The sequence below is a fragment of the Aegilops tauschii genome, chromosome 2 (assembly GCF_002575655.3).
Source record: "Aegilops tauschii subsp. strangulata cultivar AL8/78 chromosome 2, Aet v6.0, whole genome shotgun sequence".
Lineage (NCBI taxonomy): Eukaryota > Viridiplantae > Streptophyta > Magnoliopsida > Poales > Poaceae > Aegilops > Aegilops tauschii.
The window spans coordinates 47,306,794-47,378,882 of NC_053036.3; the positions used below are offsets into that span (position 1 = coordinate 47,306,794).

Consider the following 72,089-nt stretch of genomic DNA (forward strand, 5'->3'; position numbering starts at 1 on the left):
GTTTTCGAGTAGCACCGAGCCGATTGTTGCTGATGATTGGCTCTGCAGGATTGGAAGGGAGCTGACCACCGCAGGTTGCACAGATGCTGAGAAGGTGTGTTTCACCGCACACCAACTGGATGGACCCACAGCCTCATGGTGGGAGAATTACACAGCCACTTTTCCTATAGCCAATGTAACTTGGGATCAGTCTCAGCAAGCATTCCGCACTGCACATGTCTCAACTGGAGCTATGAGCATGAAGAAGCGTGAGTTTCGCAACTTACGCCAAGGAAATCGTACTGATGAGCTGGGTATGCAGTTGATGGTAGCTAAATTTACTAATTACCAGGAGTTGGTAGACAGGGCTCTTATGGTTGAAGGGAAGCAGCAGGAATTAGAGAGCCGCAAGAGGAAGTATGGACAAGGGAAGTATAATTCTGGAGCTCAGCAGAAGCCTTGCTTTACCCCGAACTCGGGAGGATACACCCATAACCATGGAGGACACGCTCACAATGGAGGAAGTTCACATAACAACAGTGGTCCCAAGAATGGAAATGGGAATGGAGGAAGCAGCAACCAGAACCGTTCCAACACAGCAACACCCGCTAAGAAGGATCTGAGTCATGTCACCTGTTACAAGTGCGGGAAGACTGGGCACTACGCCAACGATTGTTTTGAGTTGCAGAATGGCAATGGCAATGGAAGCTCCGGGAAGAAGACCAATCCCTTCACCAGAGGTCAGGTGAACCACATCAATGTGGAGGAGGTTGATGATCAGCCTGACGCAGGGATTGGTAAGTTTTTGGTTAAGTCATTTACCGCTCTTGTTCTTTTCGATACTGGTGCATCGCATTCATACATATCAAGGGGATTTGTGGATAGGTTTAAATTTCCAACCTTATCCCTTAGGTCACCCATGTTAGTAAGCTCGCCAGGAGCAGAGTATATGGCTAGCCGATGGTGTGATCGGTTACCCTTAACCATTGGTAGCCACAATTTTGGAGTCACAAGGATTGGATATAATACTAGGCATGGATTGGCTATCGAAGTATGGAGGAAACATTGACTGTGCTAGTAAATCGATACTTCTCACCACCCCTGAGGGAAAAAGGATTAAGTATGTAACTAGGCATGCCCCAAGGAGAACCCAGGTGAATTCCCTCTCGGGAGTTGTTCAGGAGGAAGTGCCTGTAGTGAAGGATTACCCGGATGTATTTCCAGAGGAACTACCAGGAATGCCGCTGGATCGAGACATAGAGTTTTTGATAGAGTTGTTGCCAGGCACCGGACCAATATCAAAGAGGCCATACCGGATGCCCGCAAATGATCTGGAGGAAATTAAGAAGCAGATTAAGGAGTTATTGGAGAAAGGTTAGATTCGACGAAGTTCGTCACCGTGGGGAGCCCCAGTGCTCTTGGTTGAGAAGAAGGATGGATCTTTGAGAATGGTTGTTGATTATCATGCATTGAATGAAGTAACGATCAAGAACAAGTACCCACTACCGATGATCAACGATTTGTTTGACCAGCTGCAAGGAGCTAAAGTATTTTCCAAGATTGATATGCGATCAGGATACCACCAGCTGAAGATCCGAGAATAGGATATACCTAAGACATCTTTTACCACAAGGTACAGGCTATATGAGTACACGGTCATGTTATTTGGATTGACTAATGCCCCTGCCTATTTCATGAGTATGATGAATAAGGTGTTCATGGAGTTTTTGGATAAGTTTGTTGTGTTGTTCATTGATGATATTTTGGTATATTCGAAGAATGAAGAGGAGCACAAGGAGCATTTGCGTTTAGTTCTCGAGAAGCTCAGGGAACATCATCTATATGCCAAGTTCAGCAAATGTGAATTTTAGTTGAAGGAAGTTGGATTTCTTGGGCATGTTATATCAGGAGAGGGTATAGCAGTAGACCCTACCAAGGTTCAATCAGTCACCGATTGGTTGGCATCCACCTCAGTAGGAGAGATCCGCGGTTTTCTTGGACTCGCGGGATATTACCAGAGATTCATTGAGAATTTTTCTGAGATTGTGAACCCCATGATGGAGTTGTTGAAGAAGGACATCAAGTTTAAGTGGACCGAAGAATGTGAGGCCAGTTTTCATGAGTTGAAGAAACGTTTGGTTACAGCCCCAGTGCTAATCCTTCCGGACTTACACAAGGATTTCCAAGTGTATTACGACGCTTCCCGCCAAGGACTTGGAGGAGTACTTATGCAAGACGGAAGAGTTGTTTCTTATGCCTCACATCAGCTTCGACCGCACGAGTTGAATTATGCCACGCACGATTTGGAGTTAGCAGCCGTAGTGCATGCGCTCAAGACCTAGAGACATTTTCTTATTGGAAACCGTTCTGATGTGTACACGGATCACAAGAGTTTGTACACTTTCACTCAGAAGGAGCTAAATCTCAGGCAGAGGAGATGGTTGGAGCTTATGAAGGATTATGATATGAAGTTGCACTATCATCCAGGAAAGGCCAATGTCATAGCAGACGCTTTGAGTCGGAATAGTTATGTCAATACCCTCGTAAGCGGAGGATTACTGCAGGAGTTAGTTGACAATCTCAAGGAACTTCGTTTGGAGATAGTTCCAAGAGGTTTTGTTGCAGCAATGGAGGTTCAGTCTACATTATTGGGAAAGAGTCGAGAAGCTCAAAAGGATGATAAGGAGATTGCTGAGATAAAGGAGAAGATGAGCAAAGGAAAAGCCAAAGGTTTTCGTGAGGATGAGCATGAAACTTTATGGTTTGAGGATCGTGTTTATGTGCCCAATAATGCGGAGATCAGGAAGTTAATACTTCAGGAGGCTCATGACTCACCATACTCGATTCACCCCGGAAACACCAAGATGTATTTGGATTTAAAGAAGTGTTTCTGGTGGACAGGGAATGATGTGACACCCAAGTTTTTATTTGGATTTCTTTTCAAAAGACTTTTATTTGACTTGAGGGGAGTGATTTAAATTTTTCTTCAAGAGAACTCTCCCTCTCAAATATTTCCTTTATGGCAAAAGTTTTGTTTGGATTCACCCAAGATCTGCCTTTGGCCTTGGGAGTTCTTACTCTTCATTTGGGCTCAAGACAAAATGTTTTTCATTTGGGAGAATAACTTTTGAAAATCTTTTTGAATTTGCACTATGGCTTTTGGAAAGTCCTTTGCCACTTTCAACTATTCCTTCTTGCCATGGCATTAGTGCAAATCCTCTCCCCTAACCCCTCCCTCACCTTTGGATCATGTTTTACACCTAATCCAGCAGGTTGAACCTCCCCATGTGATCATTTCCATTTAAATTCTATCCAAATAAATTTCTGTCTTCTATTCTACTACTTGGAGATTTACAAAGGAACTCCTCTTTCTGTCTTGATTTTTGCCACCAAACCTTTTTCCCCTCCTAGTCCTTTGAACCCTCAACCTAGAACCATGAAGATCCACTGGTCTTCAGTTCAAAATTTTCAAACTACATCTGCTGCAAGTTTGGACCAGATTTGCCAAATTTGATGAAATTCATTCAAAACTCTCTCCAAAAATTCCAAGTAAAATCATGCAGCCTCTGGGTGCATTGAGTGGTCATCTCACCAAGTTACAGCTCCAGAAAAATTTACCTCATAGCCAAAATCTTCTGTCGAACACCTGAAGTGCATGGTCATGTCAAGTTTCAGAAAGTTCAGAGAATCAGTTCAGTGGCTACTGTCGTTTTCTTCAGAGATGGACGTCGATCTCGCCAGTGCCACCGCGTCGCCTTGCTCCTCGTCCCCGCCCTCTTGTTCCTACACCGCACGAACGCCTGGCGCCTTGCGGGCGTCGGCGACGAGCAGCAGAAGGTGCGCCGCCCCGTGACCGACGCCGGCGGCGGCTTTGCGGACGCCGGCGGGAGACACGGCGCCGACGACTCCACCCAGCGCCGCCCAAACCACCGGAGCCCGCCGCGTGGCCTTCCACTCCCCTAAATGCGCTACCGCTCTCGTCGTGAACCGCAGGGCGCGGAGCCCGCTCTCTGCCGCCGTTGAGCCCGTGCGGTCACCTCACCGTGGACAGACGCCATTACGCCGAGACCAGCTCCGTTTAGCTATGGAACAACCCCAGTAATCTCCACTGATGCTGCCTGGCCGCTCAAACCACCTGCCAATCCACAGCTCCGCCGTAATCGCTCGCCGGAGATTCTCCGTTCACGGCCACCCCGTCGATCTGCCTATAAATAGAGGCCCCGAGCTTCAACTCGAGCACCCACAAGCCGTGCACTCCTCCTAGAGCACGCCTAGCCACTGGAAGAGCCCCGAGGAGGTCTCCTTCCTCGACTCCGGCCGCCGCGACCCGCCACGGGATCCAGCCCGATTCGCCCCCGTGTGTGCTCCTCCGCCTCCATTCTCTTGCCAGTAGCTTCACCATGTATCTCCCTTTCTGACCCGCACTTCAATTCGTAGTTTGCAGCCCTCCACCGGAGTTCCCCATCCTCACCCGAACCGCCGTCCGCCGGAGAAAGTGTCACCGTCGACGTGGTGCTCCCCGTTGGACGTGTCCACCACCCACCGACGCAGAAGAGGACGCTGAAGCTCTTGGTACCCTCCGTTTTGCCTAACTCGCCGTGGTTCGACGCCGGCGTCCATCGCCGTCTTCGGGCGCCGGCGAGCCTTTTCAAACCTGACATGCGGACCCCGCGTGTCAGCCTCTGTTTTATTTTCCCCAAACCGTTTTCTGTTGGCGCCTTCGGGCAAAATACGCTTTCTCTCTTGCGCTTGCGCATTTCCAAACGAACCGTTTTCTGTTTTCTCAGTTAAAACCCTGGAACTTTTCTGTTTCATTACAGATAAGTCCCTGGACAGAAACCTTTATAACTTTTTGATAAAAAGGTATTTTTGAGTGATTCTTTTTCTGACATTCTTAAAATATTGTCTAGTTTTTATGGGATTTATTTGAAAAATATTTGGAAAAGTTTCGGTGCATGTGTTGGTTTTCACGTTAGTACCCGTTTCGTGATTGCCGTAGGTTCCGGGAGAGGTGACGGAGCTGCAAACTTCGCCGAGCTAGACTCCGACTTCTCCGAACCAGGAAAGCATGTTTTGAACATTTGATATGATAGATGTTTTGCATGTTTGCATGAAAGTTGGTGCGTGGCATATGAGTGTCGGTAAATACCTCGTTGCTTGTAAGGCAACTACCCGGTTGTTCCAAAGTCGGGATGATCTCTGATGAGAGATGGCCTAATCTTGTGGTGACATGAAGGGCAGCAAGGTGGTACTGTTGTAGCATGCCAGCCTTGCGTCATCCGACTTTCTCCGACGTTAACGTGGTTGGAGCCACGTTATCGTTCTTCCTTTTTTTCGCATGTTCAAAAGTTGCGATGATCTCTGATGAGAGATGGCCAAATCATGTGGTGACATGAAGGGCAGCAAGGTGGTACTGTTGTAGCATGCCAGCCTTGCGTCATCCGACTTTCTCCGACGTTAATGTGGTTGGAGCCGCATTACCGTTCCTTCCCCCTTCCGTGCTACGACATGTCTCATTGCCAGGGATGCGGTTTAGTAAGTTGGTAACCTCTTTCCGTGTACACACCAAACAGAGAGGCCGGGATGATGGTACCTTGGCCCAGGATTAAAGCCAGTCATCCGGTCAGGGGGCATGGGTGTTTCCGGTTGGGACCGAGAGGGGAGGCACCCCCTCATAGTGCGCGTATAGAAATTTGATCCCATGCTACGTGAGGTTGTAGCCTCCCCGTCTCAAGGTTTTTCTTGAACGATGCTTAGGGTGATCCCTGGCTTCGGATGGTTAAATTGGGTGTGTACTGGTTAGACGTGTTTCTTCCAAAACACCGTAGACGGAACTAGTCCCCGTGACTACTGAAATCCGTTGGCTGTGGTTAAGTACAAACTCTGCAGAGTCAATTCTTTCCAAATCATCGTATCCATGATCAAGTAATGAAAACATTATATCCATATCTATCCGCATGGAAAACCCGTTCCCGGTGAGCAAGCTCAAGTGGTAATTCAGATGTACTGTTATTCCTGTCGATGGACTAACTTTATTTTTGTTTCATGCTCATGGTGAATTATGTTCCCAATCTGTTGCATTATTGAGATGTGATATAAGCCCTTTATGTGACGTCGCGCAGACGTCCGACTGTGGCGTGTTCTTGTTTCTTACTTTAAATATAAGCCCTTTATGTGATGTCGCCCAGACGTCCGACTGTGGCATGCACCGTCCTTATTTTCTGTTATAAGCCCTTTAAGTGGTGTCGCCTCGACGCCCGACTGTGGCATTATTATTCCGCATTTTCCGCTCGAGGAGTCTTTCAGACACTCGTTTGGCACCAGTATTATTCTTCCGCATTTTCCGCTCGAGGAGTCTTTCAGACACTCGCTTGGCACCAGTATTACTATTCTGCAGTTTCCGCTCGAGGCGTCATTCAGACCCTCGCTTGGTACCCAGCATTTACTACCTCTATGGATGAATCGTACTGGTTAACTTATTCATGTACTTCATGTTCGCATTTTTTATATCTTATGTCCGAACTGTCTTGCGAGTACTTTCATAGTACTCACCTGGCTTGTTGATTTGGCCAGATGTTGACGAAGGCGATCTCTTGGATGAAGAGTTTGATAGCGCGTCCGATGCCTAGAGGAGTCCCAGTTAGTCCTGCGCGATCCCGGATTTTGGTCACTTGTATTGTATACGCTTCCGCCACCTGCAATAAGTCTTCTCGAGCCTCACTCCGACGCTCGAAGAGCTGTAGTCTTTTGGAATCATATCACTCGCTTCGTGGTGATATCTCCACCACCGTTATTAACGTGAGTTAGTAGTTTGCCACCCTACCCATCGTATTGTTTATCGGCGGGCATGTAATAGATTGTTGGGCAGTCTTTGCTCAACCTTGTATTATATTTAGTACTCCTGGTATTTTCTTCTGTGACCAAGATATTTTCTATCAGTGAGAAGGAATTCTTCCTCGCTGGTCCGTAAAAGGGATTGGTTTCTCAATAATTATTTTATTGAAAAACCGGTCGTGACAAGCTTGGTATCAGAGCCAGGCTGACTGTAGGAAGCCACTAGGTGCGATCGCTAATCGGTTATTAGCATCTTTCGTGCTTTTTCAGCTTTTTGCAATTGTAGCTATTATCTGTTGGTCATCATAAATTTATGACATGACTACTCAGAATTTTTGCCTAATTTTGTAGATGGCTGACAGCAGCTGGGAGAATCGAGTGTTCACCAACGTGCCCGAGGGGTTTGTCAAGCTCCTCGTCTCCATCACCAAGCTCGCGATCGGGCCAGCAGCTCGCCCGGAGTTCACACTCTATCAGCACAAGCTCAGTGACGACGTGTCTATGCACCAAGCCGTGGTGCAGTTCAGGGGAGGACGATCTGCTGCTCGCCACTTCCGTTTTACGGGGAGGGCCATGCCTACGGAGAGGCATGCCATGCAGATGGCTGCCCGCGAGGCGATAGCTCGCCTTCGGGACATCCTTCCTACGATGAAGACTCGTCGCTACCGCTACCTCCCATGCCATGTGCCGTACACCAGCCACTATGCGTTTGCCTGCCATCGGGGAGAAAGAGACGAAGCCATCGAGATGGTTGTGGAGTATCTCAAGGCTCTGGAGGAGTCTTTCGACAACCTCGTAGATGATCTTGTGGCTGCACGCATGGACTTAGTCCGGGGCGGTCCTGCCAGCAGGAAGGAGCTTCTCCACACGGCGCCGCCTCTGACATTCGTCTCGTCTTCAGCCTCGTATGCACCAGCCGTTTTGGCCACTGCTCGCTGTCTGCCTACCACTGAGGAGTTCGACCGAGACATCGCTCCTACTCCAGTCAGAGCCGCACCGCCTGCCGCACGCGCTCTACCACCAGTCGCCCCTGCACCATCACCGCAGCGCAGCGTCACGCGCCAGGAGCCAGCTAGAGAGGAGGTGGAGGTTGACTCTCCTGGACCGCTGAGCCTTGCCATCGGCAAGGGGAAGGAGATCTTCACCATCTCCGACTGAGAGCACCGAGTTGCCGCGTGTTATGTCTGCTTGTATGATGTGCTGTTTTATCTGTACGCTAGTTTGTATTGGTGTGTTTGCTGCCTTCCGGAGTAGTACGCTAGTTTTAATAACATGTCAGGATTGTGTACGCGCATCCTGAGTGCTGTATCATGTGTTTGCTTTTCGCATGTAAGTTTTATGTTAAGCATTTCTTCTCGTGAAAAATCATTTGTGTTTCCTTGAAAACCTTGAAGCCTTTTGATTTTTGCCTTTGCAAGAGTTTTCCTGTGCTACACAGTTTTTCTCATGGGTTTTGCAAATAATACCCCAGACTAGGAAAAATGTCTCGCCCTTGGACTCGCTCCATGCCCAATCAGCCAGAAGAGGTTTACGGGACACAGACCAGCAACAATTTCACTCAGGGTCTGTCCAGCCAACAAGACAGCGAAGCAGCACTGTCTCAAGTATGCCATCTCTTCGAGCAAAGTCAGCAACAACACCAAGAGATGATGAACCATGTCATCAACATGGGAAACCACCGTGAACACTATCAACCACATTCCAAGTTATCTGAGTTACAGAAGACTCGCCCCTCTACTTTTGCTCACACCGATAGGCCGCTGGAAGCCGATGATTGGCTTCGTGAGATTGAAAGGAAACTGATTATTGCTCAATGCTCAGATCATGAGAAGGTGCTTTATGCACCACACTACCTTACTGGAGCAGCCGCAGCATGGTGGGAAAACTTCCTACACATGCATCCCAGGGAACACAACATCACCTGGGAAGAGTTCAAGGAAGGCTTCCGTGGGGCACACATCCCCAGGAGCATCTTAAAGATCAAGAAGAGAGAGTTTGATGACCTGAAGCAAAGAGGCATGTCTGTGACAGAGTACAATGGTCAGTTCACCCAGCTGTCTTGTTATGCCTACGACGAGCACATGACAGAAAGCAAGAAGATGGAAAAATTCCTAGACGGCCTGGCACCAGCGCTAAGATGCCAACTGATTGTACACACCTTTCCGGATTTTAAGACGCTAGTGGACAAGGCCATCACCTTGGAAAATGAGCGCCGTAGTCCGGAAGATATCCGCAAGTGGAAGAGGGACAAGACGACTCTTGCCCGCAGCAACCGAGGCAAGACTGAGGTCCCAAGGACAGACACAAGGAGATCCACGACTACCGAGCCAAGGCCCGTCGGACAGTTTCATGCCAGGGACAAGGAGTTCACATACTGTCCAGGGGTCACCTGCTACGCTTGTGGTCAGCAAGGGCATTATGCTAAACAGTGCCCGAAGCCAAGAGACTCGGCACCCAAGCCGAACAATGGTGGAAACAATCCCGCCCCCAAGCGCAACAACTTCAATCCCAACAACAACCACAGGAAGGGTCACCTGAACCATGTGACCAGGGAAGAAGCGCAGAATGCCCCAGACATCGTGCTCGGTACGTTCCCTGTCAACACAGTACCTGCCACGGTTTTGTTTGATTCTGGAGCTTCCCATTCGTTCGTTTCGAAGAGTTTTGTTTCGCAACATGGTTTTCCGATACTTCCCTTGGAAAAATCTATGATCATCAAGTCCCCGGGAAATAAGAAAATCGCCCAAGGTTACTGCCAAGGAGTGGTCATTGAGTTCGAAGGACTACAATTCCACGCGAATCTCATCGTGTTGGAAAGTAAAGGACTGGATGTCATTTTAGGGATGGACTGGTTGACCACCAACAAAGGATTCATCGACTGTTTCAATCGGACAGTGATTCTCACACACCATCACGGTAAGACAATAAGAGTCTCCGCTCAAGAAAGGCCACGATCACAGAAACCAAAGCTGAACAAAATGGACATTGCAGAACTGAGAAAAGTTCCAGTGGTATGCGAGTTCCCTGATGTATTCCCGGAAGAACTACCAGGCATGCCACCAGACCGAGAGATAGAATTCAGCATTGAACTAGCACCTGGCACCGCTCCCATTTATAAGAAGCCGTATAGAATGGCACCCTCGGAATTGGTGGAGTTGAAGAAGCAGATAAAGGAATTATTGGACAAAGGGTTTATACGAGCCAGCTCCTCACCATGGGGTTCGCCTGTGTTGTTCGCCAAGAAGAAGGATGGGACACTGAGACTGTGCATAGACTATCGAGCCCTCAATATGGTCACCATAAAAAACAAATACCCGATGCCGCCGGTAAATGATTTATTTGACCAGCTCGCACAAGCTAAGGTATTTTCAAAGATTGATTTGAGATCGGGATACCATCAACTGAAGGTACGGACAGAGGATATCCCCAAGACAGCATTCACTTCCAGATATGGGTTATACCTCATGAACAAAGTGTTCATGAAATTCATGGACAAATTTGTGGTGGTATTCATTGACGATATTCTGGTTTACTCAAGGACACCCGAAGAGCATGCTGAGCACCTCAGAATTGTTTTGAGAGAATTGAGGAAGCATCAGTTGTACGCCAAGTTTAGCAAATGCGAATTTTGGCTAAGGCAAGTTGGTTTCTTAGGCCATATACTGAACCAAGAAGGCGTAGCCGTAGACCCAGAAAAGGTCAAGGCCATACTGGACTGGAACACTACTAGAAAAAGGACTACTAATGGCGCACCTAATCTGGCCATTAATGGCGCATCAGTGGTGCGCCATTAGTAGCACGCCATTAGTATATTTTACTAATGGCGCACCCCAGATGCGCCATTAGTATATACTATAGTGCGCCATTAGTATGCCTCCCAGGGGCCATGTATACCAGGTGCTTTGGCATACTAATGGCGCAATATAGACGGATGCGCCATTAGTAACTTCGGCATACTAATGGCGCACTGTTTAGTGATGCGCCATTAGTATCCTTTGGCATACTAATGGCGCACTATGATGTGATGCGCCATTAGTATGAATATTAGGTTTTTTTATTTTTTTATTTTCTATTTTTTGCACAGGTTACAAAATGTATAATTGGACAAAATATAGACAGCACACATCAACAACAGATTCATCGAATACAATAAAAGATTAGTCTCTGAATACAATTCATCATTTTAGTCTCCGAATACAATTCATCATATTAGTCTCCGAATTGAAAAGACCGAACAAAATGTATAAGTATGAATCATTATATTACAAGTCTCGAGACCGCGAGTTTGTCTTCACATTACAAGTCGATGTCGATCATCTAAACTACCATCACATAGAAGAGAGCTGCGGTCGTCACGATGAGCATCATCACGATGAAACTCGTCTTCATCCGGTTCCTCCAAAGCTCCCTCCCCTCTCCCGCTAGATAGCGGGCGTATCTAGATTCGGCCTCGACCCTAGTGGCGTACCCTTTGTAACTGTTACCGCTGAATCGCTGAACCTGTCTCCGACACTCCTCCCAGTCGTCGTAGACTCCGGGAACCTTACCCTTGTACACGACATACCACGGCATCGCTATGCAGTAGCCAAACGAAACGTTAGTACCAATTCATAGACAATACATAAGCAATATATAAGTATGCAACAGAACAATCGGAAGAGAAAAGCAAGACATTAATAGCATCGATTACATCTAAGTTGAAGGACTCTCGAAACCAAAGAGACATACTACAAGTTCATTAAAGTTTAATTACAACATGAGCCAATCTATGTTTCAGAACTAGACACAGCATCACTGCTTTCGACTCGACTCAAGGGACCGGAGCGTGGATGAAGCCGCCGTCTATCGTGGGAGTCATGAAACCACGGGCGTTGTCAGCCTGCATTTGTAGGATTGTGTCGATGTCATTGTTCGACGGTTGATTTCTGAGGTAGAACTGCCCCGAGGTACGAAGGACATCTTGATGGATGATTTCCGCAAACTCCGACTGGATGCGAAAGAATTCTTGTCTGATGTCCGCGTCCTGGATTGCCGACACGCTCGCGGCCCAATCTTTGAGTCTACTCGGTAGCAGTAGTTGATGATGGTCCCGTACGATCGCCCGCATGTGATGGATGGCGTAGTAGGCACCCTTCTGACCGCCAGGCGGCTGCTTGACGCAACAGAACGTTGTGTTGTGGGAGAACATGTGCTTGCCGTACTTACGAATAGGCCTGGTGAAGGTGCCTCCAGATTTGACGTAGCCGGGGAGAACATCATCAAGAACCTTCTTGACATTTGTGTAGTCTACGTTCGACTGACGGTCCGGGTCGAAATACGTGGCCATGGAATATTTGGGGCTTAGGAGGATGAGCGTGCAATGTGTGTCACTGCAGAAAACACGGAATGTTAAAAGAAAACGATCGAAATCTAAGAATTCATATGTTACGGGGCGGTTGAGGGGAGGACTTACTCGGGAAAGTAAGGCACGAGGAAGTTGTCCTTATCTTGGTTTGCCAGAATGACGCCTTCGAGGTAAGAACTCGCGACTTGCCGGTCCCCAGCGCTGCCCAAGATCTTGGCACGCATGTAGAAGGGGTCGACTATCACGATGTCCGGGGTCTTGTCGCGAATGATCCGCATCTCCATACTCAGCGATAATAGCCGAACGAAGGTGTAGTGCAGCGGATGAAGGTTCAACATAGCGTGGATGTCATCAAACCGCAGGACGATCGTACCCCCGATGGAGTTATCCACAAAGCCCTTGCCCTCTGGCACCTTGGCCGCGAAAACCGGGTATGCCACATCCTTCTCTCGGAGACGCCGCTTCTCCAAAGAAAGCACACTGTCATGCAGACTCCGCATAGCACCGGTTGCAGCATCGAGCATATTTCTCAGTAGCATCGGCCTACCCGCCACATGCACCCTCCTCGAGATATCCGCAGTTGAAGGTGGCCCGTCCTAAGCACGGATCGTACTCGGTGCCGGCTGGCCCGCACCCTTGTTAGTCTTTCTTTTGCGTGCCTTCTTCTTGATCTCCTGTAATGGCACCGAGTTCTGCTCACAGACCGCCTTCTTGAGTGTGTTGGGGCTGATCATATTTGGCACCTCGCCTATCTGAGGCTTGGTGAAGTCGGCAGCTGGAGGCGTCTCCTGAGAGCTGAAGAGCAGACGACGCCTGTTGCAACTTGGCTTCTCCGCGGTACCAGCTAGATCGCACACGTCTTTTGTTGGGTTGGGTTCTTGAGAAGGAGGCCCCATGAAGTCGCCACCATCCCCATGATCGGCAAAGTACTGATCGACGTTGGCAAATGTATCGTCGTCGTCGTCGTTCTGATCCTGTGCCATATGCATGTTTGGATCCAGTGACATAGGGATGTCCGGCACCGTTGCGGCGGTCTTGCCATGGGGACGACTTGGCGCCGGCACGACTGGCGGTGTTGTCTTTGGGGTGGTGTCCCCCGCCCCCAAACGAATCTGGCTCTTCGGCCAAAGCAGGGGCCAGCTCAGGCAGGCGCTGAGGTTCATCACGTCATCATCGTCGGCCCCCATTGGTCGAATCGGAGGTAACACCTCGTCACAGCCTGGCAGCACCCGAACCAGTTGAACCCTAAACAAGTTGGGTGGCATCTGGGTACCGTGGAACAAGGGGTTGCCCGGTTGAACGATTTTGCCCTTGGCGACATCGACCAACTCGTTGTTCACGAAGTGCAGGAGAGTGCACGGAACGTCGGCGGCGCCCTGCGAAAACATGTAGGGCGTTAGGGAAGCCCAGTCAAAGGCAAGGAGATGAAGTCCTCGGCCGAGAGAGGCTTAATTAGTTACCGTGATGATGGCGTCGAGCTCGGCTAATGTCGAGGCACCGCCAACGGCGGGCGTGCAGTTGACGGAGGGGCCGCTTGCTGCAGAGGTGCCGGCCGGCGTACACCCAGGTGCATTAAGCTCCCGTGCCGGCGTCGGAGACACTAATGCCGGCTCCGCCAGAGACACCAATGGCCCCGCCATCGCGTTCTGCGAGTTGCTGGCCGTGAAGCTAGGAATCGGGGGCGGCCCCTGTTGGCTGCCCGCAATCCACGCACTAATCCCCTGGATCAAGGTAGGCACAATGGCGGTGATCGTCGCTCCGAGTTGTTGTTGCACTTGCTGTTGCACTTGCTCTTGGACAATCTCCGGAATCCGCGCCACCTGTGCCCTGAGTTCTTGAACCTCGCGCGCCTGGCTTTCCGAGCTGGTCTTTTTCTCCTTTCGCCCAGCAGTGTCATAGTATGACGACCATTTTGTCGACAAGCCTTTGCCGGCCACACGACCAGCTGACGTCGGCTTACTGAGCTTATCCTTGTTCTTCATTACATTCAACGCCCTATTTAGAGTGGTGTCCCAAGGGTTGCTCTTAGTCGACCCCGCGCTACTGCTTTTAGTCGCCTGCGGAAGGAATGTGAACCATTTAGAAATTTGGCTTCATTAATTAGAATGCAACCATATGGAGCTAATTACGAGGGGGTGTATTCCTTACCAGAACAAGCTCAAGCGCCCTAGTCTTCGGATCCGTGGTAAGCTCCTTTGTTTTCGGGTCCTTCTTGTACCGGGCCCTGACAAAGTTCCTGGTTTGCTTGTCACCGTATTTATCGAAGAGGGGCAGTAGGCCTTGCTCGGCACGGTCCGCCTCCTCCTTGTCCCATATAGGCTCCGCCACTCCGTAACCGCCGGGACCGAGTGTGTGTTCCGCTAAGTTCAGCTCCCGCATTTCTTTCCCCCACTTACTTGATTTGGAGTTTGCGGTGCTCGAGCAATTGATCTTGAAGTCATTGTAGTCATCTTCGGTGATCGAAGGATTTTTCTCCTTGATCTTCTCATAACTCTCACCTTTCTCGACCATTCTCTTCACATTGCTTTTCCAAGTAGACAGGGCCTTGCTCATCTTCGTGAGGGCAGCATTGTTCACTTTATTCCCTTTGAGGCTTGTGTTTTCAAATTCAGCGGGGAACTTGTATCGTTCGTGCAGCTTCGTGAAGAGGAGGTTGCGCAAATTCCCTCGGTCAGGATGCCTCAGGTTCTCGGTGTTGATCGAGACGGTGCTCCAGAGAATGCACCCGAGCTGAAGCGAGTACCCCTTGACTATTCGTTCGGGCGCCGTTGGATTCCCGTCGGAGTCCACTTCAGTAACTTCCTCCTTGAGGGTGCGGAGCACGGTCGGGCGCCGGTCCTTCCGTTGCCTCTTCGGTTGGCTGCCATCTGTGCGTGCGCCGCCATCATCAGTGGTGGCATCCTCGGCGGCACCATCAGTGGTGGCATCCTCGGCAGCACCATCAGTGGTGGCATCAGTGGGGTCATCCTCGGCGGTACCATCAGTGGTCTCAGGATCGGTGGGGAAGGCGGCGTCCTCATACAAGTGAGGTTGTTCCTCCATCTCCTGGGACAACATCCAGAATGGCTTGACGCTCGAACCCCCGGCCTCATCGTTGTTGGCCATGTTTCTCTCTAAATAGGAACAAAGTTTGGTCAAAAAGTTAGTTATTGTCAAGGAACAAGATCATGGTCTCATCATTTAGGGTTTGTCGACACCGAGGCATCCTAAAAGCTAAGCTTTTATCATTGAGGGTTTTTCGACGCCGAGGCACCCTAAAAGCCTAAGCTTTCATCATTTCGGTTTTTATCGACACCGAGGCACCCTAAAAGCCATGCATTAGTCACAAGTACGCCGGGGCACTTGATCCTACTTAATTAACTACTAAGATACCCCGGCCCATGCATTAGTCACAAGTACCCCATATGTCCTATTTTTAGCAAAGTCATGCTAAAATTCACGGAAAATTTCAGCATGAACTTTGCTGAAAATAGGATATATGGAGTACCCGAATTTGCCGGAACGGAAGTTAATCGACATTCCGGCAAACTCAATGGCCTCTCGGGTGGACAAGGCAAAAAAGGCCTCCATCACAACATGGAAAATACACCAAGCAGTATCATCTCCAAGCAGTATCATATTTGTAATGACTGAAAATATTTACTTCAGGAAATATTTACTACTGTAGTTTCTGTTACAAACAAAAAAAAGACTGAAGTTTGTCCTAGCTATATTTCAGGATGATTTTTCAGTTGCTCATGCTTTTTACAAATTGTAGCTACTGTTTTTTATACCTAAACAAAATTGCCCTAGCTATATTTGCTACTGTTTTTATACCTAATTTTTTGCTACTGTTTTTTTAATTTGCTACTACTTTTTTTTATTTGCTACTGTTTTTATACCTAAACAAAATTTCCCTAGCTATATTTGCTACTCTTTTTATATTTGCTACTGTTTTTATACCTAATTTTTTTGCTACTGTTTTTAAAATTTCCTAAAAGATTTCTAACTTTGCTAGCTGTACTGTGTTAGATTTGCCCTAAAATCTATGCACAAAAACACAGAGAAGGCATTAGGCATTACACAAAAACACGGAGAACTGCTATAATGTACAACAAGCTTTTGGTTTCTGGAACCATTTCATGCCCAAGTGATCTGATCCTTGTACTTTTGCTACAATGATACAGTGATACAAGTAGAATATGAAGGCATTAGGCATTACAACAAAAGGAACAGAGCTGCTATATTTACAACATGCTTTGATACATACACCACCAAAGTCCAAAGAGTAACCACTTATTAGCTACCAGGAGTAAGTAACTAACTAAATACACGACCAGAGAATAACTCACTTTGCCTCTCACTTGCTTCCTTCACCTCAGAGCGATCTTCTCTTATTACTACTCCTGCACAACATTGTCATAATTTTTATTATCTTCACAACCAAGGTACTGCACTTTGTAACAACCAACTACAAAACTACAAATCAATCAAGGACATGTGGTTATTTCCAGTTTTCTATGTAACGCAGAATAGTTACTGTAAAGTTAGTTTGTTAACGAAGATAAAAAATATTTAATCATTTTCCTCCACCTGTAGGGCCATTGAAAAAAAAGTAAGGCAAAGACTAATACTGTTGCTGCCCAGGAAAACATCTTGGAACAAGGTCCTAGAGCTATGCCGAGTGTATCCGAAAAGGAGGATCAAAGCAAAGGTAGCATTGTCAAAAGTAAACTGAAATGTATCTCATTGTCAATTTAATTCTTGTTGACAATAGAGAGCAAATTGCATGTTGGGTCTACATCTCATAGAGGAACAGTGGGCTGAACAATTACAACTTTTCAGCATTGTATTAATTGCGGTCAAATCATTAAACCCATTAAAGATCGTCAAAGTTCTCCTCATTAATTGTTCTAGGTTGTAGCAGGAGTTGCAAGTTCAAAAATTTATCAAGTTAATAGTAACTGCAGGGTTAAACTGTTCCAATCAAATGACTAGGATCCAACTCCATTTTACTATCGCTAACTACACATCAATGCATCATAAAATGACATGCAGATATGCTTATCATATTATGTTGTACTGTACACATAAGGGATACTTTAGAGGACTTTTCCTCTTGAGCCTAATTTAACACGACTTTAGGACTCAACTGATAAGTTTGCGTAAATAATGTTTAATTGTAACAGCTGGAGTGGTTCGATGCATTTGTCCTATTGATTAAGTGCTGTAGGAGGCACACCCCTGAGGCCCTGACTGAAACAGTTCAGTACCTTATCTTACTGTCATTTCTGCTCTTACTGTGCAAGTTCTTACAACAATCTTGTGCTACTGTTACTGTTTACTCCTGTCAAATAAACTACTCCATGTCAATATTGCTAGTGTTTATTCCTGTCAATAAACCTTGCTAGGTGAATCTTTTCCATTAATTAAATTTAACTGAATTTATATTACTGCACTGTGGAGTAGTTCAATGATCCAGTAGTTCTTATTGGAGTAGTTAAATGGTACTCGTACAGTACTTGGTGTAGCTTGGTGTTAGTACTTGGTCATTGGCAGTAGCTTGCAGTATTTGTAGCTACAATTAACTGAGGAGATTAGTGACACCAGTAGCTTGCAGTATTTGTAACTATAGTTAACTGAAGAGATTACTGCTTCAAGTGACACCAGTAGAGATTAGTTGGTGACATTACTACTTGAAGTGACATTACTTGGTGTAGTACTGCTTGGAGTACTTCTTTTCATGGAGCTGCTTGCAGTAATTTCTGATTTGCAGTCAGATTAGCTTGGAGCAGTAGCATTGCTTGCTCTGCTATTCTCTTCTCTTCTCTTCTTTTAATTAAGCATGTTTCAGTTAAGCATGTTCTTTAACTCCTAATGAAAATAATGACACTACTGCAGATCTTTGTGATGAGAAGGAAGGCGGGCACGAGCGCCGGGGCGGGTGGCGGGGTACCTGGAGGAAGGCGGGGAGGAGCGCAGACGGGGCGACGGGGCTGGCCACGGGCGCGGCCAGCGGCCAGCGGGGAGGAGACGAGGAGAGCGGCGCCGAGGAGACGAGGACGACGGGGCGGCGGGGCAAAGACGAGGACGTCGGGGCGGCGGGGCGTCGGGGCGGAGACGAGGACGACGGGGCGGCGTCGAGGCGGCGGGGCAGCGGCGTCGGGAGAGGAGAGGGGAAGGGGATCGATCGAGGGCGAGGGTGAGGGAGAGAGAGGGGATAGGTTTGGGCCGGGCCGGAGATAGGAGAGGGGAAGGGGATCGAGGGCCGGGCGAGGGCACAATACTAATGGCGCACCACCCCTCGGTGCGCCATAAGTACATCCATACTAATGGCGCACCCCACCCTGGTGCGCCATTAGTATTTTTTTTTATTTCTGCTCGAGCCAACAGGTTATCTCCCACCTTACCTGACCCACACCAAGTTCCCTCTACTAGCTCGACTGGTTAGCAGCCAGTTCTCACACCAGGAGGTCTTGGGTTCAATTCCCAGGCTCCACAATTTTTGTTTATGCATTTAAAATGCTGTTTCATATTTATTTGTGTTTAAATATGTTCAGACTTGTTTAAATCATAACAGTAATATTTTTTTATAAGACAATAATAATTTTTTTAAAAATATCATCAAACAGTAATGCCGGTGGAGCGGGGGAGGGTGCGCGGGGTGCGGGGGGCCGGTGGACCGGGGGTAGTCCTGGCCATCTCAGGCCCGGCCCTGTCGGCCCACCCAGGCCCGGCCCTAAAATCCAGGGCCTAGGCCCGACGGGCTTGCCCATGGGCCGGGCTTGGGCCTGAGTTTTGAGCCCACCAGCAGGGCCTGGACGGGCTTGGGCTTTGCATATTGGCATTTTAAGGAAGAGGCCCGACCCACGGCCCTAAGCCCTAAGGGATTTTCAGGGCTTTTTACCAGATGGGCCGGGCTTGGGCTTGAAAAGTAGGCCCGATGGTAGGGCCTGGGAGGGCCTGGGCCTCAGTTTTTTGCCGTGGGCTTTTTCAGGCCCGGCCCAAGCCCGGCCCGGCCCGGCCCATGGCCAGATATAACCGGGGGGTGCTCGGCGGCGAGGGGGACCGGATCTGGTGAGGTGGGATAGCTAGCGATCGAGATGGAGGGGGATCGATATCGAGTGTCCATGAAATTTAAAAATATTCATGATAGTTCAAAAAGTGCCCATGAAATACAATCGAGAAATGAAGGCTACGATTTAAATACAATCAATCTCTTAGCTAGCTATCTGTTCACAATCTTCTTGCCCTTCTTTTTCGCAAATGGAGTTCTTCTGTGGAACGGACGTCCTTTAGGTAGGGTGGTCCTGCTTCTTCTTGTGGTGTATGCTGGTACTTCATCATCGTCGTCATGTTCGATTCTCGGGTCGCCGTACTTGTCGAAGTCTTGCTCATTGGCTACTCCATCCATTCCGATGATCTTCCTTTTGCCTCTCCTCACGACAACACGACTGGGCTTTGACGGGTCGGTAATGAAGAAGCATTGGTCCACTTGGGAAGCCAGTACCCATGGCTCATTTTTCGCGGTGACATTTGCGCCTGCGGTCTTGGATTTGGCTTCGGGTATAACCATGGTGGTGAAATACCGGTCTTCTTTTAGGACGCTCTTGGCCCATCTGACACGGAACATCGGGACCTTCTCTCCAGCGTAGCTCAGCTCCCAGATCTCCTCGATCCTTCCGTAGTATCTGTCCTTGTCGTTACCGGTGTAGGATTCCATCGTTACCCCGGAGTTCTGATAACCATTGCTCTTCATGTCCTTGGCCTCGGTGTAGAATGTGTAGCCGTTGATATCGTACACCTCATAGGTCATCAGGTTGTGCTCGGCGCCCTGTGACAAGGCGAATATGAGTTGTTCTTCCGTGGAAGAATCCTCATGTAAAGGGTACGACAGAAGCTTCTGCTTGAACCAACGCGTGAAACATGAGTTGTGCTCTTTGAGTATATCTCCGTCCGTCCTCTGTTGGCCTCGGTCATTGTACGTCTTCTTAATAAAGGTTTTGTGCTCTACCACCCAAGGATCGACCACGTCTATGTGTTGTAGTGCGACTAGGTTTGCTCTTTCAAAGTCGGCGAGTCGACCCTCGAAGTCGACATGCATTTCGCGGCGACCCTCACGGTGACCCCATCCAGCGAGCCTGCCGAGGTTCCTGTTGACGGGTAGACCAACGGGGTTCTCGATGCCTAGATAATTCGTGCAGTAGGAGATGCACTCTTCGGTCAGAAAGCCCCTGGCTATGCTTCCCTCTGGACGTGACATGTTGCGAACATATCCTTTGATGACACCATTCATCCTTTCGAACGGCATCATGCTGTGCAGGAACGTCGGCCCGAGTTGGATGATATCGTCCACGATATGGACCAGCAGATGCACCATAACGTCGAAGAATGCGGGCGGGAAGGACATCTCAAGCTCGCATAGTATCACCACGATCTCTTCCTGTAACCTTCTGAGTTGCCTCACGCCAACAGACTTCCGAGAGATGACGTCGAAAAAGTTGCATAGGCCAAATAGCGTTTCACGGACGTGCGCGTCCATGATCCCACGGATTGCAACTGGAAGTATCTGCGTCATCAGCATGTGACAGTCGTGAGACTTCATCCCGCTGAACTTCAGCTTCCCTAGGTCTAGGTATCTGCTTATCTTCCCCGCGTAACCGTAAGGAAGTTTTACTCCTACGAGGCAGGTGAAAAACTGCTCGATCTCCTCCTGACTTAGAGTGAAGCACGCGGGAGGGTAGTCATTTCCGGTCTTCTTGGCCTTTTTGCCTTTGCGACGACTTTCCGTGTCCTGCTTCGCCTCATCATCATCATCATCATCATCATCATATATAGCGTGAAGCTCCTGCCTGATGCCCATTGATTTCAAGTCTGCCCTTGCTTTCGGCCCATCTTTGGTCCTCTCTGGCATGTTGAGCAGGGTACCAAGCAGACTCTCGCACACGTTCTTCGTGATATGCATGACATCAAGGCTGTGAGGCACACGGTGGATCTTCAAGTACGGCAAGTCCCAGAAAACAGACCTCGTTTTCCATACCTTCAGCAGCGGCTCTGGCGCCTTTCGCTTCTTTCCCGGCTCTGGCGCCTTTTGCTTCTTTCCCGGCAGTGGGCAGTCTTTCCAATTTTTCAACAGCTCGTCTATTTCCTCGCCGCTCCTCGTACGCGGGCGTCCTCGGGGTTCGGTTTCACCATCGAATAGATCCTTGCGTTTTCTCCACGGGTCATCGTCGCGAAGCCACCTTCGATGTCCCATGAACACGGTTTTCGAAGACCCGGGATCTCTATCTAGCTGGCGATACGTTGTGTCATCCATGCACCTGACGCATCCAGAAAATCCGTGGACCACCTGCCCTGCGAGATATCCATAACCGAGATAGTCGTGCACCGTCGTGAGCAGCGCGGCTCTCATAGGGAAATATTCTTTCTCTACGGCGTCCCACGTATTGGCTGGCGTTTTCCACAGCGTGTCTAGCTCCTCTTTCAGCAGCCCCAGATATAGATTGATGTCGTTCCCTGGTTGTTTCGGTCCTTCGATTAGCATACTCATGTGAATGTACTTCCTCTTCATGCACAACCAGGGGGGAAGGTTGTACATCCACACAAACACAGGCCAGGTGCTATGTGTGCTTCTCTGGCTGCCAAACGGATTGACTCCATCGGTGCTCGCGCCCAGCACGATGTTCCTTGGATCGTTCCCAAATTCTAGGTCTTCGAAGTTCAACGCTTGCCACTGGCTCGCATCCTTAGGGTGACTCAGCATCTTGTCTTTTTTATCTATCTCCGGATCATTTGCGTCATCTTCTCGCTTCTTCTCCTCCCTATCCGCGTGCCAACGCAGGAGCTTTGCTACCTTAGGGTCCACGAAATACCGCTGGAGACGAGGAGTGATCGGAAAGTACCACACCACTTTTCGAGGAGCTTTCTTCCTCTTCTTGTATCGAGTGACGCCGCACACCGGACATATGGTAGACTCCGCGTGCTCGTCCCGATAAATAATGCAATTGTTCATGCACACATGGTATTTCACGTGCGGTAAATCCAGAGGACACACGATTTTCTTCGCCTCCTCAAAACTGGTCGGGCACTTGTTCCCCTTGGGAAGACGTTCGTGCCAGAATGACATGTTCTCGTCGAAGCATGCGTCGGTCATTTTGTGTTTTACCTTCATCTCCAGAGCCATGAGAGTTACTTTCAGGCGGGTATCCTCGGGCCTACATCCTTCATACAATGGAGTAACCGCGTCTAACTCAAGTTGATCCATCTTGGCTTTCTCTCGGGCGGCAGCTCTTGCGTTATCCGTCTGCTTGAGAAGCAGCTCTTGAATATGAGGGTCCTGCACCCAGCCCATCGATGGTCCAACGTCGTCTGCTCTGCCGGCATCATCATCTTCATGATCATGCCCGTCGTCTGCTCCGGCATCTTCCTCATCATCATGTCCTGCATCTTCTACACGATGACTGTGTACAGCATCACCGTCGTGATCATCTCCTGGGGATTCTTCGTCTTCTCGCCCGCCCGAGCCGCGGTGGTTGTCTTGCTGCCCTTCCTCATTTCTTGCCCGGCCCCCATGGACGACTTCGTAGTCATCTTCATCACCTTGCCACCGATAGCCATCCATGAAACCACGCAAGAGCAGGTGGTCCCGCACCTGCCAGGATTCCGGGTCCGCAATAAGGCTCTTCAGCTTGCATCTTCGACACGGACATCTTATCTCCGTCTCGTTCTTTTCAAGCATCTCGGCCTTCGCGGACCTCAAAAACCTATTCACGATGCCTTCGGTCATCATGCGGACCATGGTCGCCTGCGGGGTAGAGCAAAACGATATTTTAGAACCAAGAAAAAATTTGGCATGACTTTCCCTAAAAATAGGACCAAAAAGAATGCTTAATGCCAAAATTCTTGCCGAAACGGAAATGAATCAACATTCCGGCAAAATATTGGCAACTATCGCATTTCAAATACCGGCACACCTCCAAACACAAACACATATGCAACACCACAAACATATGCAACACCACGAACATACATAGATCTAGCTAGGCCATAAAAAGTGCATGTGCACATTGTTGTAGGGAGAACAACATAAATATAGCTTCCCCACTTAAATTGAATGAATCTATGGTGGAAATGAGGTGAAAAAGAGGAGGCACGCGAGACAAGGAGGAGGTGGAGAGAATGAAGTGGGGAGAAAGTGAGTGTGGGTAGGAGAGGCTGTCCAAAATATCTTGTTGCTGCCCACTTACTAATGGCGCACCAACTCTAGATGCGCCATTAGTAATCCAGGTTACTAATGGCGCACCTCCTGGCGGTGCACCATTAGTATGTTTGGACAGGCGCACTAGTTAAAAAAAAACTTCTTATACTAATGGCGCACCCTGGGCCAGGTGCGCCATTACTAGTTACAACTAGTAATGGCGCACCGTGGTCAGGATGCGCCATTACTATGTTTGGACAGGCGCACTAGTTAAATTTTTTTTTATACTAATGGCGCACCCTGATCCAGGTGCGCCATTAGTAGTTTCAACTACTAATGGCGCACTGTCTCCGGATGCGCCATTAGTATGTTTGGCAGGCGCACTAGTTAAAAAAACATTTTTTTTTGATACTAATGGCGCACCCCGAGGCAGGTGCGCCATTAGTAGTTCAACTACTAATGGCGCACTGTCTCTGGATGCGCCATTAGTATGTTTGGACAGGCGCACTAGTTAAATTTTTTTTTATATACTAATGGCGCACCCTGGGCCAGGTGCGCCATTAGTAGTTTCAACTACTAATGGCGCACCCTGTCTGGATGCGCCATTAGTATGTTTGGATAGGCGCACTAGTTAAAAAAAAATTTTGATACTAATGGCGCACCCTGGGCCAGGTGCGCCATTAGTAGTTTCATCTCTAATGCCGTATCGGAAGGTGGTGCGCCATTAGTATATACTAATGGCGCACGGCTTGTCTGGTGCGCCATTAGTGTTAATCCCATCTATAGCCCTTTTTCTAGTAGTGGAAGCCGCCCGCCAACGTCACAGATGTGCGGAGTTTCCTAGGAACGGCCGGATATTACAGAAGATTTATTGAAGGATTCTCCACTGTCGCGAAACCAATGACCCAACTACTCAAGAAGGACAAGAAATTCGTATGGACGGAAGCATGTGAGCAGAGCTTCCAGGAACTCAAGAAAAGGCTGACAACCGCACCAGTCTTAACTGTGCCAGATATACACAAGAGTTTTGAAGTGTATTGTGACGCGTCCCGAAAAGGTCTCGGATGTGTACTAATGCAGGATGGCAAAGTTGTCGCATATGCCTCCAGGCAACTGCGAAAACATGAGGAAAATTGCCCAACACATGACTTGGAGCTAGCAGCAGTCATACATGCAATCAAGGAATGGAGGCATTTTCTGTTGGGAAACCGTTGTGAAATATATACGGACCATAAGAGCCTCAAATATATCTGCACACAGCCAGAGCTGAATTTACGCCAACGACGCTGGTTCGAACTGGTCAAAGACTATGACGTCGGCATCCACTACCACCCAGGGAAAGCAAATGTAGTGGCCGATGCCCTTAGTTGAAACCCCAGCCCGGACAATGACGGTCCGCAAAACTTGAGGCCTGAGTTTCAGCGAGAGTTCGCTAGGCTCAACATGATGTTAGTCTCCGAGGGCACCGTATCAAATCTGGAGATACAACCCTCCTTGGTGGAACGAATTAAGAAGGCTCAACAGGGACATCCCAGCATCGAAGGCATAAAGAAGAAAATGAATCTTAGTAAGACTTCAGAGTTCGTCACAGACAGTGAAGGAACATTGTGGTACCGAAACAGACTCTGCGTACCTAACATTGAGGAACTCAAGCAACAGATCTTGACGGAAAGCCACACCGCTCCATATTCGATCCATCCTGGGTTAACCAAAATGTACAAGGACATCCACGAAAGATTTTGGTGGCACGGTATGAAAAGAGATATAGCCACATTTATTGCTTGTTGCGATTCATGTCAGCGTATCAAGGCCGAGCATCAAAAGCCAGCAGGGCTACTCCAGCCAAACAGAATACCGGAGTGGAAATGGGATGAAATAGGAATGGATTTCATCGTTGGACTACCCCGATCACAACGCGGAAATGACGCCATATGGGTCATCACAGACCGACTAACCAAGGTTGCTCATTTCATTCCCGTGATGACTACCTACTCCACACAAAGACTGGCAAAACTCTATCTGTCTCGTATAGTTTGCTTGCATGGAGTCCCGAAGACTATAATATCAGACCGAGGCACACAATTCGTCTCCAAATTTTGGGATCACCTACAACAAGCTCTGGGCACACAACTAACTTTCAGTACAGCATACCACCCTCAGACAGATGGACAAACGGAACGTGTAAACCAAATCCTAGAGGATATGCTAAGAGCCTGTGTGCTCACCTATGGATCCAGTTGGGAAGAGAGTTTGCCGTATGCCGAATTTGCGTACAACAACAGTTACCAAGCCAGCTTGCAAATGGCACCCTTTGAAGCATTATACGGACGGAGGTGTCGTACCCCATTGAATTGGTCAGAAACAGGTGACAGCCGTATCTTCGGCCCAGACATGCTTAAAGAGGTCGAGGAAAAAGTTAAACAAATCAGGGACAGACTCAAGATAGCACAGAGCCGACAAAACAGCTACTATGATCAGAAGCATCGTGAGGTCAGCTTTGAACCCGGTGATTCCGTATACCTCCGAGTATCTCCTATAAGGGGTCTGCAACGGTTCAAAATAAAGGGGAAGCTAGCCCCAAGATTTATTGGACCATTTTGTGTGAAGGCACGAAGAGGCACGGTAGCCTACCAACTAGACCTCCCCAAGGAGCTGTCAGACGTCCATGACGTATTCCACGTCTCGCAGTTGAGGAAATGTGTGAGTAACCCAGAGAAACATGTACCTCATGAGAACATTGATATGCAACCAGATCTCACCTACAGAGAAAGGCCAGTAAAGATTTTAGAAGAGTCTGAACGGAGGACCCGTCAGAAAACGACAAAGTTTTTCAAGGTCCAGTGGAGCAACCACACTGAGGATGAAGCCACATGGGAAAGGGAAGATTTCCTCCGGACAGAGTATCCATATCTATTTGAGGATCAACAGAAATCTCGCGGACGAGATTTTTCCTAAGGGGGTAGGTGTTGTGACACCCAAGTTTTTATTTGGATTTTTTTTCAAAAGACTTTTATTTGACTTGAGGGGAGTGATTTAAATTTTTCTTCAAGAGAACTCTCCCTCTCAAATATTTCCTTTATGGCAAAAGTTTCGTTTGGATTCACCAAAGATCTGCCTTTGGCCTTGGGAGTTCTTACTCTTCATTTGGGCTCAAGACAAAATGTTTTTCATTTGGGAGAATAACTCTCTCCAAAAATTTGATGAAATTCATTCAAAACTCTCTCCAAAAATTCCAAGTAAAATCATGCAGCCTCTGGGTGCATTGAGTGGTCATCTCACCAAGTTACAGCTCCAGAAAAATTTACCTCATAGCCAAAACCTTCTGTCAAACACCTGTAGTGCATGGTCATGTCAAGTTTCAGAAAGTTCAGAGAATCAGTTCAGTGGCTACTGTCGTTTTCTTCAGAGATCGACGTCGATCTCGCCAGTGCCACCGCGTCGCCTTGCTCCTCGTCCCCACCCTCTTGTTCCTGCACCGCACGAACGCCTGGCGCCTTGCGGGCATCGGCGACGAGCAGCAGAAGGTGCGCCGCCCCGTGACCGACGCCGGCGGCGGCTTTGCGGACGCCAGCGGGAGACACGGCGCCGACGACTCCACCCAGCGCCGCCCAAACCACCGGAGCCCGCCGCGTGGCCTTCCACTCCCCCAAATGCGCTGCCGCTCTCGTCGTGAACCGCAGGGCGCGGAGCGCGCTCTCTGCCGCCGTTGAGCCCGTGCGGTCACCTCACCGTGGACAGACGCCATTACGCCGAGACCAGCTCCGTTTAGCTGTGGAACAACCCCAGTAATCTCCACTGATGCTGCCTGGCCGCTCAAACCACCTGGCAATCCACTGCTCCGCCATAATCGCTCGCCGGAGATTCTCCGTTCACGACCACCCCGTCGATCTGCCTATAAATAGAGGCCCCGAGCTTCAACTCGAGCACCCACCAGCCCTGCACTCCTCCTAGAGCACGCATAGCCACTGGAAGAGCCCTGAGGAGGTCTCCTTCCTCGACTCCGGCCGCCGCGACCCGCCACGGGATCCAGCCCGATTCGCCCCCGTGTGTGCTCCTCCGCCGCCATTCTCTTGCCAGTAGCTTCACCATGTATCTCCCTTTCTGACCCGCACTTCAATTCGTAGTTTTCAGCCCTCCACCGGAGTTCCCCATCCTCACGCGAACCGCCGTCCGCCGGAGAAAGTGTCGCCGTTGACGTGGTGCTCCCCGTTGGACGAGTCCACCACCCACCGACACGGAAGAGGACGCTGAAGCTCTTGGTACCCTCCGTTTCGCCAAACTCGCCGTGGTTCGACGCCGGCGTCCACCGCCGTCTTCGGGCGCCGGCGAGCCTTTTCAAACCTGACATGCGGACCCCGCGTGTCAGCCTCTGTTTTATTTTCCCCGAACCGTTTTCTGTTGGCGCCTTCGGGCAAAATACGCTTTCTCTCTTGCGCTTGCGCATTTCCAAACGAACCGTTTTCTGTTTTCTCACTTAAAACCCTGGAACTTTTCTGTTTCATTACAGATAAGTCCCTGGACAGAAACCTTTATAACTTATTAATAAAAAGGTATTTTTGAGTGATTCTTTTTCTGACATTCTTAAAATATTGTCTAGTTTTTTATGGGGTTTATTTGAAAAATATTTGGCAAAGTTTCTGTGCATGTGTTGGTTTTCACGTTAGTACCCGTTTCGTGATTGCCGTAGGTTCCGGGAGAGGTGACAGTGCCGCGAACTTCGCCGAGCTAGACTCCGACTTCTCCGAACCAGGCAAGCATGTTTTGAACATTTGATATGACAGATGTTTTGTATGTTTGCGTGAAAGTTGGTGCGTGGCATATGAGTGTCGGTAAATACCTCGTTGCTTGTAAGGCAACTACCCGGTTGTTCCAAAGTCGGGATGATCTCTGATGAGAGATGGCCTAATCTTGTGGTGACATGAAGGGCAGCAAGGTGGTACTGTTGTAGCATGCCAGCCTTGCGTCATCCGACTTTCTCCGACGTTAACATGGTTGGAGCCACGTTATCGTTCTTCCTTTCTTTCGCATGTTCCAAAGTTGCGATGATCTCTGATGAGAGATGGCCAAATCATGTGGTGACATGAATGGCAGCAAGGTGGTACTGTTGTAGCATGCCAGCATTGCGTCATCCGACTTTCTCCGACGTTAATGTGGTTGGAGCCGCATTACCGTTCCTTCCCCCTTCCGTGCTACCACATGTCTCATTGCCAGGGATGCGGTTTAGTAAGTTGGTAACCTCTTTCCGTGTACACACCAAACAGAGAGGCCGGGATGATGGTACCTTGGCCCAGGATTAAAGCCAGTCATCCGGTCAGGGGCCATGGGTGTTTCCGGTTGGGACCGAGAGGGGGGGCACCCCCTCATAGCGCGCGTATAGAAATTTGATCCCATTCTACGCGAGGTTGTAGCCTCCCCGTCTCAAGGTTTTTCTTGAACGATGCTTAGGGTGATCCCTGGCTTCGGATGGTTAAATTGGGTGTGTACTGGTTAGACGTGTTTCTTCCAAAACACCGTAGACGGAACTAGTCCCCGTGACTACTGAAATCCGTTGGCTGTGGTTAAGTACAAACTCTGCAGAGTCAATTCTTTCCAAATCATCGTATCCATGACCAAGTAATGAAAACATTATATCCATATCTATCCACATGGAAAACCCGTTCCCGGTGAGCAAGCTCAAGTGGTAATTCAGATGTATTGTTATTCCTATGGATGGACTACCTTTATTTTTGTTTGATGCTCATGGTGAATTATGTTCCCAATCTGTTGCATTATTGAGCTGTGATATAAGCCCTTTATGTGACGTCGCGCAGACGTCCGACTGTGGCGTGTTCTTGTTTCTTACTTTAAATATAAGCCCTTTATGTGATGTCGCCCAGACGTCCGACTGTGGCATGCACCGTCCTTATTTTCTGTTATAAGCCCTTTATGTGGTGTCGCCTCGACGCCCGACTGTGGCATTATTATTCCGCATTTTCCGCTCGAGGAGTCTTTCAGACACTCGTTTGGCACCAGTATTATTCTTCCGCATTTTCCGCTCGAGGAGTCTTTCAGACACTCGCTTGGCACCAGTATTACTATTCTGCAGTTTCCGCTCGAGGCTTCATTCAGACCCTCGCTTGGTACCCAGCATTTACTACCTCTATGTCTGAATCGTACTGGTTAACTTATTCATGTACATCATGTTCGCATTTGTTATATCTTATGTCCGAACTGTCTTGCGAGTACTTTCATAGTACTCACCTGGCTTGTTGATTTGGCCAGATGTTGACGAAGGCGATCTCTTGGATGAAGAGTTTGATAGTGCGTCCGATGCCTAGAGGAGTCCCAGTCAGTCCTGCGCGATCCCGGATTTTGGTCACTTGTATTCTATACGCTTCCGCCACCCGCAATAAGTCTTCTCGAGCCTCACTCCGACGCTCGAAGAGCTGTAGTCTTTTGGAATCATATCACTCGCTTCGCGGTGATATCTCCACCACCGTTATTATCGTGAGTTAGTAGTTTGCCACCCTACCCGTCGTATTGTTTATCGGCGGGCATGTAATAGATTGTTGGGCAGTCTCTGCTCAACCTTGTATTATATTTAGTACTCCTGGTATTTTCTTCTGTGACCAAGATATTGTCTATCACTGAGAAGGAATTCTTCCTCGCTGGTCTGTAAAAGGGATTGGTTTCTCAATAATTATTTTATTGAAAAACCGATCGTGACATATGAACAAGGATATTGCCGAGTATGTAGCCGTATGTGATGTATGTTAGAGAGTGAAGGCAGAACATCAGAAGCCAGCCGGATTATTACAGCCTATGCCGATACCCGAATGGAAGTGGGACAAGCTTGGCATGGATTTCATCACCGGATTACCAAGGACCCGATCAGGATATGATTCTATCTGGGTAGTAGTTGATCGCTTGACCAAGGTGGCTCACTTTATCCCAGTGAAAACCACGTATAGAAGCGCGAAGTTACCCAGATATATATGACCTGGATCGTATGTCTGCATGGAGTTCCGAGGACCATCATATCAGATAGAGGGACACAGTTTACCTCGAAGTTTTGGAATTAGCTACACCAGACTTTGGGTACTAGGCTAGAGTTCAGTACATCCTTTCATCCGCAGACAGATGGACAGACCGAGAGAGTCAATCAGATTTTGGAGGACATGCTAAGAGCCTGTGCGCTAGATTATGGATCTAGTTGGGATGATAATTTTCCCTACGCAGAGTTCTCATACAACAACAGTTATCAAGCTAGTTTGAAAATGGCACCTTTCGAAGCTTTGTATGGAAGAAGGTGCAGGACACCGTTAATGTGGGATGAAGTTGGAGACCGTCAGTTGTGTGGACCAGATTTAATTAAGGATTCCGAAGAGAAGGTCAAGTTAATTCTAGATAGACTGAAAGTAGCTCAGTCCAGGCAGAAGAGTTATGCGGATACTAAACGCAAGGAGGTAGTCTATGAAATCGGAGACAGAGCATATCTTCGCGTGTCAGCTCAGCGAGGAGTTAAACGATTTGGAGTTAAGGGAAAGTTAGCCCCGAGATTTGTAGGACCATACCGATTTTTGGAGCGTAGGGGAGAAGTAGCCTACAAGTTGGAGTTACCGAAGGACTGTCAGGAGTTCCTAACGTGTTTCACGTTTCCCAGTTGAAGAAGTGCCATGCTGAGATGGCCGATATTCCTCTGAGAGATACAGTGCCCCTGGAAGCAATTCAGTTGGATAGTGATCTGACCTACGAGGAGAAACCCGTCAAGATTCTCGAGTTTGGCAGCCAAGTTACACGCAGCAAGGTTATCAAGTTTTGCAAAGTTCAGTGGAGCCACCATACCGAGGAAGAAGCCACCTGGGAGCGAGAAGAAGACCTGCGAAAAGACCACCCACACCTATTTTCTAGCCAACCCGAATCTCGAGGGCGAGATTCATCTTAAGGGGGGTAGGTTTGTAACATCCCAATTTTCGATTTGGTTGTTATACATAGGTCATCATATGCATATCATATTTTATGTGCATTTTCGGTTGTGATCCTAGAAATCTTATGGAACTCAAGGACCCAAGGAGAGAGTTGGAGATTTCATTAATTTTCATATTTGAATTTTCTCAAATTTGAAAATAGGATCAATGTGGTTTTAATATTTTTCTCTCCGAATATTTCTAATATTAATAATAAAAGAGAAATCATAATATGACTTCTTCAAAAAGAGAGGAATATTGGAGGAAATTTTTTAAAATCAAATATATGTTTTATTTGGATTTTTATTGCTATTTTATTTGAATTAAAAAATATGCATTTTTTTAAAATTGCATCTTAGGCCAGAAAAATGTTTACTTTGTTCTAAATATTTTATTTATACGGTGAAAATTGTTTTTCGCATTTTTAGAAACTTTTTTATATTTTATTAGGTTTTTTTCTTCGACGGGATTTATTTTAAAAAAAGAAGAAGTTTCCGCTCGACTGGGCCGAAGGCCCAGCCGAGCAGGCCGGCCCACCCGCGCCACCGCCTCGCCGGGCCGCGCCGCCGTGCCGCCACCGGACTTCGGAGGAGTCCGAGCGCGCCCCGCGCCGCCCGGCCCCTCCCCCAACTGGGACGCCACCGCCGACCCCCCCTCGGGCCTTTAAAAGGCCAGCCACCCCGCCGCCTCTCCCCACCCCGAGCCGCGCCAGCACCGCTGTCGAGCCGCGCCGCCGCCGCTGCCGTTGCTCGCCGCCGCCCGCGCCGCCTGCTGCCCGCTGCCGCCGCCGCGTGCCGCCGACGCCGCCGCCCCACCGCACCGCCGCTGAAGCCGCCCCGTGTCGCCACGCCGTTCGCCGGATCCCGCCGTCCCCGACCGCCGGTTTTCATCGTGAACCGGTAAAAGCCGCCGCCGGTTTTCTTTCGGTTTTCGATCTAGATCGGTTTTAATTTTGGGTTAGGGTTTTCTCGGTTTTTTCGATCGGTTCTGTTTAGTGAACGTTCACCCGAACGTCTCTGTTCGCGAACGTTTTCGTTCGTTTGTCTCTATTAGAAATCGTTCGTTCGTTAGCGTTTTTCTTTTATTTTATTTTCGGCCAGGGACCTATCCACGATTATTTTATCGCAGATTAGCCCCTGATCTTCAAACCCTCGCAACTTATTAACCGTTCGTCCAAATCCAGTGAAATCAACGCCAAAATCTTCTTCACGAACCCCTCTTTCCAGTTAATAAACTTGATCATGGTTTTGGCAAAGTAAAATTTGGTTTCAAGGAGATTTTAATTCGAACTTGTTTTGATCGTAGTTTGAGTTTCGTAGCTCCGATTTGATTGATTCTTTTTGCAAATCGAAGCTCTTCAGTTGAACTTTCAGTTTGGATCTTTTTATTTGAGTTTTACCCTTGCACATTTGCTTGATTGCTTATGTATGCTATTGTTTGTTTGTGATAGAATTTCCAGAGTGCGAAGCATGCTACTACGAATCACTAGGGTTTTCAGATCGTCATCAAGGCAAGTAACACTTTGATCATATCCCCTTATTACCCAATTTTTATGCATTAGTTTGAACCCTCAAACATTGCATGAGTAGGATTGATAACATGTGGGTATTTGGAAGTTGATTACGAGGTAGAACCTATTGTCCTTTAATTCAAACCCTGGGAGTTACTTCTACGTTATGCTTACACTGATATGCTATGCTCGTAGACGTGGTTTGGTTTGAGTGATTCATGACAGATGTGAGAGATTATTATGAACTAAGGGTTTATTTAAGGTGGCTACTTCAATACACATCCGGGTGGATTGTTTGTGGGCACCTGGGGAATCCAGTGTTGTCCAAGGAGATCCCGGGGAATCCGTGTGATCATCCTATGGTTCGCCACCCAGGCTCAAAGGGATCATAATATTATTCATGCTAGAAACTTCCGTGTGCAGCCACAATCCATTATGGGCTCTGGCATAGTTGAGTATGTTGTGTGACCTCTTTCAGTGGTAAACTAGCAGATGTAGGGGATGTAGGTCGTACGGTTTACCCGTCGAAAGAGTTAATGCGTCTGAAAGACTGTGCCTTGGTCATCCGTTTCTCAAACACCATGTTGTGCGAGAAATCCAACGGAGGAGATCGAGTCTTGTGGGGAAAAGTGTGCAAACCTCAGCAGAGTGTACAAACTAATCATGGTTAGCCATGTCCCCGGTGATGGACATCTTGAGTATCTGGTGCTTGAATTATTATGATGATCTCATCACTCTTAATTAATTTGTTGGGTTATTGATTATTAATTTTGGGATTGAGATGGGGTTTCCATTCTCAATGTTTTCAACAAACTTTGTAGTTAAAATAAAATATATTCCTTTGCAGTAGGGAAAACCTAGCTTTACGCAAAAACAATAACCATAGAGCCTCCACCAGCCATATATGCATGTAGATGTAGTTGTTATCTTGTTCATTGCTCTACTGTGTTGTTTTGCCAGTGTATTCCATGTGCTGACCCGTTTCGGACTGCAACGTATTATGTTGCAGACTTCTCGGACGAAGAGTAAGGTGCGCTAGGTCATTGTCATGCACTCAGCTATGCCGTTGGAGTTGATGGACTCATTTACCTTCGATGCTTCCGCAATTATCTTATTTAGATGGCCTTAAGCGATATTATTGTAATCAGTTCTCTTTTGAGACATTCGATGTAATAAGTGTGTGATTGCAGTCTATTATAAATCCTTCTAGTACGGTGTGTGTCAGCATTACCAATCCAGGGACGACACTTATACACAGAGATTTGACTGTTTGAGGTCGGATCGCTACAATTAATTGACTAGATTTAATCGTAGGAAACATGGCTAGCAACGATGAAGGACGGGGTTCTGGTGTTTGCAATGTCTACGAGGCGGCAGACAACTATTTGAACTATCTTGACAAGCAACAGTTGTTGCAGTGCCCCCCTGTCACATCCGAGACTGAGGCCGACACCGGCACTGAGACCGACGCCGAGACCAGCACCGAGACTGGTGAATTAGCCGGTATAGAATCAAAATCGAAGAGGATACAGCACCCAAACCATCTCAACACTACTAGCCTGATGATCACGGCGGTGGACCCTTGCAATTTCGAGCTAAAAGAGCCTGCAGAAGCGCGCATGTGCTACGGCAATCAAATAAGCTGCATCCTATGGGGAACCGCCACCATCAACGATGAGAAATTAAAGAAGATACCAGATATGTTGCACCAGGGATTCTTGTTCCTGGTCCGAGATGAAATCAAATATACTTGACCGTGGCAAGACTCGGTAATGAAGAAGATAAACAAACGCGCCATGGGCAAGTTTAGCGGCGTGTTGTCCTCCTGGAAAGTAAGGGTGAAACATCGGATCATCGTCAAAAAGGAAACCTACTCCGAGATTGTAAAGGATAATCTGACAATTACGGAAGAGCAGTTCGAAATATTCAAAAATGCTTGTGTTACCAAAGATGCCAAAGAAAACTCGGAGTACATGAAGGGGCTTCAAGAGAGGAACATGGGGTGCCACCACCTCGGAAGTTGTCGTTACGCAGGGATGAGGCCCATATGGGCCAAGGAGGATGTGGAACACAAAAGTCTGGGGATCCCAGACCCCCTGCAGGAGTTCACCGTCCCGCAGGAGTGTGACATCATCAGGGCCCGGTACCGTTGGGACACAATCAACAAGGTTTTCGATACGGACGCGATCACGAAGGAGTTCATGACACTGCTGGTAATTATTAATTTACCCCCTAATTTTCGCTTCTGATCATTTCGACTACACGTGTAGTCACATTTGTAAACAATCCACGTTCCTTTTGCAGAAAGAGCAGCACAGGATTGCGGCCGAAAGCGACTCGCCGTCTGAAGCGTTGGCGAGGCCCAAGTGGGACACCCCATTCAACCGGGCCTTAAACATATTGAAAGGACTGTCGGTGGACACTCGACCTTCGTATGGATGCATGCACGGCATCGGAGATGGCGCCACGTGGAAGAAGTACTCCCGTGAGAGAGCCGAGGAGCGAAAGCAAAGACGGAGGTTAAACGAAGAAAACATCGACAAGAAGGTTGAGATTGCGGTTGATAAGAAAGCAGCTGAGACCAAAGAAGAGATAGACAAAGTAGCAGTATCTGCCGCAAGAGAGTAAATGGCAGCTTCGTATATTGCCCTGATTCCAGCTATCGTTGGTTGGACCAAACAAAATCCAAATAAAGAGGCAGCGGACTTTCCCCGTTCCAACTTCTTTGGGAGCAGCTCGTTTAGCATTGCAGCAGCACCTGCTCATGCAACCACACCTGCTCCCGCACCTTCTCATAGCAGCCCATCCTCTGTCTCTGGCGTGCTCGGCGGGGCTTCGTCTTTGGCTGAGCTAGACGCCTGCACGGTACCTATCACACCGACCCTCTTCAATATATGTATAATCTCCCGTTTCCGTTGCCTTTCGGATGTCTCACGCCGTAGACATGTCTTTGCAGGCCGACGTAAACCCGTGCACCATATTGTACACCATCAGCGGCCGAAAGGTGGACGTGGGAAACGCTACGATAGTGAAGCCGAAGGAACAATTGTTCCAGAGCCAGCCGATCCTTCCTTACATCTTCAAGGTTTCCATGGCCAGTGTCAAACTGGTCCACGAGAATTTGGCTCCTCTGGTAGCACAAAGGGGAGATGACGACGAGACCCCACGGCGGCTTGGAGATTGCAAGAGTTGGGTCATGTTGTGGCCAAAGAGTCTGCTTTGTCTGGAGGCAGCCGGGAGCACACCCACGACCAAGCAGCCTCAGCAAGGGATGAACACCAATACCCCACCTACCCAATTAGTGTCGTCTATCGTGTCGGGTGATAGCGGACGGCGTGAGGAAGACCCTCCATTAGTGGCTGATGACGTCGCCGCCATCGAAGAAGCAATGCATGATGCCATGGACAAGGATGATGACCCTCTACAGTATCTCAATATCGGCGCCTATGACGATGGAGGATTGATGGCTCAGCGGTATGAGTACTCATGGTTTGGGCATGATGAGTTGGTGCCTGAATTACCTTAGGATGAACATATGATAGGCTCACTGCCGGTAGCAAAGAAGCATAGGAAGAGACCAAAGAAAGGCAAAGCTGCTTCTATGAGCCAGCCGCGTCCGCAGCCTCGGGTTGAAGACTGTATATCTATCATAGGTGCGGTGAAATACAATATCCCCAGTGATCCGATCCTACCTAAGGCAGTGGTAGAGGCCATATACGGTGATCTAAGGAGACTTCATGACGATGTGCTGCAGAGAGAGAAAAGCTTGATCGCCTCAAAAAATCCAGGCTACCCACTCTACATGGTTAACGTGCCGCAGCAAAGGTTGTACGTCGACACATTCCCCGCGGAAAAGTTCTTCCTTCGATTCGATTACATCTTCGACATGTTTCACTTGAAAAATCAGGAATTTATGTTTGTCCGCCCCTTTGCCTTGTACATGAACTACATCATCAGGATTGAGCAAATACCTTATATTTGTGTCACTGACCCCTACTTCATGCACGAGGGCTTCTTGGAAGTCTTCCAAAAGCACCATTAATACACGAGGAACTACATCGCCCATTTCATGGTCAGCAATAAGGACAAGGAGACGATTCTCTTGCCCTATAATCCCAGGTAAGTCATCCGCGGATATGCTTCCCTCGATTTCAATCATTCATTTGCACGCGTGGAGGCTAATTTGAGGTGTACTTATTTTGTGCAGCGATGGGCGTGCCGTCCTCATCATCCTTTACCCCCGATTCTCCCACGCTCTTTACTTGGACTCGTCGAAGAACATGACGAAAAGGATTACACCCACATCAAGTTTGTTCTTGACAGTGCTATCTTATGCTACGGCCACCGGGGTGGAGAGATCATGGTTAAGAAGAAAAGGAACCGTGCGCCCTGCTTCGGCCATAAGACTGACTTCTGCTGCATCCAGCAAACGCTAGGTACTCTTAGTGATGGATTCTATGTCCTCCACCACGTGCTGGAGTACAGACGGGATCAAAACCTTTGCATGTCACATAGATCCGACGATGCCGATATTCTGCAATGGGCAAAGAATCTAGGAAATGTCCTGGATCATCGACTCAGAGCTGAGCTCTATCACATCCAACGTGAACTTGCTCAAATAATCATGAAGGAGGTCCTCGAAAAAACAGGGATGTTCTACGAAGATGGGAAAATGTCGCGGGAAGACGTCCGAACACTCGTAACCACTCAGTGTCTCGACCTGAAGCCTTTCACTTTGCTCGGGGACTTCCTCCCTGATTTGGATGGTTGGCACGACATGTTGGAGTGATTGACGATGACAATGTGTACATTTATTCACTACTTTCTCTATGACGAAACTTTGAATTTATGCACGATGAAACTTTGTGATGTAATTAAACCGTCCTCCTTAACTAGCGCAGATCACTCTAGTCACGGCAGTTTGGGTATGATGAACTTTGTTATTCATGTTTATGATATGTTGCCTTTATTTTTGCTAGCTATGTCTCTTTTTGTTGCTCAGCTATATATTATGTTGCACATTATGGAATCATGTGATGATGCAGGTAAATAGATCATCGATGGCGAAGAAGTGCTACGCCGTGTACGTAGGGAAGGTTCCAGGAGTATACGACGAGTGGCCTGAGTGTCAGGCCCCGGTGTACCGGTTTCGGAGCGATAGCCTGAGAGGGTTCGATAGCAGCGCCGAAGCGAAAAAAGTTACCTTAGGTTCAGCTAGTGCGAGAGAGGGATCCTGTAACGCCCCGGATCCGATGCGCCAGGTGTCTTCCAGTTATTAGCCGTCGTTGCCATGTCGTTTGCTTGCGTGTTGCATTTTGTCATGTCATCATCTGCATTTCATCTGCATGTTTTTCAAAACATGCATCCGTTCGGGTTCCCCCGGTTCTCTCCGTTGTCCGTTCTGAGCACAGCCACTCTCACACGCACCCGTTGCCCCTCTCAAACTTTGTTTCATGAGCGGGAGAAAACGTTCTTGGAATGGGCCAAGATTTCCCGAGTAGCCTTGGTATAGCACCGGGTAACCGCGTAGCCCGAAACCCCTCTCTCTTTGCAGCCCAACACCCCTCCACCACAGCCCACTAGCCCATCTAAACCCCATCCATGCTCTCGGTCGTTCGATCATGATCGTGTGGGCGAAAACCGCTCCTCATTTGGACCCCCCTAGCTCCCTCTACCTATAAATAGGTGTCGCCCCCTCCAAATTCGCGGATGAACCCTAGCCCTCTTCTTCCTCCGCACCGCCGGACGCGTCCGCCAGCGGCCGGACATGTCCGCCGCCCACAGCCACGTCGCTCCGGCCAATCCCATCGCGCCATGTCATCACCGCCGCCTGCCCAACCAACCCCAAAACGCCACCTCACCCCGCCACAGCCTCCCACCGCGCCCCGCGCCGGCCCGCTCGGGCCCATCGCGGACCCGCCCGGCCCGAGACTCAACCGCCCGATCCCACGTCCATGCGCCGCCCGGGATCTCCGCCTCCGACCGCCGCCGCCTCGCCTTCCCGCTGCCGGCGTGTCCATGGCGCTGCCACCGCGCGCCTCGACTCCTCCGACCTCGCCGTCGTTTGCCACCCGCCGGTGCCGCCCCTCTCCGCCGACCGCCGCCTTGTGCGCCCCCTCCGCTCACTGGAGCACCGCGCCCTCGTCCCTCCTGCCGACCCATCGTCGTCCCCGCCGTCTCCAGCCACCGCGCCGCTCGCCGGAGCTCCCCGCCGCCGTCCTCGCCCGGATCTGGTCAATCGGGACCAGATCCACCGGTCCCTCCAACCAAACGCCCCGTCCCGCTCCGCTTCGTCCCGGGACCTCTCCGTCCCGTTTCTGCGAGGTGACTCATGATATGTGTGCATCTTTGATTGCTTGTAATTTCTTGCATGTTGCTCCGATTTGCATGTATAATATATCAAAATGTTCATTATGAGATGCTCTTCATTTCATTCCACTGTGCCATGCTTGTTTGAGTTCATCTGGATGCCTGAATCATCGTTGCAAGAGTGCTATATGATGTTAACCTGCTGCGACTGTTATAACTTGGTGATTTGTCTTTTTCATTGCATTTTGTGTGTGCATCCTATTAGCATCAGCTCTACAGGTGTTTTGAACTACATCATGCCATCTTTACAGGGGTGCTTGTCTTGTATTTTTGTGATATATGTGGTGACTAGCACAAGCATGCAAAGTCTGAGTCTGTTACATTTTGTTGCTATGTTTCCATGCTGCTACCATGAGTTCTATGCATAATATGGAGATGATCACTACGGAGGTTTTGTTATACATGTTTTGCTCTATCCATCCATGCCCTTGTTTGCATTTATGGCTTGCTGTAGATTGCTGTTATTATGCTCCGAAGTTGCTAAATAATGTTGCTGTCAGCCTGTTAACATGAAGTTCAGTTTTGCCATATGTTTTGCTAGTGATGCATGCACCCTATGACTATGCTATTGCCATGTTTAGCTTCATCAATGTGTCTTCTTACTGTTGGTTGACTCCACATGCCATGTTATGCTCTGTGGTGAGTTGTACGAGCTCACCAACTGGCCTACTTATCGTTGAACCTGTCATGCTCTGTTTTTCTGCTAAGTCTGAAACTGTTAATAAAACTTGGTATGTTCACATGGGTGCCATCATATCTTTTGTGCATTTTTAGCTCATGTTCAGTAAGGGACTTTTGTTCTCTTCTTTGAGTAGAATTAGGAAATGCTTTCATTTGCGATGATATATTCCTGGAGGATATTGTTTGCTTGCTCTAAACATTGCAACCTGATGTTATTTCTGCCATGCCCAGTGATTTTCTGCTAAGTATGTGAACTGTTATTATTTGCAATCTTGCCATGTTCTTTTGAGCATGTTCTGGTGGGTTCTGGAGATAGCTCAGTGTTCATGTTTTGTTAAGATTCATTTGTACATCATGTCTATGCCTTTATTCTTCATGGTGAGGTGCTATAGCATATTGCTTTGATGCTTGCTAGATGCCTACTTGCTGTTTTGGACAGATTGTAGTTATATCTTGTTTGGAGTGTATGTGTTGAACCGTTGCTCCGTTTTGAGCATTCTCTATATGAAACTTGCTTAGTTTCACATGTAGCTTTATATTACCTTTTTGCATCTATGCTTTGAGTGTGTTTGCTTGATGTTTGTATGCATTTTGCATCAATGCCATGTTTAACTTGTTTTGCTCATATCTTCTAGGCCGTAGCTCCGAACTAAATGAACTTTATAAGTAACTTGACTAGAATTTCGTGTAGATCATCTTGGTGCATCTTAACTTGCTGTTTAACAACTTGAACATAAGGTTTATTCAGATCTGGACCAATTTCGAAATTTGCATATGAGGACTTACCGGAATTGTTATATGTTAGTTCCGGCCTCATTTAAACTTGATCTGATGTGTTGCTCTTGTATGCATCATCTCTTGTCATGAGTAGCTTCATATAGGCTTTTCATGCATCATACTTGGTTGAGCATCATGTCTTGTTATGTGTTGTGTGTTTACCATGTTGTTTGCTTCTTTCCGGTTGTGCTTCTTCTCGATAGTTCTTGTTTTGTTGCGATCGTGAGGATTCGTTCGTCTACGCTTGGTTCGTCTTCGAGGCCATCTTCTTCATGGACTCGTTCTTCTTTCTAGCGGGATTTCAGGCAAGATGACCGTCACCTTGGATCTCATTACTATCATTGCTATGCTAGTTGCTTCGTTCTATCGCTACGCTGCGCTACCTAACACTTGCTCATCAAGCCTCCCAAATTGCCATGTCAGCCTCTAACCTTTTCACCCTTCCTAGCAAACCATTGCTTGGCTATGTTACCGCTTTGCTCAGCCCCTCTTATAGAGTTGCTAGTTGCAGGTGAAGATGAAGTTTGTCCCATGTTGGAACATGGATATCATGAACTTTGTTGGGATATCACAATATCTCTTATTTAGTTAATGCAGCTATATTCTTGGTAAAGGGTGGAAGGCTCGGCCTTATGCCTGGTGTTTTGTTCCACTCTTGCCGCCCTAGTTTCCGTCATACCGGTGTTATGTTCCTTGATTTTGCGTTCCTTACACGGTTGGGTGTTATGGGGACCCCTTGACAGTTCGCTTTGAAAAAACTCCTCCAGCAAGGCCCAACCTTGGTTTTACCATTTGCCTATCACCTATTTCTTTTCCCTTGGGAGTCGTGCTCCCGAGGGTCATTTTTATTTTAACCCCCCCCCGGGTCAGTGCTTCTCTAAGTGTTGGTCCGAACCGGGCAACCTGCGGGGCCACCTCGGGGCAACTTGAGGGCTGGTTTTACTCGTAGCTTGACCTATCCGGTGTGTCCTGAGAACGAGATACGTGCGACTCCTATCGGGATTGTCGACACATCGGGCGGCTTTGCTGGTCTTGTTTTACCATTGTCGAAATGTCTTGTAAACCGGGATTTCGAGACTGATCGGGTCTTCCTGGGAGAAGGAATATCCTTCGTTGACCGTGAGAGCTTATAATGGGCTAAGTTGGGACACCCCTGCAGGGTATTAACTTTCAAAAGCCGTGCCCACGGTTATGTGGCAGATGGGAATTTGTTAATGTCCGGTTGTAGAGAACTTGACACTTGACTTAACTAAAACGCATAAACCGCGTGTGTAACCGTGAAGGTCTCTTTTCGGCGGAGTCTATGAAGTGAACACGGTTTTTGGGTTATGTTTGACGTAAGTAGGAGTTCAGGATCACTTCTTGATCATTACTAGTTGATGACCGTTCCATCGCTTCTCTTCTCGCTCTTATTTGCGTAAGTTAGCCACCATACTTTGCTTAGCTGCTACTGCAACCTCACCACTTTACCCCTTCCTTACCCATTAAGCTTTGCTAGTCTTGATACCCATGGGAATGGGATTACTGAGTCCTCGTGGCTCACAGTTTACTACAACAACAGTTGCAGGTACAGGTTTTGCGATGATCATGACGTGAGAGCGATGTTACTTGTTCTGGTGTTCTTCTTCTGCTTCTTCTTCGATCGGGGGATAGGTTCCGGGTCGGCAGCCTAGGCTAGCAGGGTGGATGTCAATTGAGTTTCTGTTTGTGTTTCATCCGTAGGCGGATGTTGATCCCTTGTATGATGTTGATGTATTCTTGGGCGTTTGTGCCTTATGTATGTATCCCCATCTATTATGTAATGTTGATGTAATGATATCCACCTTGCAAAAGTGTATCAATATGCGGTTCTATCCTTGGTGGGACCTTCGAGTCTCTTTAGGATAGTATCGCATATTGGGCGTGATAAGTTGGTATCAGAGCCTCGACGGACCCTAGGAGCCCCCTTGATTGATCGTGTAGTTGGCCGTTGTCAAGTCTACAAAAAAAAACTACATCTGAGTCTAGTTATATCAGAGAGTAGGAATTCTTTTTACTCCTCAGCCCCTTCGTCGCTCTGATGAGGAATCTTGACGTAGGTGTTTAGACACACTCCTCTTCCCGTTCAAACTTTCTTTACGATCACATGGTTAGTTTTTCGTTCGTTGTCCATCCTCTTTTATCCGGTGCATTTCTCGTCAGGTCGACTCAAACTTCTTTGTCTTTTGGGAGTTCAATCCTCAGTTCTCTCTCAACGAAGTTGTTTTTCCGTCCTAAGTTGTCTTTCTTTTTCCCACCCGCCCACCCCTTTTTTCTTCTCGGAGCCGGAGTCCCTAATCGAGTATCCATCCTACCCGTGCGAAGTCTTTGCATTCTTTCCTCAATTATTTTCAACCGGTGTCTTCTCTTCAAGTTATTCGTCGGTTCTACCTTCCAAGTTGCCTTTATTTCCCCCTCCCACCCACTTCTTTCCGGAGCCTGAGTCTCTTTCGAGCATCAATTTCATTCGTGCGGAACCTCTTCAGTCTTCCCTCACTTATTTCAACCGGTGAAGTCTCGTTTCGTTTGACATTCTTCATCTCCTTTTCTTTCCGGTGGATTCAATTCAAGTTTTTTCGGGTTGATCATATTCTTTCCCTTGGATCAAGTGTTTTCCATGCTTGTTCGCCTCTCGCCAGTTTATCCTTCCGGAGTGCTCAAGACATCTCAGGAGATTCCTCTGTGTTCGAATTAATTTTAGGTTATTACCTCATCTAAATATTTCAATTATTCTGGTGCATCAGCTATCTGTTCAACAATCCTTTTTAAATGGTGTTTTCTTTTAGTGGGCCCTAACCCACAGGACTTTTCCCAGGATCTTACCTGACTCTTCTAATTATTCCTGAGCCATTCCCAATTCTTTCAATTCTTCCGGAGGCATTGCGTTGTTCATCTTCTCTCTTGCGTTTCTTGTTTCACCTCATCCTTTTCTCTTCCGTCTAGCTCCTAAGATCTCGGGACGAGATCTCTTGTTAGTGGAGGAGAGTTGTAACGCCCCAGATCCGATGCGCCAGGTGTCTTCTAGTTATTCGCCATCGTTGCCATGTCCTTTGCTTGCGTGTTGCATTTTGTCATCTCATCATCTGCATTTCATCTGCATGTTTTTCAAAACTTGCATCCGTTCGGGTTCCCCCGGTTCTCTCCATTGTCCGTTCTGAGCACAGCCACTCTCACACATGCCCGTCGCCCCTGTCAGACTTTGTTTCATGAGCGGGAGAAAACGTTCTCGGAATGGGCTGATATTTGCCGAGTGGCCTTGGTATAGCACCGGCAGACCGCCCGTCAAATTTCGTTCCATTTGGAGGTCGTTTGATGCCCCAACGGTTAACCGCGTAGCCCGAAACCCCTCTCTCTTTGTAGCCCAGCACCCCTCCACCACAGCCCACTAGCCCATCTAAACCCCCTCCATGCTCTCGCTTGTTCAATCATGATCGTGTGGGCGAAAACCGCTCCTCATTTGGACTCCCCTATCTCCCTCTACCTATAAATAGGTGTCTCCCCCTCCAAATTCGCTGATGAACCGTAGCCCTCTTCTTCCTCTGCGCCGCCGGACGCGTCCGCCGGCGGCCGGACATGTCCGCCGCCCGCAGCCACGTCGCTCCGGCCAATCCCGTCACGCCACGTCATCACCGCCGCCTCCCTAACCAACCGCAACGCGCCACCTCATCAACCTTAAGGATGTTTTATTATACATGTTTTTCTCTATCCATCCATGCCCTTGTTTGCATTTATGGCTTGCTGTAGATTGTTATTATTATGCTCCGAAGTTGCTAAATAATGTTGTTGTCAGCCTGTTAACATGAAGTTCAGTTTTGCCATGTGTTTTGCTAGTGATCCATGCACCCTATGACTATGCTATTGCCATGTTTAGCTTCATAAATGTGTCTTCTTACTGTTGGTTGACTCCACATGCCATCATATGCTCTGTGGTGAGTGGTACAAGCTCACGAATAGGCCTACTTATCATTGATCCTGCCATGCTCTATTTTTCTGGTAAGTCTGAAACTGTTAATAAGAGTTGCTATGTTCACATGGGTGCCATCATATCTTCTGTGCCTTTTTGGCTCATGTCCAGTAAGGGACTTTTGTTCTATGCTTTGAGTAGAATCATGTCGTGCTTTCATTTGCCATGATATATTCCTGTAGCATGTCTTTTTCTTGCTCTAATCATTGCAACCTGATGTTATTTCTGCCATGCCCAGTGATTTTCTGCCAAGTCTTTGAACTGTTATTATTTGCAATCTTGCCATGTTTTTTTGAGCATGTTCTAGTGGGTTCTAGAGATAGCTTAGTGTTCATGTTTTGTTAATATTCATTTTTAAATCATGTCCATGCCTTTTGTTTTCATAGTGAGGTGCTGTAGCATATTGCTTTGATGCTTGCTAGATGCCTACCGGCTGTTTTGGACAGATTGTAGTTATATCTTGTTTGGAGTGTATGTGTTGAACCGTTGCTCTGTTTTGAGCATGCTCTATATGAAACTTGCTTAGTTTTACATGTAGCTTCATATTACCTTGTTGCATCTATGCTTTGAGTGTGTTTGCTTGATGTTTGTATGCATTTTGCATCAATGCCATGTTTAACTTGTTTTGCTCATATCTTCTAGGCCGTAGCTCCGAACTAAATGAACTTTATAAGTAACTTGACTAGAATTTCGTGTAAATCATCTTGGTGCATCTTAACTTGCTGTTTAACAACTTGAACATAAGGTTTATTCAGATCTGGACCAATTTTGAAATTTGCATAGGAGGACTTACCAGAATTGTTATATGTTAGTTCCGGCCTCATTTAAACTTGCTTTGATGTGTTGCTCTTGTATGCATCATCTCTTGCCATGATTAGCTTCATATAGCCTTGTCATGCATCATACTTGGTTGAGCATCATGTCTTGTTATGTGTTGTGTGTTTACCATGTTGTTTGCTTCTTTCCGGTTGTGCTTCTTCTCGATAGTTCCTGTTTCGTTGCGATCCTGAGGATTCGTTCCTCTACGCTTGGTTTGTCTTCGTGGCTTCATCTTCTTGATGGACTCGTTCTTCTTCATAGCAGGATTTCAGGCAAGATGACCGTCACCTTGGATCTCATTACTATCATTGCTATGCTAGTTGCTTCGTTCTATCGCTATGCTGCGCTACCTAACACTTGCTCTTCAAGCCTCCCAAATTGCCATGTCAGCCTCTAACCTTTTCACCCTTCCTAGCAAACCGTTGCTTGGCTATGTTACCGCTGTGCTCATCCCCTCTTATAGCGTTGCTAGTTGCAGGTGAAGATGAAGTTTGTCCCATGTTGGAACATGGATATCATGAACTTTGTTGGGATATCACAATATCTCTTATTTAATTAATGCATCTATATACGTAAAGGGTGGAAGGCTCGGCCTTATGCCTGGTGTTTTGTTCCACTCTTGCCGGCCTAGTTTCCGTCATACCGGTGTTATGTTCCTTGATTTTGCGTTCCTTACACGGTTGGGTGTTATGGGGACACCTTGACAGTTCGCTTTGAATAAAACTCCTCCAGCTAGTCCCAACCTTGGTTTTACCATTTGCCTATCACCTATTTCTGTTCCCTTGGGAGTCGCGCTCCTGAGGGTCATCTTTATTTTTACACCCCCGGGCCAGTGCTTCTCTAAGTGTTGGTCCGAACCGGGCAACCAGTGGGGCCAGCTCGGGGCAACTTGAGGGCTGGTTTTACTCGTAGCTTGACCTATCCGGTGTGTCCTGAGAACGAGATACGTGCGACTCCTATCGGGATTGTCGACACATCGGGCGGCTTTGCTGGTCTTGTTTTACCATTGTCGAAATGTCTTGTAAACCGGGATTCCGAGACTGATCAGGTCTTCCCGGGAGAAGGAATATCCTTCGTTGACCGTGAGAGCTTATAATGGGCTAAGTTGGGACACCCCTGCAGGGAATTAACTTTCGAAAGCCGTGCCCGCGGTTATGTGGCAGATGGGAATTTGTTAATGATGGTTGTAGAGAACTTGACACTTGACTTAACTAAAATGCATCAACCACGTGTGTAACCGTGATGGTCTCTTTTCGGCGGAGTCCAGGAAGTGAACACGGTTTTTGGGTTATGTTTGACGTAAGTAGGAGTTCAGGATCCCTTCTTGATCATTACTAGTTGATGACCATTCCGTCGCTTCTCTTCTCGCTCTTATTTGCATAAGTTAGCCACCATACTTTTGCTTAGTCGTTGCTACAACCTCACCACTTTACCCATTACTTACCCATTAAGCTTTGCTAGTCTTGATACCCATGGGGATGGGATTGCTGAGTCCTCGTGGCTCACAGTTTACTACAACAACAGTTGCAGGTACAGGTTTTGCGATGATCATGACGTGAGAGCGATGTTACTTGTTCTGGCATTCTTCTTCTGCTTCTTCTTTGATCAGGGGATAGTTTCCCGGTCGGCAGCCTGGGCTAGCAGGGTGGATGTCATTTGAGTTTCTGTTTGTGTTTCATCCGTAGGCGGATGTTGATCCCTTGTATGATGTTGATGTATTCTTGGGCGTTTGTGCCTTATGTATGTATCCCCATCTATTATGTAATGTTGATGTAATGATATCCACCTTGCAAAAGCGTATCAATATGCGGTTCTATCCTTGGTGGGACCTTCGAGTCTCTTTAGGATAGTATGGCATATTGGGCGTGATAAGTTGGTATCAGAGCCTCAACCGACCCTAGGAGCCCCCTTGATTGATCGTGTAGTTGGCCGTTGTCGAGTCTAGGAAAAAAACTATTTCCGAGTCTAATTATATCGGAGAGTAGGAATTCATTTTACTCCTCAGCCCCTTCGTCGCTCTGGTGAGGAATCTTGACGTAGGTGTTTTGACTCACTCCTCCTCCCCTTCAAACTTTATTTAGGATCACGTGGTTAGTTTTTCGTTCGTTGTCCATCCTCTTTTATCCGGTGCATATCTCGTCAAGTCGACTCAAACTTGTTTGTCTTTTGGGAGTTCAATCCTCAGTTCTCTCTCAACGAAGTTGTTTTTCCGTCCTAAGTTGTCTTTCTTTTTCCCACCCACCCACCCCTTTTTTCTTCTCCGAGCCGGAGTCCCTAATCGAGTATCCATCCTACTCGTGCGAAGTCTTTGCATTCTTTCCTCAATTATTTTCAACCGATGTCTTCTCTTCAAGTTATTCGTCGGTTCTACCTTCCAAGTTGCCTTTATTTCCCCCCTCCCACCCTCTTCTTCCCGGAGCCTGAGTCTCTTTCGAGCATCAATTTGATTCGTGCGGAACCTCTTCAGTCTTCCCTCAATTATTTCAACCTGTGAAGTCTCGTTTCGTTTGACATTCTTCATCTCTTTTTCTTTCCGGTGGATTCAATTCTAGTTTTTTCGGGTTGATCATATTCTTTCCCATGGATCAAGTGTTTTCCCTGCTTGTTCGCCTCTCGCCAGTTTATCCTTCCGGAGTGCTCAAGACATCTCAGGAGATTCCTCTGTATTCGAATTAATTTGACGTTATCACCTCATCTAAATATTTCAATTATTCCGGTGCATCAGCTATGTGTTCAACAATCCTTTTTCAATGGTGTTTTCTTTTAGTGGGCCCTAACCCACAGGTCTTTTCCTAGGATCTTACCTGACTCTTCTAATTATTCCTGAGCCATTCCCAATTCTTTCAATTCTTCCGGAGGCATTGCGTTGTTCATCTTCTCTCTTGCGTTTCTTGTTTCACCTCATCCTTTTCTCTTTCGTCTCGCTCCTAAGATCTCGCGACGAGATCACTTGTTAGTGGAGGAGAGTTGTAACGCCCCGGATCCGATGCGCCAGGTGTCTTCCAGTTATTCGCCGTCGTTGCCATGTCGTTTCCTTGCATGTTGCATTTTGTCATGTCATCATCTGCATTTCATCTGCATGTTTTTCAAAACTTGCATCCGTTCGGGTTCCCCCGGTTCTCTCTGTTGTCCGTTCTGAGCACAACCACTCTCGCACGCGCCTGTCGCCCCTCTCAGACTTTGTTTCGTGAGCGGGAGAAAACGTTCTCGGAATGGGCGGAGATTCGCCGAGTGGCCTTGGTATAGCACCGGCAGACCGCCCGTCAAATTTCATTCCATTTGGAGGTCGTTTGATGCCCCAACGGTTAACCGCGTAGCCCGAAACCCCTCTCTCTTTGGAGCCCAGCACCCTTCCACCACAGCCCACTAGCCCATCTAAACCCCCTCCATGCTCTCAGTCGTTCGATCACAATCGTGTGGGCAAAAACCGCTCCTCATTTGGACTCCCCTATCTCACTCTACCTATAAATAGGTGTCTCCCCCTCCAAATTCGCGGATGAACCCTAGCCCTCTTCTTCCTCCGCGCCGCCGGACGCGTCCGCCAGCGGCCGGACATGTCCGCCGCTTGCAACCACGTTGCTCCGGCCAATCCCGTCGCGCCACGTCATCACCGCCGCCTCCCCAACCAACCGCAACGTGCCACCTCTCCCCGCCGTAGCCTCCCACCGCGCCCCGCGCCGGCCCGCTCGGGCCCATCGCGGACCCGCCCGGACCGAGACTCCGCCCCCCGATCCCGCGTCCCCGCGCCGCCCGGGATCTCCGCCGCCGACCGCCGCCGCCTCGCCTTCCCGCCGCCGGCGTGGCCCCGCCGCCGCGGAGATGGTGCCGCCGCCGCGCGCCTCGGCTCCTCTGACCTCGCCGCCGTTTGCCGCCCGCCGGTGCCGCCCCTCGCCGCCGACCGCCGCCTTGTGCGCCACCTCCGCTCGCCGGAGCACCGCACCCTCGTCCCTCCGGCCGACCCATCGTCGTCCCCGCCGTCTTCGGCTCCGGCCACCGCGCCGCTCGCCGGAGCACCCCGCCGCTGTCCTCGCCCGGATCTGGTCAACCGGGACCAGATCCACCGGTCCATCCAACCAAATGCCCCGTCCCGCTCCGCTTCGTCCCGGGACCTCTCCGTCCCATTTCTGCGAGGTGAATTTTGGCCAACTCCCCAGAAAACTCATGATATATGTGCATCTTTGATTCCATGTAATTTCTTGCATGTTGCTCCGATTTGCGTGTATAATATATAAAAATGTTCACTGTGAGATGCTCTTCCACTACAGGAAACAGCTATTTTGCCGTCTGCCACGGCGGACGGCAAAGGCACGAACGGCGGCCGCCAAAGGCCTTTGCCGTCAGCTGTGGACGGCAAAAGGCTCCGGCAAAGTAGGCTATGGTAAACAGCTGCTTTGTCGTCTGCTTCCTGGCGGCTGACGGCAAAGGCCCTTTGCCGTCCGCGGCGGACGGCAAAGAGAGCGGACGGCAAAAATTGTGCTCTCAATCCGTTAAGTGGCTAACGGCAGGCCTTTGCCGTCCGCCAGCGGACAGCAAATTTTCTAGTGCCTTTGCCGTCCGCTAGCGGACGGCAAACTTTCTAGTGTCTTTGCCGTCCGCCGTATGATGTCATCTACACGTCACCACATGGCAGGCCTTTGCCGTCCGCCGCTGACGGCAAACTCTTTTACTCTTTGCCGTCTGCCACTATAGGCAAATTGACCAAATGGGTCAGCTCCCAGGAAGCACAGCTGGATGCCACGTGGCCTCTTTGCCGTCCGCGGCAGACGACAAAGAGCCCGTTGCCGTCGGTGGCAGACGGCAAAGAGCCTGCATATTGGCTCTTTTTTCTGTTTTTTATTAAATCCAACAATTTTCATCACAAATATGTATGACATATACAGATATATTTCACAGCAAACATATAGGATATATATGATATATATGACAAAAATTTTCACAGCAAACATATAAGATATCCAACATGCAGAGTTCCATCATACATAGTTCCATCACATATGTTCCATCCAACTACCAAGTTCCATCATACATAGCATAGTTCATCCAACTACCAAGATACATGCATAGTTCAACGATACAAAAGAAACAGAGAAAGGGATAAGGAGCACTCCATCTATGCAAGCTTTCGTCAAGTGAATGAAATCTGCAAAATGAAAAATAAGAAAGTTAGAAATAGGTGACTAGAACAAGAAGAAGACTAGAACAAGAAGAGTATGTCATTTATGGGCTAACTTACGTGAAATGGATCATATATGAGCTAACTAAGTTGAAATGGGTCGTTTATGAGCTAACTAAGGTCAAATGGATCGTTTTTGAGGTAACTAAGTTGAAATGGATCGTTTTTTAGCTCACTTAGGTCAAATGGATCATTTATGAGCTAACTTAGTTGAAATGGATCGTTTTTGAGCTAACTTTGTTGAAATGCATGATTTATGAGCTAATTTAGTTGAAATGGATCTTTTTGAGCTAACTTTGTTGAAATGGATCATTTATGAGCTAATTTAGTTGAAATGGATCTTTTCGAGCTAACTTAGGTGAAATGGATCATTTAAGAGCTAATTGAGGTGAAATGGATCGTTTTTTAGCTCACTTAGGTCAAATGGATCATTTATGAGCTAAATTAGTTGAAATGGATCGTTTATGAGATAACCTAGGTAAGATGGGTCATTTTGGAGTTAACCTAGGTGAAATGGGCCATTTTAAAGCTAACATAGGTAAAATGGATCATTTAGGAGCTAATCTAGGTAAAATGGGTCATTTTTGAGCTAACTTGGATGAACTGCATCATTTATAAGCTAACCTAGGTAAAATGGGTCATTTTGGAGGAAAATAAGCTAACTCTAGGTCATTATGGTAAGCATATTGGAGGAAATAAAGCTAAGTCTAGGTCTTTATGCATTTGTTAAGCAAAACAATAGAGAAACTTACCGTGATCAGGGAGGTGTAGGAGCGGGGTGGCTAGTGCCGCTACGTGGAGAAGGATCGTGCGATGCGTTTCTGGAGTTAAGCTGCACCAAAGATCATTTCCAATGTCTCGTTAGCATTATGACACTCAAATGTTAATACTAGCAAGTAATGTCCCAGGAGCAATCACTGGCATCGGCGGAGCGGGCTGACCGGACTTCTCGCACACAGACTGCACATTTGGTTTTCACAACAGAGTCATACTAGTTAGTAATGAGACTCAAATGTTAAGACTAGCAAGTAATCTGTAGAAGAAACTTACCACAAGGAGCTCGTACATGGCCCTTGCCTGCATGTCATTCCGTGCCCTCTCCTCCTCCATCATCTTTCTCGTCCTCTCCTCCATCTCCCGCTGCCTCTCCGCCGCCTCCGCCAGAAGTTTCTCCGTTCTATCTCTCTCAGTCTGTATAGCAGCCTGCAACACCACTCGCATGACCATTTGTAATCATTGATGGAAGCGCACACAATGTAATGGAGAAAGATAACTGAGTACGTATCACTAACCTTGATGGCGAGTTGCACTGGCCGTTCACGAGGCCTTATCTCAGGAGCGGAGCTCGACTGGCGCGCCTTGATCTCCGGGAGAGTGCTAGGACAACGGGTAAGTCCATCTCCAATGGCTATGGAGCCATGGGACCTCCCGCCACCAGATATCATCACCAGCTCTGGATCAATGGGACCCTGGCTCGGGTTAAAGTCCTCCCCTTTCCTCGCCTTCCCCTCATCTCTATATCTCACGAGCTTGCTGTGGGAGGAGATGTTGGTGAAGTTGTTTGCATCATCGAGGTCAGACTGAGAGAAAGCCTTGACTTTCTTGAAAGAGGCAGTGTGGGCCATGGCATACAGGTCGTACACCTCTGGCACCTTATCTACCTTATTGTGGCGTGCCTGAAAGAGAGAAACAATAAAAATTAGTAATTAAAGGGCTCAAGCTAGCATGATGAATGAATTGCATGAATCATGAAGCAAACCACATACCCAGTTGCGCCCGAACTGATATAAGTTGGAGCTGCCTTGATGGTGTGGCACACCTTCCATTTGGGCACGTTTGTCCTTGGCCTCGTTGTGGAGGGCTAGCCATTCTTTTGAGCACCACTCATCGACCAACACCTCCCAACAATCCATCCGATCCGCACACCATCTCGGAGGCGCCTAAGTTAGCAAATAGAAACTTGAGCGCTACGGCTAAGAATTACTAAATGAAGGAACTTAAGTAGAAGGCCTTAAGAATTACCTTCATGTACTGCTCCTTACTCAGGAACTTATCGCGGCACGCCGGCTTGGTCTTCTTGATACCACGCAAGGCGTAGTAGTCTCGAACAGCCTGCACCCGAGCCTCGTGCCGTAAGTTCTGGAGTAGGCGCTTGCAGACGTTCTCGATAACATGTGCCGCGTCCTCCTCGTATCCCTCCTCACACCTGTAGAATGTCTGCAATCAAATGAGACAATATTGATTAGGACAATTAATAACTAGCTAGTTGAAGATTTTTAAATGTGTAAAGGAGAAATTACCCAGAACTTTCTGATCACCATGTCTGCCCTCGTGTCGCACACGACACCGTCGATAATCTCATCCGGCGGGGCCGGGGCAGCCACGTAGTGCTCCCAGCTCAATCCAAGCTCTGGAAGCCTACCTTCACCAGGCAACGTGACAAACCCCGGGAAGTTTTGCCGGCAAAGAACTCCAAGGACGGAGTTGGGCCGGCGGACACTATGATGGTGGTCCCAACCCCTGCAGCATGACAAGGCCAACGCATTAGTTATTTGAAGAAACGTGAATGCAGAAGGTACAAAAATATTCAATGCACTTACGTACCTCTCCCTATTAGGGAAAATCAACCACCTCTGCTCGCGGGTCGCCGGCACGGACGGGAGCCGTGTAGCACCACGCTGGTAGACGGTGCCACCCTCCTCCTCAAGATCAGTCGGCTCCCCGCCATCATCATAATGGCCACTCGGCTCCTCGGGCTGATCCGGCCAGGTACCCCATCCGGACGTGTGCTCCTCTGGGGTCTCGTGGGCCGAACTCTCGTGGGCCAAAGGCCAGTCGACCCGAGGCTCGTGGGCCCAAGACCCGTGGACCGGAGGCTCGTGGACCGGAGTCCATGTAGCCTCCTCCTCGGACGAGTCCACCCTAGCAGTCACGTGCTCGGGTGAAACAGCTAGGGGTGGTGGCGAGGAAGGCGCCGTAGCAGTCACCCTACCTCCTCTCCCGCGACCACGTGCCCCACCTCCTCTCTTCCTACCTCGTCCCCTGCTGGGCACCGCGGTCGACGAAGAAGGGCCCGGCGGTGTGGCCATACTGTCCAGCAACGCTCGGCGGAGAGGTGCGTCTGGAATCGAAGACCTCAGACCACGCACCGACGAAGAAGGGGCCTTGGCGCTCTGCCGACCAGCGCCCACCATCTTTCAACACCTGCCATGACAAACAGTAAATGAAATTAGTACAACATAAAAAAAAGACCGACATGAATAATAATATGTGTATCACTTAAGTGTATCATCATCAAGTACAACATTAAAAAATTTAATACCTGACAGTACTAATAATCTCGATCAGTATCATCAATAAATGCATAATCATCATCATCACTATAATCAATGACGGGCTCATAGGGTTCGGTGGCATGAACATGTGGAAGGCCACCTTGACGTAATCGGTCAAGCAATGACAGGTCATCCGCAGCAGTAACCTCTTCTTGTTCCTCCTCTGGGGTGATGTCGGATTCACTGTCGCTGTCTACTTCAATGTTTTGGGGTGAAGTATAGCGGTTCTTGAAACGCTTTTTGGAAAGACGTGTCTCTTGGAAGAATTCTCCTTCATATGTGTCTGGGTTAATGTGAGGTTCATAATCCTCTTCCTTTGGGGGAGATAGTCTAGCACGTAGCGGCACTTCATAAACGACATCCCAACCTTTCAGATTTGGATTAGTTTGGCAGGCCCACGGTAGACAGAATACTTGGGTCGCCTGTTGAGCCGTAATATAGACATCAGGAACATCTAAATGGGTGCTTTGGTTGATTTCAACTAGCCCTATATGTTCATGAGTCATTCTAGTCTCCTTCGGCTGAAACCAATAACATTTGAAGACTACGACATTCGGTGGGTTTTCACCATAGAATAGAAGTTCATAAATTGCTTCAACTCTCCCATAATACTCGGTACCTCCTTCGCCGATAGCAGATACACAACAATTTGTAGACTTTCGGTCGGCCATAGATAGCTCTTTGCCATAGTTACAAAAGCGATACCCGTTGATGTCGTATTTGTCAAATGAATGGACCTTATAGTAAAAACCATTAGCGACTTGTCTCAATTCGGCGTCCATAGACTCTGAATTAGCCTACAAGTTTAATATGAAAGGATTGTTGCATTACGCACAAATTAGCGAATGAAACCGGGATAGCCGCCTACAAATTAGCCTACAAGTCTAATAGAAATTACCATTTGTTTGAACCAAGAGATGAAACCGGGATAGCCGCCTCCTTGCTTTGCGAGAAGCTCATACTCTTCGACAGAATCCTTTTGGATCACCGCTCCATACGAGAATAAGGCGACGTATCGACTGTATGAAATATCCAGGAATAAGAGCAGTTCAAAGGAAATAGAAGTTGCGAAACTATGTACCGAGAACTTACTCGATGTACGGCCACACTTCTATCAGGTTGTTGAAGATATACAACGAAATGGTCCGCCATTGTTCGTTATCCAAAGATACTGGATTTGAAACACTGGCTGGTGCGAGATTCCCTTTGAATAGGCTGAGGTTGGATCCACCCTTTTTAGGGTCGTCAGCATTGTACCGAGGCTTCGGATTATGCAAATGAAGATTTTTGGCTTCGTAGTGTGCTGTCACGAAGTTTGCTGCCTCCTCAGTGATGAATGCCTCAGCCATCGATGCTTCAATTCTACGTTTATTTTTACATTTTTGTCGAAGCGTCTTCTGCATCCTCTCAGTTGGGTAGCACCAACGATTTTGCACGGGCCCCCCAATCTTGCCTCGGTCGGGAGATGCAAAATCAAATGTTGCATTGGATTAAAGAAGCCCGGTGGAAAGATCTTCTCTAACTTGCAGATCAACTCCGGCGCCAACTCTTCCATTTCTTCTAGAAGGCCAGGCGATAGTTCTTTCGCACAAAGAACACGGAAGAAATAGCTGAGTTCTGCCAGTACTAGCCATTCATCCTCAGGGATGAAGCCACGCAACATCACCGGCATTACCCGCTCAATCCATATGTGCCAATCATGACTCTTGAGACTAAATATCTTCAATTTATCAAGACTGGGTCCCCTCTGTAGATTCGCTGCATACCCATCGGGGAACATCAACTGCATTTTCGCCCACAAGATAATTTCCCTTATAGCTGGCCTTCCAAGATTGAACCATGCCTTTGGCTTCGTCCAGTTCTGCTTTCCTTTCGGTTCATTCATGTTTTGTAGCGGCCTATCACTTAGCGCCTCCAGATCGACTCTAGCCTTAGTATTATCCTTTGACTTCCCATCTATGCCGAACAATGTACCAAAAAGTGCCTCAGCGATATTCTTCTCAGTGTGCATCACGTCGATGTTGTGTGGGCAAAGGAGGTCTTTGAAGTAAGGCAGATCCCATAAGCATGTTTTGTGAGTCCAGGCGTGCTTAGAATTATACCCCTTGAAGTACCCTGGACGCTCTGGATCTGGCTCGAGAGCGTTTAACTGATCCAGGGTCTGTTGGCCTGTCAATGCAGGTGGTGCAGAGTTTTTGACAACTCTATCTCTGATGAAGTTCTTCTTGTCTTTCCTGAACTTATGGCGAGGATTCAGGAACTGTCTATGCATGTCGAAGCAAGAAAACTTGCGACCGGCCTGAAGCCAACGAAACTCAAGAGCTCCCTTGCATGTGGGGCACGGGAACCTTCCATGCACACACCAGCCAACGAATAGCGCATACGCCGGCAAGTCATGCGTCGAGTACATGTACCAGACACGCATTATGAAGTTCCGTTTGCTATAGGCGTCGTATGTCTTGAACCCATTATCCCAGGCTTCTTGCAATTCGTCCTTAAGCGGTTGCATGTACACATTCATATTTTTCCCCGGATAGTTGGGCCCTGGAATTATCAACGTCAGGAAAATGTTCTTTCTTTGCATAATCTGTCCGGGGGGAGATTGAGTGGAAAGACAAATACGGTCCAACAACTGTATTGGGCTGCCGTCATACCAAACACACTGAACCCATCCGTGCTTATGCCGACTCGAGGATGCCTCGGATCTGCCGCTTTGTCACCATGTAATTCATCAAACTTTTTCCACGCAACACCATCCGATGTGTGTACAATCATCAGATTCCCATCTGCATCTAGTTCGGTTCTTTTGCCCGTTTTGTGCCATGTCATCTGTCTGGCCGTCTCTTCGACCATGAAAAGACGTTGAAGTCTTGGTACGATTGGCATATACCGAAGAACACTAACGGGGATTTTGGTCTGTGTCTTCTCACCCATACCGTTGTCTACCACAACATACCTGGAAGACTTGCAAATGGGACAATAGTTCAAGTCCGCATAGTCAAGCCTAAACAAGACACATCCTTTCTCACAGGCATGTATCTTATCATAGGGCATCTTCAGTGCACGGAGGATTTTGTCCGACTGGTACAGGTTTGCAGGCATTACATGGCCTTTGGGTAGAAAGCGTCCAAATACTGTCATCATTGCATCGTAGCATTCTCTGCCCAAGTTGAACTGAGCCTTCAGAGCCATTACTTGTGAGATGGCATCCAACTGACAAAGCTCAGTGTGCTCATGGAGTGGACGTTTTGAAGACTCCAACATTTCATTGAAGGCCTTTGCAGATTCCTCCGTCTCCTTGTCCGAATCCCGAGCATCATCAATGTCTTGCACCATGTTTTCCATCCCGGTACCATGCTCGTCGGTGCGACGACGATCCACCTCAGCTCGGTCACGTTGGGCAGACTCACCATGAAATGTCCACACCGTATAATCGGGCGTAAAACCACTCTTCTGCAGGTGTTTGCCCATTTCAGCCTCTGTCCTCTTTTCCCAATTGCCGCACCGTAAACAAGGGCACCAGGTTTTCCTCTGGCCATTTGCAAATGCGGCTCGCACAAACCCCTTGGTTTTTGTGAACCATTCAGTGCTCCATTTGTTCTGACCAGTGTGACTGGTGTACATCCACGCACGATCACTCATCTTGACTTTCAGAGCTACTAGACACACAACAAATATATATATATATATATATATATATATATAATTCACCATGTATATATTCATCAGTTGATCTACTTTGTCAATTTTATTACGTCCATGCAACCTACACTCTAATAGGTAATGATAGGTCCTAATCCCACCCGAGTATGTTTAGATTGGGTTCATTTTCCCATGCTATGCTCCGGATCCTACGCAAAATTTCGGCAGCACCTCCCCGCTGTTCTCCTGATACACGTCTCTGCAATAAACAGAGAGGATGTGTACCCGGAGAACAACAGGGGAGGCACTGACGAAATTTACGCGTCGGATCCGGAGCAAAGCATATGGGAAAACGAACCCAATCTAAACATACTCGGGCTGTCCATGGATAGCGTTGGACAATTTGAAAGAATCAAGGTTATAAATAGGAGGTGGCCGGGGCGCGGGGCGGCGGGGGGCCGGGGCCGGGGGGGCGACGGGCGGTGAGGCGGCGGGGCCCCGGGGCGGTGAGGCGGCGGGGCCCCGGGGCGGCGGGGAGCCGGGGCGGCGGGGCCGACGGGGCGGCGGCGGCGGCGGCGGGGTGGGAGGAGAGAACGGCGAGGAGAGAAGAAGTGAGTAACGGGCGGGGGGGGGGGGTACGGGCCGTTAGGTAGTGCCCTCTTTGCCGTCCGCCTGTCTTTGCCGTCCGCCCTTTTGCCTCTTTGCCGTCTGCTGGCAGACGGCAAAGAGGTGGGCCGTTAAGTTTTTTCCAAACGGGCGGGGGTGGGGGCTGACGGCAAAGAGCTCGCAGATGGCAAAGAGCTTCTTTGCCGTCCGCCGTTTCTTTGACGTCTGCTTTTGGTAGCTGATGGCAAAGAGCTTCTTTGCCGTCAGCTTTGCCGTCAGCTAGCAGACGGCAAAGAGCTGGCAGATGGCAAATTAGCTGATTCCAGTAGTGTTCATTTCATTCCACTGTGCTATGCTTGTTTGAGTTCATATGGATGCCTTAATCATCGCTGCAGGAGTGCTATATGATATTAACCTGCTGAGACTGTTATAACTTGGTGATTTGTCTTTTTCATTGCATTTTGTGTGTGCATTCTATGAGCATGAGCTCTACAGGTGTTTTGTACTACATCATGCCATCTTTACAGCTGTGCTTGTCTTGTATTTTTGTGATATATGTGGTGACTCGCACAAGCATGCAAAGTAGCCTCCATGATGTTGCTAATTTCTGTGACTTAGTCTTTTCTGCTAAGTCTGAGTCTGTTACATTTTGTTGCTATGTTTCCATCCTGCTACAATGAGTTCTGTGCATAATATGGAGATGATCACTAAGGATGTTTTGTTATACATGTTTTGCTCTATCCATCCATGCCCTTCTTTGCATTTATGGCTTGCTGTAGATTGCTGTTATTTTGCTCCGAAGTTGCTAAATAATGTTGCTGTCAGCCTGTTAACATGAAGTTCGGTTTTGCCATGTGTTTTGGTAGTGATCCATGCACCCTATAAATGTGTCTTCTTACTATTGGTTGACTCCATATGCCATGAGATGCTCTGTGGTGAGTGGTACAAGCTCACCAACAGGCCTACTTATCGTTGATCTTGCCATGCTCTGTTTTTCTGCAAAGTCTGAAACTGTTAATAAAACTTGCTATGTTCACATGGGTGCCATCATATTTTCTGTGCCTTTTTGCCTCATGTTCAGTAAAAGACTTTTGTTCTACGCTTTGAGTATAATCATGCCATGCTTTCATGTGCCATGATATATTCCTGTAGCATGTTGTTTGCTTGCTCTGAACATTGCAACCTGATGTTATTGCTGTCATGCCAGTGATTTTCTGCCAAGTCTGTGAACTGTTATTATTTGCAATCTTGCCATGTTCTTTTGAGAATGTTCTAGTGGGTTCTGGAGATAGCTCAGTGTTCATGTTTTGTTAAGCTTCATTTGTAAATCATGTACATGCCTTTTGTTTTCATGGTGAGGTGTTGTAGCATATTGCTTTGATGCTTGCTAGATGCCTACTTGCTGTTTTTCATCCTGAATGGTTGGCTAACCCGGTGCTGGTACTTAAGAAGGCACTTGGCGCATGTGCATGGATTATACCGACCGTAATAAGGCATGTCCGGCTGAACCTTTTGCTCTCCCTCGTATTGATCAGATTATTGATGCTACAGCAGATTGTGAGCGTTTGAGTTTTTTGGATGCTTATTCTGGATATCATCATATCAAGATGGGAGTTAAGGACCAGGAGAAGACGACCTTCATTACTCCCTTTGGAGCCTTCTGCTATGTGTCTATGCCTTTTGGGCTCAAGAGTGCTCAGGCGACTTACCAGCGGAGTGTTCAAAATTGCCTTCACAGCCAGATTGGACGCAACATTCATGCTTATGTGGATGACATTGTTGTGAAGTCCAGGAAGAAGGAAACCTTGATAGATGATTTAAAGGAGACCTTTGATAATCTCCAGGTCTACAAGATGATGCTTAACCCGGCCAAGTGTGTTTTTGGTGTGCTAGCAGGCAAGCTCTTCGGGTTTTTGGTTTCTGAAAGAGGCATTGAAGCTAACCCAGAGAAGATCAAGGCTATTACTTCCTTGGCTAAACCGGTGTGTATCAATGACGTTCAGCGTTTGGCGGGTCGTATTGCGGCCTTAAGCCGGTTTGTAAGCCGGTTGGGAGAAAAGGCCATCCCTCTGTATCAAATGATGAAGAAGACATATCATTTTGTCTGGAGTGATGTTGCTGATCAGGCGTTTGAAGCCTTGAAGAAACAGTTAGCTGAGCCAATCCTTGCTACTCCTATTGATAAGGAGCCCTTGTTATTATATGTAGCTGCTAGTAGCCGAGCTGTCAGCATGGCAATTGTGGTGGAAAGGAAGGAATCAGGCAAGGAGCATCCGGTTCAGCGGCCGGTTTATTATATCAGTGAGGTTCTCATTGAGTCCAAACAGAGGTATCCACATTGACAGAAGCTGGTATATGGGGTGTTCATGGCTTGTCGAAAGCTCAAGCAATATTTTCTTGGTCATGCCATCACTTTGGTTAGCTCTGCTCCTTTAGGGGATATTATTCAAGACAGAGAGGCCATAGGTCGGGTAGCCAAGTGGGCAATTGAGATTGGACCCCATGGTTTGAAATATATGCCCCGCAAAGCCATCGAGTCTCAAGCGCTTGTGGATTTCATCAATGATTGGACAGAGTTGCAGATGCCTGAGGAAAAGCCGGATAGCACTTATTGGACTATTCACTTCGATGGATCCAGGAAATTGGAAGGCTCGGGGGCTGGAGTTGTTTTGACTTCCCCACGAGGTGATAAATTTTGTTATGTTTTAAGGTTGATGTTCCCTTGTACTAACAATGCAGCTGAGTATGAAGCCTTACTCCATGGTCTTCGGATGGCTAAGGAGACGAATCTAAGCCGGGTGAGGTGCTTTCGCGACTCAGATTTAGTGGCACAGCAAGTCTCAGGCACTTGGGATTCTAAGCACCCACTCATGGCGGCTTACCACCGCGAAGTTGATGCTATTGCTGGTCACTTCAAAGGTTATCAGGTGGAACATGTTGATCGCAGGAAAAATGAGGCGGCTGATGCTTTGAGCCGGTTAGGGTCCCAGCGCAAGCCGGTGCCACCTAACGTTCTTCTTGGTATCCTGCATAACCCTTCAGTAAAATTGCCTACGGAGGAGGATGTTGCTATTCCTGACCCGGAGGCACAATTGGTGGCGGCTCTTCATGCTTTTCCTGATTGGACAGTTCCATATTTGGCTTAAATGACCCGGGGCGAGTTACCTGAAGATGAAACTTTGGCTAGGTAGATAACGTAGCAGTCTAAGGCAATGACTATTGTCAATGGAGAGTTGCACCGATCCAGTGTCACAGGGGCGTTTCAACATTGTGTTTCTCCTGAGGAAGGCTGTGAGATTCTACGAGAGATTCATGAAGGAGATTGTGGTCATCATGTCGGCTCTAAGTCTCTCGTAGCCAAGGCTTTCCGTCATGGGTTTTATTGGCTGACAGCTCATGCGGATGCAGAGGATTTGGTCATTAAATGTGATGGTTGTGAGAAATTTTCAAGACGAGCTGATGTACCAGCTCAAGAATTGAGGATGATTCCAATTACTTGGCCGTTTGCAGTCTGGGGGCTGGATATGGTCGGTCCTTTCAGAAGGTCCAAAGAGAAAAAGACCCACCTTTTGGTGGCAGTTGACAAATTCACAAAGTGGGTTGAGGCAGAGCCAGTCAGTAAGTGTGATGCGGCAACAGCGGTTCAGGTCATCAAAAAGGTGATTTTCCGGTTTGGCTTTCCACACAGCATCATAACTGATAATGCCACTAACCTATCCAAAGGTGCTATGAAAGAATTCTGTCAACGTGAACATATTCGTCTTGATGTGTCATCTGTGGCTCACCCCCAGTCCAATGGCCAAGCTGAAAGAGCCAATCAAGAAATTTTGAGAGGCATCAAGCCCCGGCTTATGGTCCCTTTGTAGAGGACACCGGGTTGTTGAGTGGAGGGATTGCCTTTGGTGCTATGGAGCATCAATACTACCCCCAACAGATCTACGGGTTACACGCCTTTCTTCATGGTTTACAGAGCAGAGGCGGTTCTCCCTAGTGACATCCGTCATGATTCGCCTCGTGTGGCGGCTTATATTGAAGCTGATAATGAAAAAGCACGTTGGGATGCTCCTGACCTGTTAGATGAGAAGCGTGACCGTGCGGCGGCTCGTTCGGTGATTTACCAGCAAGATCTACATCGTTATCATAGCCGCCGGGTAAAAACCAGGACCTTTCAAGAAGGCGATTTGGTGCTCCGGCTCATCGAGGATCAAACTGACATGCACAAGTTATCCCCACCTTGGGAAGGGCCCTTTGTGGTCAGCAAAAATCTGAACAACGGGTCATACTACCTTATCGACGTTTGAGAGCACAGGGACTCACGCACGGCGGAGGAGGAGACCCACCGGCCGTGGAATATTGCTCATCTTCGGCCTTATTACACCTGAGCCACTAGCTCTTGTGATGTACATACTTTATCAATGTATATATTATGATGAATATAATAAAGCCGGCATCCCTGATAATTCAGGGCCTCTGTCGTTTCATTTCTGAGAATATGAGTCTTTATTGTCACTTCATATGATCACTTGGGGGCTTCCTGCTTATTGAGCATATCTATGACTACCCTCTTGATCCGGCTTGTACGCCATGATAATCAAATACTTGGGGGCTTCCTGCTTATTGAGCATAGCTATGACAACCCTATTGATCCGGCTTATGTGCATGGAATGAAATATTACTTGGGGGCTCTTTGTTAATGAACGGAGCTTTGTTGTCCCTTGTAATAGGCTTGGACGCCGGGTGTATTCACCAAAAATCCGGGTTATCCTGCCTTTGTTTGCTTGCCACTCTGACCAGGTAATCCTGGAATGACTCACCGTACTCTTGAGAATCAATCTTTTCAAGACCCTGAATTTGTCAAGGTTAAAACGGTGATTGGTCATGTGAGGTCCGGCTTACGGGTTTGAATAAAGGTTTAACTCAGTGGCTATGCGGCCCTTGAATAGCACTTGATTTTGAGTCTTGGCAGCCTATGAATGCCTTATTTTTCCTGGTTTATTTTGGTTTAATTATTTTTTAGACTCATCTTTTTGTTATCGTATTGTTACATGGCTGAAAATTCATTAACGTCGCGTTGCCTTCTGGTTCATATATGAATCTATCCGGATTTTGATTAACCCGGCCTAGCTTTGGACTTTAAGTCGTCAGTATATGATGATTATGTGCTTGGAGTTTTGGCTCTGTGTTTTGGGGATTGCCCCTTGCTGCCTATGGTGTTGTAAGCCGGCGATATGAATAAATTGCATAGAGCGTTGTGTTCTCAATCTTTGGGCTGTGACCCTTACTGCACGATGAATGATAAGCTGACAGTTTGAATAAATATCACAAGTATGATATTTATTTTGTTATGATTATATGAGGTTTTTATAAACAGGCCCTGGTTAGGAACTATTTAGTCATCAGTGGCTTTTATATGTGTATTATGACCCACCCTGGGGTAAACCGCCAGGGCACCTATTCTATGTTGATATGCAGGAAATATTGATAAGTATGGTCTGCATATTCGATGGTATAATAAGCATAAGTGGCAGATCTTCAAATGATGGATCAGCAGTGTTATGCAGATAAAGCGTGCACGATGGCACGACAAAGCATCGTTTTAACTAGCCTACTACAAGGCAACTGATGGACGAAAAGGGATAAGTGTTTTGAAATATAGCATACATATGCTATGGCTGGTAAGCTGGCTCATGAATTTACACTTTTTAGTCTTGACGAGTTGCAGCCTCCGGGTCATCCTGCGCTTCTTCTTCGTCTCCTTGGTTATCCATTGGCTAGAAGCCAGGCATAGTCCAGTTGATACCAGTCAAAGCTTTGAACACAGCTTCATCGTCAATAAGATTTGATGGATCAACGTCAGGACCGAAGGTGTGCTTACGCGTTGGTGGGATGAGATCCACCTCTTGATGAACCGGCGCCTTCATCTTCTTGTTCTCGGCATCATAGGCCGCCTGATATTGGGACAGGTTGGTCTCTTCGGCCAGCTTGCTTGCTAAAAGACGCATTGCTCTAGCTATTTCTGCAAAGTCATCAGCACTGAAGGGTGACCCATCTTCTTTCACACTCAGGCAACCGTTAGCCAAGTCTTCGGGATCAAGATCGGCTTGCCACGCCTTTACCCGGCTTAAGGCGGTTAGGGCGCCGGCTCTGGCAGATGCTCGTTTTAGCTCATCGATCCTTTGGGGCAGCACTGATAACTTTTCCAATGTGTCCTTGAAGAGAGTGGGCGGATGTTTCTTGTGAATAGCAGCAGCAATGGTCCGTTGAGTGCCAATGTATAGCTGTTCAACAAGAGTGTAGACAGCTTTAAGCTTGATGCGCATGTCTGGGCCCAACTTGACGCTTCGGGAGCCTGCCTCAGTAAAATTATTGATAAACTGGCAGATGATTATGATATGCCTGTTGGTGCAAAGGGCTCATGAGTTTTACTTACTGAAGATGGTTGATGTCATGCTATTGATCTGATGCCTTAAACCGGACAACTCGTCAGTCATCGGTTTAAGGGCTGCCTCGCCATCCTCTGCTCTTTTTAATACAGCCGCCCTTTCAGTCTCCCAGCTAGTTCTATTAGTGCTGAAGTTTTGTTTCAATTGTTCAATATTCTCCAATGCAGTCTTCAGCTCTGACTTGGCCTTGGACGTCTCAGATTTTTGAGATTTAATGTTGGCCCTCAGATCATTGACTTGGGATGTTTTTTCAGTTAGTTCAGCCTGCGACATGAACAACATGGAAGATATTATGATCATGATTATTTTTAAAGTCCCGAGCACAATACAAGTATTTTCCTTGGCACTTCTGGGCTAATTCCTATTGCTCTTTTCAAAGACAAGTTTGTTTGATGACCTGGGCAAATGATATGATCTGGTTATACATGTGACATATTTGGATATAATTTCCAGCCATGGTGATAAGTCCAGGTTTATTTATACAAATTAAACCGGCCCTTGGGGGCTACGGATGCAAAGTTGAATACTGGTAATTGAAGTCCCGGCTTAACTTGATAAATTTAAGCCGGCCCTTGGGGGCTAATGGTTCTGATATTCATCTAGTTATGGCTATCTAAAAGTCTACAGTATATTCAATTCTATCATATTCTATAGACTTGGCGGCTGATAGAGATACATTTATGCAGAGGACTGAACTGGATTACCTCAAAGCGCTCCTTCATGAAGTTGACCAAGCCGGCCTCAAAGTCATGGCTGGTGTGAAGGCGGTTCAAATAACCAGAGTGAATCTATTGAGCACTAAATTGAGAATAGACTTCAAAATCAACCTTCCATTTTCCTTTGGCAACAGCAGAGAACTCCTCTTTAGCGTTGTGTTTGGACAAGGCAATAGGGTTGCCTGGGGCCTAGTAACCCGTCCGAGTGATAATTACATCATCAGATGCATATGCCGGCTGGGCAGGACTGGGCAGTTTATCAGTTCCTAGGTCAAGGTCCATGGCGTCTTAACCAACGGGGTGGTCCTCTGGAGGAGGGTCATCCATAACAGCTTCAGACTCTTGCTGCAAGGTCTCAGTAGTGGCCTGTGGTTCTGGTTCAACGGTCTTGGGCTCTTCAACCGGTTTGTCAATCTTCTGTTTCTTGCTAGGCTTTGCCATGCCACTGAGAAGGAAGCACATGACACAGTTAAGATGACAAGTAAAAGCATGATTTAAACTGGATAATTTTAATATTCTTACCTAGGCACGGTCTTGAAAGCTGGGATTTGAGTCCCAGTTGAGTCGCCGGAGGAGTAATGAGATGTTCCCTGATAATTTGAATCAGATGGGTTAAGAGGTTGTCGAATGAGACCCGCCTTGGGATAAGCTAAGTCATAAGTATTTGAGACCTCCGGTCGACGCTTGGGAGGCATTGGGGTGTTTGGTAAGCCGGAGGAGAGGATTTCACCACCACTATTCCGGGTTGTGCAGAGGGCTTCATGTTTCTATTTCTTCAAAATAAAGTTGGGATCCAAGTAAGCTAAAGGGTGAGAAAATCTTACTTTCCAGCTTGCTTGTCGGGTTTTCTGTGTTGGCAGAGGGTCTAAGCCGGAGGAAAGAATAAGTACCTCTTCACCGACTGCACGGCTGACCTCTGCATCATCTTGATAGTAATCATTATCAATAAGGTGTATAAAGAATGAACCAAGGGAGTCAAGTGTTACCTCCGACTCATCATCATCATTATCATCCAAGTCAAATAACTTGGCGGGGTTGGTCTTCTTCTTAGCAGGCTTTTTGACGGCCTTGCTCTTTGTTCGGGTCTTCTTGACCGGCTTATCCAACAGCTTCTTGGTCCATAAAGGTGAATCAGCATGCAAGAATTGAGTGAGTATGAAAAGGCAGTATAAATGAAAGTATGGTTCAAATGAGAATTTGGCTAAAAGCTTATAGCTGGCGGTTTGTTCATGGTACAGAAAGGACTCGATCCAACTTTGTTGCAATCTTCCAAGCTGTCATTCAGCAGAGACTTGGTCATGTTGTTGATGTCTTCCTCAGTTAATTCAATTCAGCAGTGGCGTTGAGGATCTGTTAACTCGCCAGTGTATTCACACATTAAGCCGGGACGGCGGCTTAACGGCAAGATTCTCCAGGCGACCCAGCAACGCACCAGATCAATTCTAGTTAAACCGTTAGCCATGAAGGCCCGGATCTTTGAAAATACTGGCACATATTTTTTCCATTCGGCTGTGCTAATACGATCTGGAAGAGGATGTCTATTGCTAAGCCGGCTGGCACGATAACCCGGCAAAGGATTTTCCCCTTCAGGAGAAGTGTCTTGGCAGTACAACCAAGTTCGAACTGGATATAACTCGGCTGTGAGACCCCTGCTAAGGAGAGGGTTTTTCATGAGTTCAGCACATCGCCTAAAGGTGAGTGCCGGAAGATGTCCGCGGCGCTGAATTTGACGACCAACGCCTGATCGCGCTCGACGGACGCAGGCGCGCGTGGTTTGGAACCTGTGGCCGGAGACAAATCTGAGGTTCCCGTGACGCAGGTCATTATCGAGGTTGGGTCTGTGTGAGGCTCCAGTGCCACTGAGTCTGTGGCTCCCGAGGAGGGGTTGAGCTTCCCCTCCTCAGATGGCGCAATCTGCTCTGGATCTAGGGCCGGAGCACTTACAGGTGCTATCTCCTGGGTATGGTCCGATGACAGATTTAGGTCATGCTCATCGCGGTGGCAGGGAGCGGCTGCCGTGGGCTTGAATCCATCGAAGATCAAGTCTCCGCGGGTATCAGCAACGTAGTTCAAGCTTCCAAATTTTGATAGCCATGGGCTTAGCTGTCGATCTGCTCTAGATGGCCAAGCGATTTGGCCCGCAGTGCGAAGCCGCCGAATATGAAGATCTGTCCGGGGAGAAAAACTTCGCCCTGGCCAGCATTATTGTAGATGATTGATGGGGCCATCGAACCTCTTGAAGACGACGCAGCGGAACTCTCAATGAAAGCACCAATGTCGGTGTCAAAACCAGCGGATCTCGGGTAGGGGGCCCGAACTGTGCGTCTAAGGTCGATGGTAACAGGAGACAGGGGACACGATGTTTACCCAGGTTCGGGCCCTCTTTATGGAGGTAATACCCTACTTCCTGCTTGATTGATCTTGATGAATATGAGTATTACAAGAGTTGATCTACCACGAGATCGTAATGGCTAAAACCCTAGAAGTCTAGCCTGTATGATTATCATTGTCCCTATGGACTAAACCCTCCGGTTTATATAGACACCAGAGGGTCTAGGGTTGTACAAAGTCGGTTACAGAGAAAGGAATCTTCATATCCGGACACCAAGCTTGCCTTCCACGCCAAGGAGAGTCCCATCTGGACACGGGTGAGAGTCTTCGGTCTTGTATCTTCACAGCCCATTAGTCCGGCCCATGTCAAACAGGCCAGACGCCCGAGGACCCCTTAGTCCAGGACTCCCTCAGTAGCCCCTGATCCAGGCTTCAATGACGAGGTGTCCGACACGCAGATTGTCTTCGGCATTGCAAGGCGGGTTCCTCCTCCGAATACCCTAAAACAGCCTTTGAACACAAAGAACGTGTCCGGCTCTGCAAAACAAGTACCACACACAACCGCAGGGAGTATAATATTTCACGAGTCCAATCTACTGACAACTTTTTGTAGCGTGATGCCACATCACCACCAGTCATTATTTCGAACCGTTTTTCGGCCTGCCGCTCCATGTTTTGAGATGCGGTTCCATTGGCACGTCTTGTCAAAGCAGAGATCGTGTCCCCTTATTGCGGGATTCTCATCAATACGGGCGTGGGTAATCCATCCGCGCCGTCTGCGCGGCCCTTGGGAAACAGGCGAGTGGGGAGGCGCTTGATATTCGCCGCCTTTATAAGGAGATAAGGATTCACCCCCTTTCACCCACTCCTTCTCACTCTCTGCCCACCCATTCTCGAGCTCCAGCGCCCAAGTCCTCATCTCTTCCGCCTCAAGAAAGCATTCCGGTAATGTCCGGATCCGGAGCGCAGGGCAAGTGGATGGTCTCCTCCGTCAAGGAGAAGGACATCACCCAGCTCCGGGAGGCCGGATATTTGGCCAAGGAGGTCGCCCACCGGCTTCCGACCGAGGGACAGATCATCCCTACCCCGGAGCCCCATGAGAGGGTAGTGTTCATCCCCCACTTCGTCTGCGGGCTGGGATTTCTCCTCCACCCATTCGTCCATGGACTTATGTTCTACTATGGTGTGGATTTCCACGATCTGGCCCCCAACTCCTTCCTCAACATCTCAGCATTTATTGTCGTGTGCGAGGCCTTCCTCCGCATCCCCCCCCACTTTGGATTGTAGCTGAAGATCTTCAATGTGAAGCCGAAGGTGGTGGACAGCCAGCACGCAAAGTGCGGAGGCGCCATGGTGAGCAAGATGCCCAACGTCGTATGGCCCAAAGGTACTTTCATGGAGACTGTCAAAGGGTGGCAAAAATAGTGGTTCTATGTCACAGAGCCCTGCAACACCACATGGGCCGAGGCTCCCGAGTTCAGGTCCGGGGCCCCAATGCGGCTCACCTCCTGGCTAGAGAAGTGCCTAGACTGGGCCTCGTCGGACAAGCTGACAGCGCTGCAGACGCGGATAAAGAGCATGGTCGACAAGAACATCAAGCTTGTCAATGTTATCCAGATGATGCTCTTTCGCCGGATCCTTCCATGCGAAAGCCGGACCTTCAATTTGTGCGAATTTGATCCGGCCAAGCACCAGACCCTGCAACACTTCTTCGGCGTTACGCATGAAGGTATTTGGAAGGTGCTCTTCAAGGCCGACAAGACATGGCCGAAGGAGACTGAAGACCATGGGTACAACCTGACCCACCCCGCCAGTTCGGTAAGTTTTCCCATGTTTTCAAGGTGTATCCTTTACTTACGTACTCAAGGGGCATGTCTAAGCTTCCTCGTCTTTACTTTTTCAGGGCTGGACGAAGAAGACGGAGCTGATCAAGAGTCCGGATCCGCTGCCCGAAGACCCAGCAATTCCTCTTCTGACGAAGATGCTGGTTCCGGCGCCCTACCAGGCGTCGGAGAAGAAGGCCAAGAAGAAGGCCAAGGGGGCCAGAGGTGGCCTCCGTCACAAGGGTCGCGTCCGAAGACGCCGAGAACCAGTCCTCACCCGCCACCGACGATGAGGAGGAGGAGGAAGAAAGCAACTCCCCCCCTACAAGGGGAAGGAAGAAAAGGGCGGCCTCCATGTGTCTGGAGGCCGAAGCATCCAAGAGGGGGAGAGCCTCCCTCACGGACGACACTGCGCTGGACACCGACAACATCTCGGAGTGGCGCCCCAGGGAGAAGCCCCCGGCCGGATCATAGGTATTCGAAGGCTCTGACGCACTTATATGCCCGACTCCCTTATTTCGTAATTCTAATGCATTGAATCACGTGCTGCAGTCCGGCCCACGATAGCTCCCGGCGATCCTCATCGGGGGATTCGCTGGATCCGAAGGCCATGGATAGTGATTCACTTCCAACGGCCACCTCTCCCAAGGCCACAGATGATGCCGAAGCGGTGTCCCGAAGGACTTTGAAAGGCCATGGAGAGGCGCGAGAGGCCATAAAAGTGGCGCCGGAGGGTGAAACCTCGGCTGTCGGAAACCTAGGGGAGCGGATACCTCTTGAGACTGGCGATGGGGGCCATATCCAACTCGGCCCCCAGCCAAATACTGTTCCGGAGACCCATAAGGCTCCGAAATCAGGCAGGCAGCCTCCTTGGAAAGAAGGAGGTGCACCTATCCCCCCGGTGACCTCTGTCCATCCAGAGGCACCAGGTACTTTAAGAGAAACGCTGCGAGGCGCTTCTATCGTGGAAGAACACTGCACCCTTATGGGTACGGTAATTGAGAGGGTCCAATCCGTTAAGAGCGGACTGACCGAAGCCTGCACCAGCCTTCTGACAGGCTTTGAGGTAAGCGACGTAATTATATAGAAAGTCACACTATAGACAGTAGCCCCTGAGACTCTGTCCGGTGTTCGGAAAAAAGAGCCGAACAGAGGATCAAATAGTTTTCGCAGGAGACTAACCATATATGTCTATGTGAATAAGCAAGCGTCGCTGCTAGCCGCGACTTCTCATGCTGCCGAAGTCTCCGGACTGAAGCAGAGGCTGGAGCGGGCCGAGGTGGAGCTCGGCCAACCAAGAAAACAACTGGAGGACAAGCAAGGTATGTAATGACCTGCTGTATATCGGAAAGGATTGATGATTTATGTTGACGATAGTGCCATGGTATTTGTAGGAACGGCGACCGAGGTAGAGACCCTCAAGAAGGCACTGGCCGAGGCCGAGGAGAGAGCGGCCAAAGAACAGGCCGCCCGCGAAAAGCACGAGGACAGGGTCGGTGAGGTCCAGAAAGAGCTCCAGGACACCGTGAAGAAATGTGAGTCCTTGGAGCACAATATTGCCAATCAAGAGATCAAACTCGCCAAGGCTCGCCAAAGCAGACAAGATGCCCGGGTTGAAGCCTAGGGCGCTCTCCAGGAGATTCAAGAGGCCAAGAATATTGCGGCGGGTAAGGCCTTCATTATGCAGAGCAAATATGTGAAGAAGAGGTATGTCTTACTAACCCGGTTTTGGAGTTCTCCAGGAGCGTTTGCGGATTTTCCGCGTAGTGTAGCCGACACTGCAGAGTTCTTCCGAGCCGAAGAGGGGAGCTTGATGGAGAAGCTTTTCTGGTTGCAATACCTTGCGCCAGAACATCCGGTGCCCTTACGCGATCAGCTAAAACAGCTGGTCGAAATGCATAGGGTGGCCGAACTAGCCATGAAGGATTTAATAATCCGGTTGTGGCCAGCCGAAGCTATACCCAGAAGCTACTTCAGGCTCATGAAGCGGCTGGTCAATGCCTGCCCTCGGCTTGATGTCATCAAGTCGGTCTGCATCGAGGGTGTGCGGATGGCCTTCGCCCGCGTCAAGGTGCAGTGGGCGAAGATGAACGCCGTCAAGCTCGCGACCGAGGGGCCGCCCGCTGGCAAGGAGCACCGCACACCAAAACGTTATTTTGATGATGTCCTGGAGGGATCCCGCACTGTGGTGGAGCAATGTGTGAAGGACATTATCTTTGAATGAATACATTCATGTTATCCTGTCATGTATGGTGAAACAAAGCTGATATGTAATATAATGCTTGTTATTTTTAAAATTTTTCCTCTTGTTATTAAATCTGAGAGTTGGCTAGTCGTCTGCTTCAGCCCCCATGTAGGTAGTACGGGGGTGTTCGGGATGTAATCTAAACACTCTTGATCCAAAAATTTGGTCCTTGAATGAGGTGTTTAGCGCAATGAACCAGGCAATCGGACTATGTGGCTTTATCACCCTCACTTAGCCATAGGAGTTCGACAATAAAAATTTAGGCTCAGCCCCTAGTTAGCATTTAATCCGGACTAGGGTGTGGCAAACACCTGATCGGACTGAGGCCGATCCGTCGCACAATGCGGAGAAAATCACA

General features: G+C 48.2%; 1 protein-coding gene across 1 annotated transcript; it reads right to left on the bottom strand.

Annotated features, from left to right (window-relative positions):
- Nucleotides 1–3,593: 3,593 nt before the first annotated feature.
- LOC141040715 (uncharacterized) lies at nucleotides 3,594–14,139 on the bottom strand. The gene is made up of 5 exons (XM_073506831.1): nucleotides 13,765–14,139; nucleotides 12,901–13,131; nucleotides 12,266–12,753; nucleotides 12,019–12,182; nucleotides 3,594–3,625 (listed from the first exon to the last, which is right to left on the bottom strand). The coding sequence occupies exons 1-5, from the start codon at nucleotides 14,137–14,139 to the stop codon at nucleotides 3,594–3,596; spliced, it is 1,290 nt and encodes a 429-aa protein (XP_073362932.1).
- Nucleotides 14,140–72,089: the final 57,950 nt, after the last annotated feature.

Excerpts from the sequence above, each read along its gene's own strand:
- LOC141040715 (XM_073506831.1), bottom strand. The coding sequence starts at position 14,139 with ATGAAGAACAAGGATAAGCTCAGTAAGCCGACGTCAGCTGGTCGTGTG. Across the intron at positions 12,754-12,900 it reads CCAAGCCTCAGATAGGCGAG|GACGGGCCACCTTCAACTGC; the intron begins GTGCCAAATATG and ends ATCCGTGCTTAG. Across the intron at positions 3,626-12,018 it reads CACCTTCACCAGGCCTATTC|GTGTTCGACAGAAGATTTTG; the intron begins GTAAGTACGGCA and ends CATGCACTTCAG.